Source organism: Pyrus communis, chromosome 2 (assembly GCF_963583255.1).
Source record: "Pyrus communis chromosome 2, drPyrComm1.1, whole genome shotgun sequence".
In the NCBI taxonomy this organism is placed as follows: domain Eukaryota; kingdom Viridiplantae; phylum Streptophyta; class Magnoliopsida; order Rosales; family Rosaceae; genus Pyrus; species Pyrus communis.
This window is the reverse complement of record NC_084804.1, coordinates 32,351,762-32,421,851: the sequence shown is the minus strand read 5'-3', so window position 1 is coordinate 32,421,851 and position 70,090 is coordinate 32,351,762. Positions and strand designations below refer to the sequence as shown.

The 70,090-nt window shown below is 39.4% G+C and overlaps 10 protein-coding genes across 13 annotated transcripts in view; 5 read left to right on the top strand and 5 right to left on the bottom strand.

Annotated features, from left to right (window-relative positions):
• LOC137725066 (uncharacterized) overlaps positions 1–1,466 on the top strand; it is a 3,810-nt gene extending 2,344 nt beyond the window's left edge. Inside the window, exon 2 of the mRNA XM_068463672.1 lies at positions 1,277–1,466. Within this exon, the coding sequence (XP_068319773.1) occupies positions 1,277–1,466 (190 nt within the window). The remainder of the gene's footprint in view (positions 1–1,276) is intronic.
• Positions 1,467–12,887: 11,421 nt separating this feature from the next.
• Positions 12,888–16,221, top strand: LOC137724376 (LRR receptor-like serine/threonine-protein kinase RGI5). The gene is made up of 2 exons (XM_068463123.1): positions 12,888–15,729; positions 15,839–16,221. Exons 1-2 carry the CDS (start codon positions 12,888–12,890, stop codon positions 16,219–16,221), a joined length of 3,225 nt encoding a protein of 1,074 aa, XP_068319224.1.
• A 1,668-nt stretch (positions 16,222–17,889) lies between these two features.
• Positions 17,890–25,240, bottom strand: LOC137726047 (embryogenesis-like protein). Of its 3 annotated transcripts, none has more exons than XM_068464907.1 (2): positions 24,608–25,240; positions 17,890–18,525 (listed from the first exon to the last, which is right to left on the bottom strand). In XM_068464907.1, the coding sequence occupies exon 1, from the start codon at positions 25,140–25,142 to the stop codon at positions 24,615–24,617; it is 528 nt and encodes a 175-aa protein (XP_068321008.1). In that variant the 5' UTR covers positions 25,143–25,240; the 3' UTR covers positions 17,890–18,525; positions 24,608–24,614. The 3 variants fall into 3 exon arrangements, with proteins under 3 accessions (XP_068321008.1, XP_068321007.1, XP_068321009.1); XM_068464906.1 differs by lacking the exon at positions 17,890–18,525 and adding an exon at positions 22,437–22,581; XM_068464908.1 differs by lacking the exon at positions 17,890–18,525 and adding an exon at positions 23,650–24,303.
• On the bottom strand, positions 19,124–20,017 carry LOC137725065 (uncharacterized). The gene has a single exon (XM_068463670.1). It carries the CDS (start codon positions 20,015–20,017, stop codon positions 19,124–19,126), a length of 894 nt encoding a protein of 297 aa, XP_068319771.1.
• Positions 21,342–22,235, top strand: LOC137725064 (uncharacterized). The gene has a single exon (XM_068463669.1). The coding sequence runs from the start codon at positions 21,342–21,344 to the stop codon at positions 22,233–22,235; it is 894 nt and encodes a 297-aa protein (XP_068319770.1).
• Positions 25,241–35,538: 10,298 nt separating the features above from the next.
• On the top strand, positions 35,539–35,817 carry LOC137725063 (uncharacterized). The gene has a single exon (XM_068463668.1). The coding sequence runs from the start codon at positions 35,539–35,541 to the stop codon at positions 35,815–35,817; it is 279 nt and encodes a 92-aa protein (XP_068319769.1).
• A 121-nt stretch (positions 35,818–35,938) lies between these two features.
• LOC137726768 (DEAD-box ATP-dependent RNA helicase 39) lies at positions 35,939–41,850 on the bottom strand. The gene is made up of 9 exons (XM_068465730.1): positions 41,177–41,850; positions 40,678–40,773; positions 40,419–40,607; positions 40,133–40,273; positions 39,268–39,408; positions 37,887–38,029; positions 37,281–37,410; positions 37,111–37,159; positions 35,939–36,610 (listed from the first exon to the last, which is right to left on the bottom strand). The coding sequence occupies exons 1-9, from the start codon at positions 41,723–41,725 to the stop codon at positions 36,138–36,140; spliced, it is 1,911 nt and encodes a 636-aa protein (XP_068321831.1). The 5' UTR covers positions 41,726–41,850; the 3' UTR covers positions 35,939–36,137.
• Positions 41,851–54,368: 12,518 nt separating this feature from the next.
• LOC137726376 (uncharacterized) lies at positions 54,369–56,129 on the bottom strand. Of its 2 annotated transcripts, XM_068465298.1 has the most exons (4): positions 55,759–56,129; positions 55,484–55,648; positions 54,813–54,931; positions 54,369–54,709 (listed from the first exon to the last, which is right to left on the bottom strand). In XM_068465298.1, exons 1-3 carry the CDS (start codon positions 56,056–56,058, stop codon positions 54,857–54,859), a joined length of 540 nt encoding a protein of 179 aa, XP_068321399.1. In that variant the 5' UTR covers positions 56,059–56,129; the 3' UTR covers positions 54,369–54,709; positions 54,813–54,856. The 2 variants fall into 2 exon arrangements, with proteins under 2 accessions (XP_068321399.1, XP_068321398.1); XM_068465297.1 differs by lacking the exon at positions 54,813–54,931 and having other exon boundaries at positions 55,759–56,125.
• A 2,039-nt stretch (positions 56,130–58,168) lies between these two features.
• On the top strand, positions 58,169–59,740 carry LOC137725061 (uncharacterized). The gene is made up of 5 exons (XM_068463667.1): positions 58,169–58,219; positions 58,323–58,629; positions 58,726–58,878; positions 59,127–59,442; positions 59,614–59,740. Exons 1-5 carry the CDS (start codon positions 58,169–58,171, stop codon positions 59,738–59,740), a joined length of 954 nt encoding a protein of 317 aa, XP_068319768.1.
• A 41-nt stretch (positions 59,741–59,781) lies between these two features.
• On the bottom strand, positions 59,782–63,701 carry LOC137726076 (polyadenylate-binding protein 3-like). The gene is made up of 7 exons (XM_068464939.1): positions 63,158–63,701; positions 62,027–62,805; positions 61,796–61,873; positions 61,599–61,688; positions 60,821–61,123; positions 60,343–60,567; positions 59,782–60,238 (listed from the first exon to the last, which is right to left on the bottom strand). Exons 1-7 carry the CDS (start codon positions 63,411–63,413, stop codon positions 60,014–60,016), a joined length of 1,956 nt encoding a protein of 651 aa, XP_068321040.1. The 5' UTR covers positions 63,414–63,701; the 3' UTR covers positions 59,782–60,013.
• Positions 63,702–70,090: the final 6,389 nt, after the last annotated feature.

The window sequence follows — 70,090 nt, the reverse complement described above, 5'->3', positions numbered from 1 at the left end:
GGTACTGTTTACTTTAATGAAAAACCATATTTTTACACTAAAAAGTCAATCATGGTACTATTCACTTTACCCTTTATTTTGTCATTATCATTAAAACTCAAAGTTTTCAAGCCATTTTCATTAGTTTTCCTTTAATTATTCAATTGTGTCGTATTATTTTGACATGGATAATGCTAGATATCAAACTTTTAAATCAAATTTACAAATCAAATGTTATGTCACTTATGGATGCAAATTTCCACCTTCTTGATCTTGGAAAAATTGCACCTACAAAACAATTAACACCTTAAGTTAAGGCCAAGAGCCTCACGTGCCCACGATGAATGGGGGGGCTTTGGCCGAAGTTAGAATTTAGAGAGAAAAAGTGTTTGGAGAGTTTTTGGAGTTTTACAAGAGTGTGGACTTAGCTTTTTAGAGAAAATAGGGTCATATATATAGGGAATGGAGGTGGCCTGCCCTTAGAGGTGTTTTGTGTGAAAATGGGTGATTTAATTGGTGATTAATGGATTAATTAAGAATTAATCCATTAATTAGCCAATTAATCTCTATTTATATGGAATAATTTGTAGGTTATGAAGTACTTATCTAAGATGAGGATGAATGAGATAATTTGGAATTTGTTACTTATTTTGGACACTCTTGGCTTGATTAAAGAATGATTGTCCGCTGCTCGTACGTACGACAACCGGTGTGTCTCAGGGGTAACTTTGTCCTTTTTTACCAAAAATCCACGTGTCGCCTTGTGATTATTTTTGGCTCCACAAATACCCCCATACCTGCTGGGCTGCTTATAGGAAAGGGTAGCAAGTGTAGAGATCTTTTTGCTCTAGGAAACTTGGGATTGCTTCCTGTTTTGATGTAGATTCTCTCTTTAATATGAAATTAGATCCTTCTAGGAAAGGGAAATAAATTTCTCTCAAAGCCTATTTAAGTCCACCTTAAGTGGGTTATTAAATCAACTTTAGAGAGTGATTTATTCTACCCCACAAGAAAGAAAGAGAGAGAGCTTAGAGGATATTTGTTCCCCCTCCTCTAGCAATCTTCTACATCTTGCATGTGCAAAGGACCATCTTTCTTTGCTTTCTTCGTCTTCTCCATGCCGCACCGATGTAAGGAAAACTTAATTTTCATTGTCTTCTTCTTGGGAGGTGCTGCCACTGGGCAGCCGTCAGGGTGGTGCGGCACATCGGCTGGCAGGGGCCAAAAGTCGGCTTGTCATGGGCCAAGGATGTGGTGTGGCAGGGGCCATTGCTTGTGTTGCTCGGCTTGATTGAAGCCAAGGATTGGCTCAACATGGGCTGAGGAAGTGGCATGCCATAGGCAACGATTTGGGTTACCATGTCTGGGCTGCTTTGCCAAAAATGAGGAAATTGCTTGAGTTTGATTTCTCAACTGCCGTAGATGGAGCAATCAAGGATAAAGCTGAGAAGATCGAAGTTGCTGAAGATGAAGTATCAGATGAGTGAATTGTTAAGTGCAAAAGTAGCTGCTACCCCCTGACCATTTGCTGCCTAGTTGATCTTCAAGCATTCGATCTTTTTAGCTATGTGGCCTTCTCGCATTGGAGAGTTTACCTAGATGGGTGTCAGGGAATTAGTTTACCCTCTCGCACTAGAGAGCAATTAGTTTATCCTTTCGCACTGGAGAGCAATTAGTTTATCTTCTTGCACCGGAGAGTAAACCCATATGGGTGTCGGGGAATTAGTTTACCCTCTCGCACTGGAAATCAATTAGTTTATCATCTCGCACTGAATAGCAGACCCTTTTGGGTGTCGGGGAATTAGTTTACCCTCTCGCACTGGAGAGCAATTAGTTTATCCTCTCGCATTGGAAAGCAGACCCATATGGGTGTCAGGGAATTGGTTTACCCTCTTGCACTGGAGAGCAATTGGTTTATCCTATTGCACTGGAGAGCATACTCTTTTGGGGTGTTAGGGAATTGGTTTATCCTCTCGCACTTGAGAGCATGGAAATCATTGTCGTAAGTGTAGCTGAGGAAAGCTGGAATGCTGGACAACCGAAATAATCCTTAGCCTGCCCCCAGTTCTTAGTAGTTGGGCCGGTGTGTCCTTCTGGTACTCATCTGCCCCCAGCGCGCCATTAGACTGAGCTGCTGCGTTTGTCAGAGCAAAGGTTGTCTTTATATCCGACAATCTAAGTGGGGTAGTCCCGTCTGCTCGATCTTGTCATTGAAAGATGACTCGCTCATGTTGGTCATGTCTTATTGGAACGCCTTGTCAATAGCTTCGTTGCACAGGAATGCACAATTGCTCGATCAGGAACCTTTCTACTTCCTCCTAAATTTGCCTTTGTTGGGAGTGGCAGAGCTTTTAGCTGCCCCAGTCTTGACGTGCTGGTCTAAGCTGTTTTTCTACGTGCTTGGCTCGTTTATGCTGCGGCAGTGGTGCATGTGGTGGATTCCTAGCAGGCGAGGGATTTCGCAGGCTGCTGGTTGAACTTGAGCCGGATTGAGTGACTATTTTTCTCCTCCCGTCATGATGCCTACTCCGATGTGATATGGAGGATGCTTCTTGCGGGCCTAGCCACGAATGAACACTTCACTTGGAAGGCTGCTCATGTTGATTATCGGAGTGTGGCCCTAACCGTGAGTGTATGCTCGTCCGTGGGCCTAGGCGAGAGTGCACGCTCCTCCACGCGTTAAGACGGAAGTATACGCTATCTCGGGGGCCTAATTGGGAGTGTACTCTGTCGAAACACTCGGTTCGTGACAGGTCGAGTAGCTGCTTGTCGAGACACTGCTAAAGACATTCTTCGTCTGCCCTTGTCCTTCTTCGGGACACCTCGTTTGGAACACATTGCATCTTCGTGCGCTACAAGAGCTGGTCTACCAAGATCGTCTAATGTGTTAGGGCGCTCGTCAACTCTATAACTTGTTGAGACAGGTGTTGTTCGCCATTTGGATTGGAAGAGTAAGGAATGCTTCTCCTTGAGCAGTGGAAGTATGGTAGACTCCGGACGCGAGAATTAAGCTGGGAAATGTCAAATCCGTAGAAAAATATGATGAAAATGCTCCCGGTTTGATCATCGATCTGGAAATTTGGAGCCGAGACAGTTGAACTAGTCTTGGACCGATTTAGGCTACTTGGAAGGCCACGGGAGCAGGTTGCTCAGTGAGAGCATGTTGGACCACGGGAGTAGGCTGGGCCACGAGAGCAAACTGCTCAACGGAAGCAGGCTGGGCCACGAAAGCAGACTGCTCGATGGGGTCAAGTTGGGCCACGGGAGTGGGCTGCTCGACGTGTGACACACATGGGTGCGAGGCTAGGGCTTGGAGTGACATGGCTTGGGTCATGGCCTTAGTGCCATGAGCCTTGGATGGTACAGCTTTGGGCTTGCTTTGGTGGCACGGCTCGGGCCTTGGTAGTGGTGCCATGGACCTCGCCGCGAGTGGCCACCTTGGTGGTTCCCATGGTGGAACCTTGTGGTGGTGGTGCCGCTCCCCCTAGGATCACATTTAGTCTCGTGGATTGTCACGGTCCCATTTCTTTTATATTGGAATTTTCACTCATGGAATTTTCTAAATTTCTAGCCATTGTATTTCTCTTTTTCGTTTTATCAAAGAATCTTTGCAAATAAAAAATTCTAATAATAAGAACATACGAAAAATACAAGTGGACTAGAAAATAGAGAAAAAACCTTTTTTATGCGAGAGTCTTCTATGAGTGTGAATTTCAACTCTCAATGAAAGCACCAATTTGTGGATGCAAATTTCCGCCTTCTTGATCTTGGACAAAATTGCACCTACAAAACAATTAACACCTTAGGTCACGCGCCCATGATGAATTTGGGGGGGGGGGGGTGGTGGGGGGGCGAGGGGGGCGAGGGGGGACTTTGGCCAAAGAACATCCGATGCCAAAGTTAGAATTTAGAGAGAAAAAGTGTTTGGAGAGTTTTTGGAGTTTTACAAGAGTGTGGACTTAGCTTTTTAGAGAAAATAGGGTCATATATATAGGGAATGGAGGTGTCCAGCCCTTAGAGGTTTTTTGTGTGAAAACAGGTGATTTAATTGGTGATTAATAGATTTATTAGGAATTAATCCATTAATTAGCCAATTAATCTCCATTTATATGGAATAATTTGTAGGTTATGTAGTAATTATCTAAGATGAGGATGGATGAGATAATTTGGAATTTGTTATCTATTTTGGACACTCTTGGCTTGTTTAAAGAATAATTGTCCACTGCTCGTGTGTAGGACAACCGGTGTGTATCAGGGGTAACTTTGTCCTTTTTACCAAAAATCCACATGTCGCCTTGTGATTATTTTTGGCTCCACATCACTAATAAGAGATAAGCATGTTAACGGACACTTAATTATTTATTCAATCATCTATGACCACATCATTTGGTTTTGCAAATTTGATTTACCAAATTTAGTCTCCCTAGCATTACCTTTTTGACATGCATTCATTATCTTTTTTCTGGGTAATACTAGGAGACCAAATTTTGTAAATCAAATGATGTGGTTGTTGATGATTGAATTATTACTTAAGTGTTGATTAACGTGTTTTTTTCATATTGATGACAGATTATTTAGTTTGCATATTTGGTTTAAAATTTTGATCTCCTTAACATTATTCTTTTGCAATTCCCCAGAAAGATTATGAGATTCCATCGCTTTATGAGATTCTACCACTAGTGAGACAGACTCATGATAATATATGTTTTTATCTGCAATGTTACATATCATTCAGTGGTAAGAGTTTTATGCAAAATCTAACCCCTGTACAATATATTAAATTTTTATATTCAGATATAACTGTTGATTTTCGGACTACTCAATGATATGTACTTATAATAGAAGAAATTTTTTGAAATAAGATATATATAATTGAAGAGATGTATCGTTTGGACTCTGTGAGTCAAACCCCTCCTACTCGAGTGAGGATCCTCACCGGATCCTCTTTGTGAGGTTCCTGAGGATCCTCAAATCACATCCGTTCATCGTACATCGTGCAATCAGAAATTATTGTAATTTTTTTTATTTAAAGTTAAATATAAACAGTACCTGACGAAAACTGATCACATGATGTATGATAAACAGATATGATTGGAGGACCCGGCAAGAATCCTCTCTCCTCCTACTCAAACTTTGATACTATAATATTCTGACCAAAGAAAGGATACTACAATATTGCGTGGTTTTACAATTATTTAAAAAATATAATACGATTAAAATATTGTATATCCACAGATGTAGCGGCCTTTAACCCTCAACCCCTCCTTTTTTCAAATGTTCATTTTGTAGTCCTAAACCACGACAATTTCAATATCTTGCTTGGCAATCAAAATAATGGATGACCTACATAAAACTTCGATGCAATAGTATATATTTTTGGATATCGGTGCATAGCTTGATTATACTTCAAGCTCAAGGAATATGAACCTGCATTCATTACCAATTTAACATCTAAACTACATTATTTTTTCGATTGGAATATGTATGTGGCAGAAGAGTATTGGTCAATAGACTCAATACTACCAAATACTTGATATTTGAAAAGTTTCAATGTTGTTATTGCCACCAACATGTATACTAAAGTGATGGATTTCGATCACCCGAAATTCTTGTTGCTTAAGTTTAGCAGATATCATGCATGGTGAATAAGCCATCTCTCATCTCACTTATGATATGTAGATCTCAATCAATTTTACCCACTCATTCCAATTCCCCAAAAATACTAGCTTGAACAAGACGGATTGAAATTCTAATTCAATACATATCCACAAAGTTCTTCCTTGTATTATATACGGGTGATTATTGATCAAAATATGACAAGTAAGATACAAGAATGACCTAATAACTTCAAGCCCTCAATATTTCAGCGCTACCATACTGAAATTCTTGTACCTAACAACACTTATCAACTTGCAAAATCGCCCCTTACACTATGGAAATGGTGCATCATGTAAGGTAAAACTCGGATAAGTTATGAAGCTCATGTGAGTGGTAGAACAAAATAACATATGTTAAAAAAAAATAACATATGTGAATAAACAGTCAATCTATCTTATTTATAAAAATTTCACAATCCTTTTCATAAAATAACTTCCCTCACAAAACTTGATTGAATCAACACAGTCACGCTGCCATCTTTTTACGATTGATCCAGTACTCAATCATCTCTTTCATATTAATAATAAAATAGTAAGGCTAGTATAAATCACAACGTTCTCTATTCCAGATGCACTCATGGAATTTGATAAAAGGATACACAAGATACGAAGTAGGATTCCAAACTCACTCAATGGAACCAAATAGAATGCAGGGATCCAGACACACTCACTGGCATCCATATATACAGTATTAGTAGGATTGAATATGCATCCGTGGAATCAGAAAGAAAGGTAACTAGGGATTTAAGATCCACATGAAATCAAAAAGAAAGTATTTCAGAATACTGGTCATCTACTAGCCCTCTCACTTCACAAACCTTTCAAATATACATGTATATATATATGCATTTCACAAAGCAGATCGATGACTAACATTAAAAACATTTATAAATCCATGTTATATCCACAAAGTATATCAACATGGGAATTTTCGTAAGCAAAATACTTACATAATATTAAAGTCACTCACCCTGAGTCCACGCTACTACCAATCATAGGTCGATGATCGAAGCACTAGGTGACATGTCCTGATCCCAATGTCCTAGGGACATCGGGATGGCCACGTGTTGGCCGACACCCGAAGGTGACGCAAGCCAGAGCGCATGTTTCTCATATCGATAAAGCAGGTTTCATCTCATTTTCCGGAAAGCCAGTCATACTATTCCACTTTAGCTAAGCTAATGATGAAACAGGATCTGGATTTGTAATGAATGCATAAATTTCACTTGAAGTAGTAATAATATACTAATATATATGTCTTACAAAATACCATAATAATATTCAACTGTCAATAATGAATATAATGATAATGTATGACATGTTCAGAGCATACATCGAATTAAAAGTACAAGTGGAAGATGCTATTACAATGAAGTCAAAGCAGAAGGGATGGCACGATGTCACTGGTAAGGGAATGCCTTGTAGCTCAATTCATAATCCTCGTTCCTATGTCCTGAGGGGGCGCAAAACAAACATGAGTGGACCAAGTTGATATATATATATATATATATATATATATATATATATAATACTGAAACAGTTATCAACATGCTAACCCCCAAAGTTTTATGAAAACTCAATAGCATAATATGTAATAGGTTTTCCGAAAATCCTAGCATGCCATAAAACCTTTCATAAAACATATCTCGTGTATAGTGTGCTAACTAGTGGTATCAGTATTGCCCGAAGGCATAGAGAACTCTTCATTTAGAACACTTCATTTTCCAAACAGACACCATCCTACGCCAGTCCGAAGCCAATATAAATATCATTTGTCAAACAGGCACCTACCTACGCCCGGCCATAGCCAATAATAGTATCATTTGCCAAACAGGCACCAACCTACGCCCCGCCGAAGCGAATATAAATATCATCTGCCAAACAAGCACCAACCTACACACGGCTGAAGCCAATATAAGTATCATCGCCCTGTAGGCAGAACAGTGACCACTAGATACGCACAAAAACATTGAATATAGTCTTTCCAACATAAGTGCATATATCTCAAAAGCATCTGCATAGCATATAGTCATCCCTCATATATACTACAAAGAACATAAGTTCGATAAAATACGGTGTACCAAAATATTCAGTAAGCATAATATCTCATAAAACATAATCATTAAATCATGTTTTTCATGTATGCATTTCTACTATTAAAACATGCATTTTAGAAGGGGTCCACTCACATATACTTTGTCGTCGTAGAGCTGTATGAAATAGGAATGACAAAATCACTCCTAATAATTGCACCTAAGAACATAAAGGGTCCAATTAACAAAAGTATACTCAAACGATTGAATTTGATAAAATAGACATTATAAACGGGTCCAAGACGTCGAAATTAGCCTAGCAGGGGTCTCAGACGAAACCCCAAAAAAAGTTAACTTTGATCGATCAAAGTCAAAGTCAACAGGTCCAGGTCGGGTCAAGTCAACCGGGTCTAGGCTTGGGTTGGATCCGGGTCAACGGGTTGGACCTAAGGGGTTTGGGTCCAATGGGTTTTAGGGTTTAAAGGGTATTGGGTTAATCGAGCCAAAGGCCCTAGGTGAATGGCCCAAAGGCCTCAGTCCAAAGGGTTTAGGTTCTAAGGGTTTTGGGTTAGGTTTAAAGCTCACAGGCCAAAGCCCTTTGGTCTTGGGCTAAGGGTTTAGCGGGCCAAGGCCCCAAGATTTCCCAACCCAAGGCCTTGGTCATTTAGGGTTTTCTAAATAAATAAAAATAGTTAAATAAAATAGGTGGGTTGGGCTTAATGTGCTTGAGGCCCGAGTTCCACTCGGCCCAAAGAGCGTGGGTTCATCGGACTTGGGTCACTCGACCCGTTTCTCATCAAGGAAGAAGGTCGAAACTTCCAGAGCTCTGGTCGCCGTTGTTTGGTCACCTTAACCTACGATCTACCTACGAAATTGAAGGTAGAGGTGAGAGGGAGAAGTTGGTTACCTTAGATTTCCGTGAAATGGACAAAATCGGCCGGAATCTGGGTTCGAATCTCACGAGGTTCGCCGGAGCTAGTTCTCATTTTCGCCGAGCTTCATAGAGGTTAGGGAGAGTAAGAGAGAGAGAGAGAGAGAGAGAGTTGACGATGGTGATGGTGGTGGTGTTGTCGACATCGGGGTGGTGGTGTGGGTGTGCGTGGGTGTGGGTTTGATTAGGGAGAGATATCTGAGAGAGTGCGAGAAAGACATAAGAGTTAGCTAAAGGAGAAAGAAATGAGAGTTGACTCGGGGGAGGGGAAAGAGAGAGATAGGGCGAGGGTTAGGGTGGTGCCAAGTGGCAAACGAAGAGAGGAGGGAAATCTGAAAAATGGATCCGGTTTAGGTAGGATAGTGGGGGACCAAATTGTAAATTACAAATACTTTTAGGGGAAAGCTGAAATTTCATTAAATTTTGGGGAGGGGTTTTACACTAGGACACGATCAACGCCTATAAAAATACACCAAGTATTATCTAAGAATCCTATAAATTACGAGACACCAGAATAATTCAAGGCGCGTTAGCTAGAAAGTCAACCGTCAATCAAAGTGGCCCCACTAGGTCATATCCAAGATTCTCCAAACATAAAGATTTGAACGTCAGATTTTTATTCCATAAGTTCTCATAAGTCTGACAATCAATAAATATCAAGCTCACAAAATTGGACGGCGATCTAACGGTTAGATTGTTGTCAATTATGAAAATCGATCGGCTATACAATTATTTCAAATATTGAATAACCGAACTATCGCATCAAATCTCAACAAACAGACATTAGATATGGGCCTAGAGCATCAAGGACATCTTACTGCCCAATGTCCATATCATCAGTTTTTCCACGGGCCGTCGCACGCGTTATAGCATTAGTGGTTTCAATTCGAATTGCCCAATGTCCAATAATAACTAGGTAAAGGGTTGCTATAGTAATTGCAATGTGAGCATCCAACCAAAAATCAATTAGAACTAGTTGAAGATGCTTAAGATATTTTTAAACCTTTGGCACACAACTACCATCTCCAACGACCTAGTTTTTCTCTTCTTTCATACAAGCAATATTGAGAATTTGGTAGATTAAGATTAGAACTCGAGACTTTGTAATGCAAAGGTGAATGGTCTTAACTAACTAAATTACAAATCCTTTGCGTCAAATTTAAGATGGAAAAATGTGATTTTTGTCATAAAATATTTTCTCAGTGTGGCATTGACAATCTTTAGAGCATATCCAATGGGAGATTGGAATGTGCAAATTACATTACTTGTTGGCCAAAGTTATCAAGTAAAAAAAAATTTCATAGTGACGAAAAGGTGTTGAGTCCTTATATGACAGCATGGGTTTGAATTCTATCGGTAATTAATCTAGCATCTAGTCTAACAAAACTCAGTGTTTGACAATTTTTTTTTTTCTAAGGTGATGTAAAATATCCATCTGGACCCACTCACTGAAATATCAATGCATTGAACTTCAAAAATTGATATTTAAGTTATAACATGTTCATTCGAAGGCATTATACCTCTTTCATTGTAGATGTTCGTACATCTTAAACTTATTATAAAGATGCTCTTACACACTATTGTTTCTCTATTTCATCAAACTCATGGGACATTACTAAATTGATTGTACTGAAATGGTTTTTTGTGCGAGAGTGAGAGGGATGCATTGAACTTCAAAAATTGATATTTAAGTTATAACATGTTCATTCGAAGGCATTATACCTCTTTCATTGTAGATGTTCGTACATCTTAAACTTATTATAAAGATGCTCTTACACACTACTGTTTCTCTATTTCATCAAACTCATGGGACATTACTAAATTGATTGTACTGAAATGGTTTTTTGTGCGAGAGTGAGAGGGAGAGGGACATTAATGAGATGAATATCTCGTGCGGCTGAATCGTTTACAATACAGTCAAAAACCTAAAGCCCTAAATCGTGCATTGTGCCCGAATAATATATATGTTCAAAAACACTTCTCTCTTTTTCTCTCTCTGTCTCTCTCTCATTCATGTGATCATGTAAATTTTCTTTTGCCCGCGCCACTCCCAAAACAAACCCACCACCTCTCCCTCGGTAAACAAATCACAGCCACTCTACTTAATTTCACCCTACCACAGTAATCAGCTTTAAAAAAATAGTAAACCCTAATAAAAGTTCCTCTATCTGCACGCTAACCCTAAATCCCGACTCCTCTCAGTCACCCTCCATATAATATCCAGCAAGGTCGCATAGTTTATTATGCAGGAAAAAGACACTGAAATTGGTTGCTTACTTCAAACAAACCCTTTTAACTTTCACAATCTTCCATGCCCTTCTCTGCCTCACTGTAATACTATCATTATAATTCATCAAAGTCTTTTATTTTCTCTTCCCTAGGCAGCAAGCAGTCTCTCCTCCTCACTCTGCCTGCCACCCCCATGCCCTAATAGACTCTGAAACTTTTGATTCTGTCTCGGCCTAAATGCAGTTACTTATCTTATTACTCGAATTATTCTATTTCTATTGGCATCAAAATTGTTTAGTAGTTATCTTATTTTTTAGTAACATCTTAGCAACCATTTTATGGATCATATATTTTCAATGAAAAGGAAGATTCACTTACATAGATACGTCTTAGTTTCATTAAACCAACAAAGTAAATATGATTTAGATAGCCTCATTTTGCAGTTTAGATTAATTTGAACCGTTGAATCATTACATGATATATAAAGATAGGCATATTTTGTTGAGAATGAGTTCCACATTGATCAGAGGAGGGACCTTGCATGAGCTTATTAGTAAGTTGGGCTATTCCTCATATAACCAATTGGTTTATGGTGGAGCCTCAACTTTTTTTCATTGTATCAGAGCAGGTTGTCTCATGTGTAAAGTCAAATGGCACACACGCATCATGTCACCCTATTGTGTTGTCCAAATGTTAGGCTCGAAAATTCACCACATGTGATGGGTTGTGTTAAGAATGAGTCTTATATTGATGGAAGAAGAGACCTTGCATAGGCTTATAAGAGATTAGGCTACTCCCCATATTGCCAACTTGTTTTATGGTGGAACCTCAACTTTGTTCATGGTATCAGAACAGGTTGTTCCATGTGTGAAGCCAAAAGGCCACATGCGCTCCACATCATCCCGTTGTGTTGTCCATGTGTTAGGCTTGAAAATTTGCCACACGTGACGGGACGTGTTGAGAATGAGTCCCACATTGATGAGAGGAGGGACCTTACATGGGCTTATAAGTAAGTTGAAGTATTCCTCATATAGCCAATTGATTATGATGGAATTTTACCCCAATTTAAAGTAAGTGATCCCAATTTTAACATTGTGGTCCTTAAAATAAAGGTTCCAAGCATCTCTTATCACTAAAAAGTATACTATGGACGAGGACTTCCAAATGTTCAATGTAGATATTGTTGAGAAAATATTTCAAACTAAGAACACATTGTTATGTGTTAGTTTGAAATGTATAATAATGCATGATTAATTTGAGATACTGCCATAGTGAGGAAAATGATACGAGCAACACTACTTTAGTGTGCCGGAATTGCCCCTAGTGTATCAGGAATGAGGACCCGCCTTTACTCCCCACAAAGGGTAATTTGGGCAATCCAATTGATAAGGGGTGCTAAAGCCTTCCCTAGAAGTGTAGGAAATTTAGAATATAAAATCAGTAGTGATACTATATTGCATATAGGGATGGGGATTTCAAGGTCTTGGAAACACAAGCAAACAGAAAAAGAGTAGTAGTCTCCTACCTCCCTTAGACCTCGTACCTCATAGCAACCACAGCCACCACCATCGCCACCACTCCAACCTTGAAACTATTCAAACACACACCAACATTTCTGGTTGTTAATTAGTCCAGAAAGAGTTTTTGAACCTTTGTCACGACCACCACCCCCACCACCACCACAAGAGCACAGGCTGATCAGCCAGGACTAAAATAGAAGAGAAAGAGCACTTTCAGGTGAGATAACATCACACTCCACCATTTTTGCTTTGACCAAAACATTAACTGAGCTGTATATAACTGCACTTTAAAGATGTGTGACATAAGCTTTTTTGTTCACATGCATGCCTTCAACTTATTCAACTTCAACACCTTATTGTGAAATTGAAGCATTCTCCCATCTCATTAACCACACAAACTTCCTCCCACATGAACCTTGTTTCCTCCTCTCACTCCTCACACTAAGACTCTCCACCACCACCATCGTCCTTCTTCAACACCACCACCGCAACCACCACCATTTTCAAGCCCTAATTTTCCCCCACAACCACTCAAAAAATGGTCCAAAACACAACCCATTTACTATTTTCCTTCACATTGTTCATTTCCATAACCATGACCAAAATCTCACTAATTACCTCTCTGTCCTCTGATGGCCAAGCCCTCCTTTCCCTCCTCCCTGAAAAGCAATATTCTGTGCTTTCCTCATGGGACTCATCAAGTGAAACCCCATGCTCATGGCAAGGGATAACATGCTCTCCCCAAAACAGAGTAATCTCACTCTCTCTCCCCAACATTTTCCTTAACCTCTCCTCCCTCCCTCCGTATCTCTCCTCCCTCTCATATCTCCAGCTCCTCAACCTCTCCTCCACCAACATATCCGGCACCATCCCACCTTCCTTTGGCCAACTCACCCACCTCCACCTCCTCGACTTGTCCTCCAACTCCCTCACAGGCCCCATTCCACCGGAGCTAGGCAACCTCTCCGCCCTCCAGTTCCTTTTACTCAACTCCAACGGACTCTCAGAGAAAATACCTCAACAACTTGCCAACCTCATTTCCCTCCAAGTGCTTTGTCTCCAAGACAACCTCATCAACGGCTCAATCCCATCTCAGTTGGGCTCTCTGGTTTCCCTCCAACAGTTTCGTGTTGGAGGGAATCCGTATATCACCGGCGAAATCCCATCCCAACTAGGCCTGCTCACTAACCTCACAACTTTTGGCGCAGCGGCTACCGCCCTTTCGGGGGTGATCCCATCCACATTTGGGAACTTGATCAACCTCCAAACACTGGCTCTTTATGATACTGAGATATTTGGCTCAATACCTCCGGAACTCGGGCTTTGTTCGGAGCTGAGAGATTTGTATTTGCATATGAACAAGCTCACTGGTTCAATTCCTCCACAGCTGGGGAAACTGCAAAAGCTCACCAGCCTGCTTGTTTGGGGCAATGCATTGTCGGGAGCAATCCCGGCTGAGATTTCAAACTGCTCTTCCCTTGTTATTCTCGATGCTTCTGCCAATGATCTCTCTGGACCTATCCCAACAGACTTGGGGAAGCTGGTGGTTCTCGAACAGCTTCATCTCTCCGATAATTCGCTGACCGGAGCAATTCCATCCCAGCTCAGCAACTGCACCAGCCTCACTGCTCTTCAGCTTGACAAGAATCAGTTGTCAGGTACAATTCCTTGGCAGGTTGGCAATCTCAAACTCTTGCAGAGTTTTTTCTTGTGGGGCAATATTGTATCGGGAACCATACCAGCTTCGTTCAGTAACTGCACTGAGCTCTATGCACTTGATCTCTCAAGAAACAAGCTTACCGGGTCGATCCCAGAAGAGATTTTCGGTTTGAAGAAGCTGAGCAAGCTCTTGCTGTTGGGAAATTCTTTGTCGGGCGGGTTGCCACAAAGCGTTGCACATTGTCAATCTCTAGTCAGGTTAAGGCTTGGGGAGAACCGGCTTTCAGGACAGATTCCTAAGGAGATAGGCCAGCTGCAAAACCTCGTGTTCCTCGACTTGTACATGAATCATTTCTCTGGAGGATTGCCATTTGAGATTGCCAACATCACAGTTCTTGAACTGTTGGATGTGCACAACAACTATATCAGTGGCGAAATCCCACCACAGCTTGGGGAGCTTGTGAATTTGGAGCAGCTTGATCTTAGTAGAAACAGCTTTACTGGAGAAATTCCTTGGAGCTTTGGCAACTTAAGTTACTTGAACAAGCTCATTGCCAACAACAATCTACTCACGGGTACGATACCAAAATCTATCCGGAACCTGCAGAAGCTAACTCTGCTGGATTTGAGCTTTAACAGCCTCTCCGGTCCAATCCCACCCCAAATTGGTCGAGTGACAAGCTTGACAATCAGTTTGGACTTGAGCTCCAATAGTTTTACTGGAGAAATCCCAGAGACAATGGTGGATTTGACGCAGTTGCAATCACTGGACCTGTCGCATAATATGCTCTATGGAAAAATTAAGGTTCTTGGTTCTCTAACTAGTCTCACTTCCCTGAATATTTCCTGCAACAACTTTTCAGGTGCCATTCCAGTTACACCATTTTTCAGAACTCTTTCTTCGAATTCATATTCTCAGAATCCACATCTTTGTGAGTCTGTTGATGGGACTACTTGTTCGTCAAGTCTAATGCGGAAGAATGGTTTGAAATCTGCAAAAACTGTTGCCTTAATTACTGTAATTTTGGTGTCAGTAACCATAGCAGTTGTTGCCTCATGGGTTCTTGTTGTGCGAAATCATAGATATATGGTAAAGAAATCTTTAGGAGCAATGGCAGCCTCGTCGGGGGCTGAAGATTTCTCATATCCATGGACTTTCATCCCATTTCAGAAGCTCCATTTCACCATTGATAACATCTTGGATTGTTTGAAGGAGGAAAATGTGATTGGAAAAGGTTGTTCTGGAATCGTCTACAAGGCCGAATTGCATAATGGGGATTTGATTGCGGTGAAAAAACTGTGGAAAACGAAGCAAGAGGAAGAACCGATAGACTCTTTTGCTGCAGAGATTCAAATTCTTGGACACATTCGCCATAGGAACATTGTCAAGCTCCTAGGTTACTGTTCAAATAGAAGCGTCAAGCTGCTGCTTTATAACTACATTCCCAATGGTAATCTGCAGCAGCTATTGCAAGGGAATAGGAACTTGGATTGGGAAACTCGGTACAAGATTGCAATCGGATCAGCTCAAGGTTTAGCATACCTTCATCACGATTGTGTCCCGACAATTCTGCACAGGGATGTCAAGTGCAATAACATACTGCTGGATTCAAAGTACGAGGCCTATCTGGCAGATTTTGGTCTGGCAAAGCTGATGAACTCCCCAACTTACCACCATGCAATGTCGAGAGTAGCTGGCTCTTATGGTTATATTGCCCCAGGTAAAACTAGCTACTTGAGTTTTTCTAATTAGTTGTCACATTGGTTTTATGAGAGTATTTGTGTAACAATCTTTGTTCAACTAATAATCTCAATCTGTTACAATCGCAGAGTACGGATACACGATGAACATAACAGAGAAGAGTGATGTCTACAGCTATGGTGTGGTTCTGCTGGAGATCTTAAGTGGGCGTAGCGCTGTTCAGCCACAGATTGGTGACGGGCTACACATTGTTGAATGGGTGAAGAAGAAAATGGGAAGCTTCGAACCAGCAGTATCAATACTAGATACAAAGCTCCAAGGCCTACCGGATCAAATGGTGCAAGAGATGCTGCAAACACTTGGAATAGCAATGTTCTGTGTAAACTCGTCGCCTGCAGAAAGACCAAGCATGAAGGAAGTGGTGGCATTGCTAATGGAGGTTAAGAGCCAGCCTGAAGAATGCGGAAAGACCTCCCAACCCCTAATAAAGCAATCTTCAAACCAGACTTAATTAGTTTTAATCCTTTTTCGAAACATTCCAAGGACAATTAGCGATTAATTTTCTACAACATAAGAGAACAATATCAGTGAGGGGATTCATGGGTTTGAATGGTGATGGTTTTAGGTTTCTTGTACAGTTTTGAGAGGTTAATCTGGTGAAATGCTTCAAATCACACTTCCCCCGCTTTTCTTGCTTTAATTTTTTTACCATGCTTTCATTCTTGAGGTTATTTCTTCTCTTTACCGACCGAGGAGGGAAATTTAAACTCGAGGTACTTTTCAACATTGAAAAAAGAAATATTACGGACTAGAAGTATGCTTATTCTGACAAAGAGGTTATGTCATAACATGTATGTTCACTAATTTTTATCAGCCATAAAACCTTATTGACCTTAAATTGAATACATATTCTCAATGTTATGTTACATAAAGGACAAATTCTCAGCCTCCAGCAATAGGCAAGTAAAAGGGTATTGATTTCCACACCCGTTGTCTCTAAGTACACTCTTTATTTTGTCATGAATTTCTTGCTGATTCTCCTTTTATTTATTCAATCTCTACTGAAAAGAGAGTACAAGAAAAAAAAATGATGTACCAAAGTCACTTCCGAAAAATGTGTCACATATGGCAAACAATATCAGAAACATGGGGGAGGCTAGGAAGGAAAGAATGGAAAGCATATTCCCCACATGCTTGCTAGACACAAGATTTGTCTCCCATCTCTCTCCATTTCTTTCCACATTGTTTTGCTACTTGCCACTTTGAACGTATTATAATAATTTGATATTAAACTCGTTATTCATAAAAAATATAAATTAAAAAAAAAAACCATTAAAAAAAAAAGAAAAGGACTACTAAAACCTCGTTGTACTAGCGGATGGTATTTTGTGTTGAAAATATTTGTGGGTTAATGAATGCCCACACAGTAATGTTGACTTAGGAAATGAATGAGGATTGTATTTTCAAAAGGTGTGTGCTATAAATGTCAAAGTGTAATTATTACGCTTGTTTGGAGTTGCTCTATAAATAGAGCGCTCCGTGTGCTATCAAAATACACTGAGAAGAAGAAAATATCAATAACATCAATATGTATCCCTCCCTCTTTTATTTGTCATCCTATTGTGTTAAAGTTATAATGAGATATTTTACACTTGTTTCGCTCATGTGATATCACTACTAAACGTTATTTTTCTACCTTTTGCATATTTATAACATTTTGAACTTTTTAGAAGTGATGGATTGTAAGTTATTAGTCAATATAATACTTAATCAAAATCAACCTTTTCTATGACCAACTTCAGTATTTAGTTAGATTTATCTTTGATGGTCTTCTAAGTCAAAATCAAATCTTCTAAATCCGGATATTATGGCCAAAAATACAACCCAGAAGAAAAGGTGAACGCACAGCAGATTTCAAATGTGTGTACTTCCATAATTTCATCCTTGTATTCTTGAACACAGCTTGTGTCTTGCTGTTGGGTTGTGTTGGGGTGGTGATTACTCTCCAATTGAACACAACCCAAACAAAACCGTCGAGTTTGGTGCAAAAGATCTGATGGACTAGATAACTCGCTATATTAATGGTATGTTTAAAGGCCGACTTTAAAATTTTTAAAGATGGAAAATGAATTAGTCATTAATGAAACTGCATTCCTTCAAAACCATCTAATTTCTTCATTTTGTCTCGAGGGTTTGTTGCTCAAATGTGTATGCATGTTTACTCCCAAAATAACAATAGATAAACTCATTACCCCAAACTTTTGGTTATCAACTCATGTGGACATTTGTCATTTGGTTGAAATAAGCCCCAAAGTGGATCCAAACAGAAAACAAATGAAACACTGCCGCATCAGTTAGCGTCTCTAGTACTACAATTATTCATCTATACGAAAATGAGTAAATTAAATAAAAGAGACTCGCCAAACCACAAGCAAAGGAAATCCCTTTTGCAAAAGGCGCATCAAATTCTCTTGAGAATCAAACAAAACACTACCTATCTGTTTTCAGGAAGTGCAGTGCATACCACAAACAGTATATCGTCGACAGATAACATGCTTGGTATTTTGTTCTAAAAATCCACCTGAGAACTTTTCATCAGCTCGGTTCAAGCCTCATGGCCAAATGATCACCGCAGAGAAAGCAAGAGCAGTACCTACCACAAGCACTCCAAGGCGTCGACTGTCAATGCCAATAACTGCAGATGACATGGTGTACCACTGTCCAAAAGATCATACTGAGGAAGAGGTATCCATCAACTCAAGCCTCATGGCATGTTTGAAGTGATCAAGGCATCAAATCCATCATTTGCATTCACCTAACAGGATAGAAATCTAAATCTATCATTTGAATCAAACAGCTAATGCTCAGCATTCACTATGATTCCGACAATGAAACTGAAAATCCAATAATAATTTACGTTATAATCACGCTCATCACTAATAACATCTAGAAGATAGAAGATACACATTTGTAGAAGAGCCGCTGTCCCCAAGCGTTTTCCTTCCGTTTAAAACTTATTATTCGACAAATGAACAAGAAATATAAAGAAACATTTACTTAAGATATGGAAAGACATGATATATCGAATGACTTCTTTATTTTTGTCAACTAATTGTAGACATAATGACACACCAAAAATCGTCAAGGTGGAGGAGCAAGGTTACATTCAAATTTCGGTGCCTCCACAAATTGGGAGGCCTCCATACAGTAGTTCCAAGTGTCACGGGATGACTCTTTAAGCCTTCCGCCCGTGCGGCACTTAGACTTGAATACCTCGATGAACAAGCTAAGTAAGCCTTCGAAGCCTCGCTTCCCCGGATTGAATCACAAAGAAAGCTAAGATAGCTTGGAGAATGCTAAAATCACTTAGAAGATGGGAGAAAGGAAGCTTTGTATTGAAACTTAGGAGAACTTTACAATTGCTTATCGGCTTTCTTCTCCTTCGATTTGCTTGTCTCAGCCTTATCCTTCGGCTTATGTTCTCCCCCACTTTTCTCATGGTTACCCCTCTTCCCCGTGGACTTGGAATCACCTTGGTGGCTTGATTTAAACTCAATCAAGGATTCGGCGGCGGCAATGGCATCAGACAATGTTTGCACGTGTCTCCTTTGTAGTTCGAGTTTTGCCCAATTTTGCAGTCCACTCATGAAGTACATGAGCTTGTCTTCCTCTAACATGTTGGGCACCTCGAATAACAAACTCACAAAGGTGTTGACATAGTCTTTGACGCTCCCCGTTTGCTTGAGCCACCTTAGTTTCTCCTTGGCTTCGTACTTGGCATTTTGGGGATAGAAGTGCAACATAAGATCTTTCTTAAATTCATCCCAAGTGGTGAGGGAGAACGTACCTTGCTCAATCTCCATGCTCCGACGACGCCACCACATAAGGGCATTGTCAACTAAGAACATGGTTGCCGTTGAGATTTTGGACTCGTCATCTTCAAGCTTCAGGTACTTGAAGTATCGCTCCACGTTCCACACGAATGTGTCGAGCTCCTTTGCTTCCCTTTTCCCATTATAGGATTTGGGTTTAAAGGAGTCGATTACCTTGGAGTCTAACGCCTTGATTTTCCTCGGCCCTTGCACGAATTGCTTCACGACTGCTTCTTTACAAAACGCCACATCTCCCTTAAGTTCCCTTGTGTCTTTTATCTCTTCTTGAAGCGCCACAAACCCTGCCTCTATGTTGTCAAGGTGAACCTGGACTTCCCTCCGCATCTTGTCTGCCATGGTGTTGAGGACGCCAAGGAGCTCATCTCGTAGCCCTTCCACCAAGCCACGCAGTTCATCCTTACCATTGTCCACCATGGTTTGGATTTCCTCCTTGTCGACAACGTCCTCATCAAGTCGAGTATCTAACTCGAGTATGGTTCGTTCCACCTTCTCGAGTCACTCCTCCATGGTCTCCATCGATGCTTGCGAGTCCTTTAACTTTGGCTTGCTCTTGGCAACGTCTTGGACCTCGGCAGTACGCTCCCTTAGATCGGAGACTCCGGACACCATCTCTCCACTTGCCATATCCTACTTTCCTTCAAGTGATTCACGAACTAGGCTCTGATACCAGCTGTCACGGGATGACTCTTTAAGCCTTCCGCCCGTGCGGCACTTAGACTTGAATACCTCGATGAACAAGCTAAGTAAGCCTTCGAAGCCTCGCTTCCCCGGATTGAATCACAAAGAAAGCTAAGATAGCTTGGAGAATGCTAAAATCACTTAGAAGATGGGAGAAAGGAAGCTTTGTATTGAAACTTAGGAGAACTTTACAATTGCTTACAATTCTTGGATGCCTTGGCCAAATGGCCTTGCCTCCTATTTATACGCCTAAGTAACCTCCTCAATGGAGGGTTCTAGAATTCCCTACTTACATCCAAAAATATCTAGTATAGTTCTAGATACAACTTGCCTAATCTAGATTGTTCTAGGTGAGGCTTGAATTTGTACACTTGTGTGGATTGTTCCGGAATGCCCTAGATTATCTTGAACGCTCCGCCATGTTCTTGATTTTTCCGGGATGTTCCAGAAGCTTCTATGAAGACAAGGCTTTATGGGCTTAGATATATGATGTCTTGGGCGTTTTCTTTGTTTGTAACATATGGCCCGTGACATCCTCCCCCACTTAAGCCGTCGACGTCCTCGTCGACTCTTGCCTCTCGAATGTATTAATCAGGTCCTTATATTGCCATAAGGACGTCTCCTTCTCCCATGTTGCTTCGGAGTATGGTAGCCCTTTCCATTTGACAAAGTACTCCACATGCTTTGGTTGTCTTGGTCGCACCACGACACGCTTGGCTTCGAAGGCTTACTTAGCTTGTTCATCGAGGTATTCAAGTCTAAGTGCCGCACGGGCGGAAGGCTTAAAGAGTCATCCCGTGACAGCTGGTATCAGAGCCTAGTTCGTGAATCACTTGAAGGAAAGTAGGATATGGCAAATGGAGAGATGGTGTCCGGAGTCTCCGATCTAAGGGAGCGTACTGCCGAGGTCCAAGACGTTGCCAAGAGCAAGCCAAAGTTAAAGGACTTGCAAGCATCGATGGAGACCATGGAGGAGTGACTCGAGAAGGTGGAACGAACCATACTCGAGTTCGATACTCGACTTGATGAGGACGTTGTCGACAAGGAGGAAATCCAAACCATGGTGGACAATGGTAAGGATGAACTGCGTGGCTTGGTGGAAGGGCTACGAGATGAGCTCCTTGGCGCCCTCAACACCATGGCAGACAAGATGCGGAGGGAAGTCCAGGTTCACCTTGACAACATAGAGGCAAGGTTTGTGGCGCTTCAAGAAGAGATAAAAGACACAAGGGAACTTAAGGGAGATGTGGCGTTTTGTAAAGAAGCAGTCGTGAAGCAATTCGTGCAAGGGCCGAGGGAAATCAAGGCGTTAGACTCCAAGGTAATCGACTCCTTTAAACCCAAATCCTATAATGGGAAAAGGGAAGCAAAGGAGCTCGACACATTCGTGTGGAACGTGGAGCGATACTTCAAGTACCTGAAGCTTGAAGATGACGAGTCCAAAATCTCAACGGCAACCATGTTCTTAGCTGACAATGCCCTTATGTGGTGGCGTCGTCGGAGCATGGAGATTGAGCAAGGTACGTTCTCCCTCACCACTTGGGATGAATTTAAGAAAGATCTTATGTTGCACTTCTATCCCCAAAATGCCAAGTACGAAGCCAAGGAGAAACTAAGGTGGCTCAAGCAAACGGGGAGCGTCAAAGACTATGTCAACACCTTCGTGAGTTTGTTATTCGAGGTGCCCAACATGTTAGAGGCAGACAAGCTCATGTACTTCATGAGTGGACTGCAAAATTGGGCAAAACTCGAACTACAAAGGAGACATGTGCAAACATTGTCTGATGCCATTGCCGCCGCCGAATCCTTGATTGAGTTTAAATCAAGCCACCAAGGTGATTCCAAGTCCACGGGGAAGAGGGGTAACCATGAGAAAAGTGGGGGAGAACATAAGCCGAAGGATAAGGCTGAGACAAGCAAACCGAAGGAGAAGAAAGCCGATAAGCAATTGTAAAGTTCTCCTAAGTTTCAATACAAAGCTTCCTTTCTCCCATCTTCTAAGTGATTTTAGCATTCTCCAAGCTATCTTAGCTTTCTTTGTGATTCAATCCGGGGAAGCGAGGCTTCGAAGGCTTACTTAGCTTGTTCATCGAGGTATTCAAGTCTAAGTGCCGCACGGGCGGAAGGCTTAAAGAGTCATCCCGTGACACAAGGACTAATCAAGATATCGCCCCATGTCCACCACATGACAAACTCTGTCCTCTTCTGAAAACCGATTTCTTCGACATACTTGTTCCTAATTGCTTTCTTTCTCCACCTTCTTTTGGTCTCTTCTTTTCTCCACTTGTGGGTCTTAACTTCTAAAAGCAAAGGATAATAAAAAGTTGTATAAACGCTATTTCTAGATATCATATATATTTATCGAGATTTATCTGGTACCACCATAGTTGCTCTGTCTCTAAAGTGATGCAGGACAACAAGAAAATAATATAAATAGAGGATACGGATAATAGATGACAGGAGAGAATATGGATTCAATAAGGGAAGGAGAAAAGTATATGGGTGGGTGGGAGAGAGAGGGAGAGAGACAAAACAGCATAAACTCTTATCTACATGCTCAAACTAAATGCTTGAAGTCAGAAAACCTATCAAAATAAGGCCTATTGACATTGCCAAATAAACTAAGCACCTGAAATTAATCAAATACTACAAAATAAGTGAGAAAAAGATAAATAAGTTTAAAATCTTAATAAAGTAAAACCCTCAGCTTGCGCACCTATGCCCAAAAGAACTCCAAATCTCATTAATGCACCGGCCATGTTTGAATCACAAAATGAAAAATAAAACAAAATGGTTTTAGCAAAATTATTGATCCATTCTAGCAACATCAGTGCATAAAGAGGAATTCCAGCATTCGTATTAAGCAGTGAACAATAATACTGAAGAAATGAGGTGACCCATCTCTAGAAAATTCTTCATAAGAAAATCTTAATCGGCCATTTAGGCTCTTGGTCCTTGGATCATCAATTACTGAGCATGAAAGTTCAATACTTCACCAAGGCTTCCATTTCCCGTAACTACCAAGCAAATAGGTTTGGAGGAATGGAGAATTCTCTTGTGACTTGGAGGCTAGATTCATAAAGGACATAGTATATTAAAGGAAATCCTATATACTACCTTTCGTTTCTCTAGATTCAATGTTTTCCTTGAATTCATTATTCTTTAAGAATGTGTCTTAGGTTATACGATTTGGTACTTTATTTGACAGAGTTTTCATTTGAAAAAAAAATCAAGAATAATACCAAATTATCAAGGAAACATTTTCACAAAGGAAGAACAAAGGGAAAAGAAAAAAAGTCATTCACAATCAAAATTCAAGACATGATTTGGAAGAAAATATTATAAAACAAAGGATGAAAACAGAATCACTATCGTCAGGTAATTGCTAGCAGTATGTCAGTCAGGTAACTAGTCTTCTTGTTCTAACATTAGCCCTATCTGTATTATTGTATTTTTCTTTTTGGTAATTTCTGAACAAGAGTATTATAAGTTAAAGTTAAATTTCCTTCTTATATAGTTCTCAAATTGTGTCGAGACGAGACTTTCATTTCTTCCCCAGTTACATGGCAATCAATCAGAGGTTAGTATAAGTAACAGCAGTGCAGAGAAAGGAATTCTAATGCTTGTATTAAGCAGTGAAAAAAGAAAACTTCCAAAATTAGGTGACTCCGTTTTAAGAAAAAGCTTCATAAGAATCTTCATCAGTCATTTAATCTAACTGGAACAGAAAAGTTCAAATTTCACCAAAGCTTCCATTTCTTTGAGGATCGCGACCACCAACCAAAGCAATAACTGGAAGGGAGATATTGACAGATCATTTCATTTGTTTTGTAATATGACTAACCTTTATGATAATATTGCCTACTGGTGGATCTCATTGCAAGGCCATATCTCATTACAATTCTCGAGTTTTTTTGGGGTCAGAATCTCACACAATTTAAACCCCAAAATATAGTAAAAGTCGTATCACAAATGAGTAACATATTTACGAAGCATATTCACATCCACTTGATTGGTTTCATCTGCATTTTGTAAATTTGATAATCACACAAAAAGGAAAGAAATAACTAAGGCATTGTTATACGAATCCTAGAATTTCTGAATAAACCGCAAGACGATTAACAAGAATGCAATTGAATTCATAAACTACAGACAGAGTACACCAATTTCCACAATTATTCAAATATTCATCCCTAATTTCTACGGCCACCAATGCTTTGCCTAAATATTCCTAAAAGGGAATAAAATCGGAAACACCTAAATCAAAGCAATTACCTAAAATTCATTGAAATAAGATAAAAAGGGAAAAGCCCCAAATCCACCAACCTTAAATTCACTCATTCAGCTGTTGAAGCTCAGCCTTCAACTGCTCAATCTTGAGCCCCATCGACCTCTGCAACGCCGCCTTATTGCTCTCCGGCACCTTGGCCAATAGACCCTCATACAATTCCAGCACTTCCTTCACAGAATCTCGAGCGCACTCGGCCTCCTCATCGAAGTAAACAGTCTCTTTGGACTCCATGGCCATCTCTATCTCCTCCCTAGCCTCAGCAAATTTGAGGTTGATCGTGTCCACCACTTGGTTCTGGTCGAACTCATCCGACCCGCCGCTGAACTGCCTCACATTCCGGCGAGCTGCGAACCGGGTCGCTGAACTTGAGAGCGCTGGGTGGAGAAAATGGTGGGAATTTTTTGTAGGTTTGTTGAGAAGAATGTCGGGTTTCGGCAACGGAGGTGAGTCGGAAACTCGCTGAGCCGGACTCGTCGAGATTGAGTTGAGGGAGAAGAGCTTCGGCGAAGGGTTGGAAGAGTGGCGGAAGAGCAATTTGCAAAGTGCAATTTGTGAACGTTGATGATTCATTGTTGCTCTCCTCTCCCGACTTGCACAAACAACTAAAACCCCTTCCTCTCAAGACTCTCAACCTAACTAAACCCCATAAACTCTCTCTCTTATTTTATCCCGACTTCCCGAGTGCACGATATTTGGTACGTTTGGGGATGGTGCAAAGATATATTATAATTTAATATGCAATATTTAATATTTTTTTTAACAAATAATATTATTTACACTAATGATAGGATATGTGTTTAGTCTCATAATGAGCTAACAATAATGTGCTTCAAATTTGCCTTTGGCGAAAATCGAACTTAAAACCTCTCACTTTCAAATGAAAAGAATATCACTAGATCATACTACTAAGTAGTTCCGTTATTTACACTTAGGCGATCGGATAAGTAGCTCTGGTAGTTGCATGGTGAAATTAAGGGTCTAGTGGTATATTTTAATATGCTCAATTGAGCCATGTAGTACTACGGTCTAGTGGTATTCATCTTCACTTGTAAGTGAGAGGTCTTAGGTTCGATTCTCGCCAAAGGCAAATCTGAACCACACTATTGCTAGCTCATTTTGAGGCTAAGCCCACCCCCTCCCCCTTAGTGTACATAATATTATATTGTTCTAAAAATCCCCGTCTAGCGCCGCCTAGGCCCCACCAAGTGTTAAGCGGTTAGTCACCGCCCCGATTAATGCCTAGGCGTTTGAAAATTAAGAAAGGACGCCTAGACCTACTTAGGCGCCCGGCTAGACTGCCTAGGTTGCAACTCACTTAGACAAAAAATAGATAACTTTCATTTTGCATTTTATTTTGTTTTCAATAAATTGTAAGAGACTTGGGGTGTATTTGTTTGGCTTCATTAGCCTTTACTGGACTACCTATTAGTCTAGTCCACTATTTGGTACTTTTTTTTTTTTTTTGGAAACTGGAAATATATTACTAGGGTAAAGATGCCAGAGAAGTACAAAGAAAGCCTACAACGAGACCAACAAGCAATAAAGCAACAAAACCCGGAAGCAGTAAGGGGATATGGAGAAAGACACTAGAACCAAATTCAAGTGTCTCCCCTACAACTGCCAACCATGGATCAATGGGGACAAGGTAAGCCATCTTTATTTAGGACGTGAACCAACGAAGATGGTGGTCAATTAACCCAAGTGATGTTGCACATCTCCGTACTACTGCGCGACAGTCCTAAAAGAACTCCTCTACCCATTTAACAATCGTTAGAGTAAGATAGGCCTCCCTGCTGCCAGTTTCCAAGGAAGTTGATAAGATGAAATCATATCCTTGGAATCAGATTCAAGGATTGTCCATCGATACCCCAACTCTGTAGCCAATTCACACCCACGCAAAATAGCTAAAGCTTCAACTGTTGCAGCTGTAGGAGCATGTACCACATACCTTACTGCAGCCAGAAACTCACCCCACTGACCTCTAATCACAACCCCTACAAAACCATGTCGAGATAAAGTAGACCCACTAGCATCCACATTCACTTTAAGGAAAGGAAATGAAGGGGGAGACCAACGATCCTCGGGAACTACCACCATGGATCTTGCCAGCATGGAAAAAGAGGGGGCACCAATGACATCAAGGAACACGACAGCTGAAATGGAAATGGCATGATGAACCTGTGTAGGATTAATAGGAGATTGATTGAACAGAAATTGGCACTTGGCTTTGCAAATATGCCAACATGTAAATGCAACATGAGAAAGTAAAATAGCATGCTCTTCCTTAGACCCAAACCGCCTAGAAGCAATGGAATGAAACCAATCCATCCAAGAAGAGATAGCTTGTCAATCAACTTTATAAATTAGAATGCCATCAAACCACCCAAGGGCATAACAAGAAGAGATGCTCAATAGATTCCACATCATCATTACATATCCGGCAGATAGGTGATGGGCCAGATTTGTGAAAAAATAAATTCTCCAATGTTGCCAGGGCACGATGAGCAAGTCTCCACATAAATTTACAAAGTTTAGGTGGAGTTCGCAACTTCCAAATAAATTTCCAAACCTGTGTGGATATAGAGCTAGAAGATGAGGGTCAACTATGCACCTGGGATCCCTGCAAAGATTGTGCTCAATGATACCTAGACTTGACCATATACAACCCATTCTTAGTAGAATCTCATACTAGGCGGTCATTTCTTCGAGAATCCCCAATGGGTGTGACCAAGATAGCATTCTATTCCTTCACCGACAAAAATGGTTGAAGAAAACCAATATCCTAGGAACGAGAATTAGGACTGATGAGTGAAGCAACTCGAGTATCTCTAGTCACACGCATTGCCTCGGGCATAGGATGGCCCAGCACAATGGATGGCAGCCAGAGATTCACCCACAAACGAACTGTACATCCATCCATAATTTGCCAGTGTGACATTTTCATCAACAAATCTCTACCCACCAAAAGATTACTCTAAGCCCAAGAAGCCCTACTCCCATGTTGAGCATCAAAGAAAGAACAATGTGGAAAGTACCTACCTTTGAGAACCAACACCCACAGAGAGTTCAGTTGTTGAATCAGTCGCCAACATTGTTTCGCAAGTAAGGCATCGTTAAAATCATTAAAGTTTTGAAAGCCCATGCCCCATTCCTTCTTTGGAAGACCTAAAGTGTTCTGAGACACTCAATGAAGTTTCCGTTTCTCACCCATGGTCCCCCACTAAGATCCATAGATCAGAGAGTCCAACTCATTGTATATCATTACCAGGAACTTAAACAGATTCATAGTGTAAGCAAGAATGGCTTGGACAATCGCTTCAATTAAGACCTCCTTGCTCGTTTGCGAAAGAGCAATTGGTGTCCACCCTTGTATTTTTCGCAAAACCTACCTTTCACAAAAGCTAGACCCTACCGCTTGGATCTACCCCACAATGTAGGAACACCAAGGTATGTGCCTGAATCATAAACAACATGCATATTGAGAATTTGTCCTAATTTCGTTGACACTGCCATTGGTGTATTAGCACCAAAAAACACAGACGATTTTTGAAGATTGACAGCTTGACCCAAGGCTACACAATATTCTTTACGAATTTCAAACAAATGTCAACAATTCCTTCTAGTAGCTTTCAAAAATAAAAGTGTATCATAAGCAAAGAAAAGATGGGAGATGACGGGAGCATGCTGATTCATCTTAATGCCTTCCAAATGTTTGCGATCAATTGCCGATTGAAGTCTCCAAGAAAGGACATCACTTACCAATAAGAACAAATACGGAGATAATGGATCCCCTTGGCGTAATCCTCGGGGAGGAGCAAAGTTGTTTCCCAATTGGCCATTAAGAAGTATCGCAAAGTTAACCAAATGCACACACGCCATAATAATCTTGCGCCAACAAGAATGAAACCCCATCTTTTCCATCACTGCTTCAAGAAAATCCCACTCCACCCTGTCATATGCTTTAGACATATCCAACTTGATACCAAAATCAAACTAACTCTTAGCTTTCCTAAGTTTAAGAAAATGGAATAGTTCATGAGCAATCTCAATATTATTCTGAATTTGTCTACCACCCACAAAAGCATTCGACATGGGAGAAATGAGATTTGGAAGCAACGGTTTCAATCGACTAAAACCTTAGCCAAGATCTTATAAGAGTAATTGCATAAGCTAATCGGGTGGAATTGAGATACCGATTCTGGATTGGGAACTTTTAGAATTAGCACAATATGAGTGGCATTTAATCGACTAAAATTAACATCTCCAGATTCTAACGTCTAAACCAGAGCATGAACATCCTCACAAATAGTTTCCCAAAAGGAATGATAAAACATACCTTGAAAACCATCAGGTTCTGGAGCCTTGAGACCACCCATCTGCATCGTTGCTTCTTGAATCTCTGCATCTGATATTGGAGACAGCAAGGACTCATTCATAGTGTCAAAGACTGAAGTAGGTACAGATTCCAAAATAGTACCCTAATTCCTAGTTCCTTCAGAAGTGAAGAGATTGAGAAAATAGGTATCAATCAGCTGCTTTACCCGATGAAGCCACTCATCCTAATTACCATCTTATTTTTTAAGCTTGAATACATGATTCCTCTTCCGCTGTTGCATGGTCGATTGATGGAAAAACTTGGTGTTTGCATCACCTTCCATAAGCCATTTAACCCTCGACCGCTGGCACCAAACACTTTCCTTCTGTGCCGACAACTTATCAATCAATTATGCCTTTTCATGAATCTCAGCAACATGGTGCCCCAATCTCTTTGGAGCTCGCCAAGCTCATATGTTAACTTCTCTAGTTCCTGCTCTCTCTGTTTGAATTTGCTTATACTCCAACGAGTGAGTTGAGAACAATAGTCATTAAGTCTTTTGAGCCAACGGTCCAAAACCATACCACCACAAGGACAGGCCCAGCACTATTCCACCAATCTTTTGCATTCCTCCTCCTTCGTCCAAAAAGCTTAGAAACAGAATAACCGTTTACCATAAATCTTGTGGGGATCACTCCGAATGATAATAGGACAATGGTCTGATCTAAAGACAGTACCGTAAGTAACCATAGTGTTTAGCCAGATTTCCTACCATACCTAATTAAAAAGCCCCCTATCTAGTCTCTCTTCCACCAGCTCACCATTTCTTATACCGTGCCAAGTAAAAAGAGGGCCATTTAAATCGAGGTCAAATAGCTTGGCCATTTTCATAAAAGTAGCAAGATATTAAGGTCTATTATATAAAACAGGTGATTCACCAGATTTTTCAGAATCCCAAATAAATTCATTAAAATCCCCACCGAATAACCAAGGAACAAAAGAAAGACTAAAATGATGATGCATCGAATCCCAAAATTGTTCTTTCTCCACCCGATAAGCAGTTCCATACACACCAGTCACACGCATCCATCGAAACTCCCCTTCCAGATGCACTCAGGCATCAATAACATGTTGAGAGTATAAATTGATATCCATTTCCAAACAATCATCCCACCAGAGGCTCAAACCACCCGACCTAACGATTGGAGAAACATTAAACCCATGCTTAAACCACATTCGTCTTCGCACTCCATCAATTCTATGATCCTTCATTTTGGTCTCCGATAGAAAAATGATAGAGGGCCAATACTTCCGAATAAGCCCATGAAAGGCTTGAACTACCGTGTCTGACCCAATACCACGACAATTGCAAAAGATGTAACTCATGGTGACTGTGTAGTTGTTGAAGGCCAGTTGCCACCACCTTCTGAAGACATTCCTTAATTTTGGTCCAACAAAGCAACCCGCTCCTGCTCAGAGACCTCGTCCATAAACACCCACATATCTCGATATTCAATTGGGAGTTCATTGAATTCCTTCTTCGCATAAATAGCCCTCTCCACCATCAAGCAACGTTCTCTAATACACATTTTCCTAAGTCGCTCTGCCGTGCGTCGCTTCCTAACCTGACTACTCTCAACATTTCGAATCTTCTTTTGAGAAGATTGGATATGCTCCGATTCGCCTTCCTTAACACCTCTTTTCAATGGGCTACCTTCGTCCTCCCCTTCATTACTCACTGAAATCTTCTCAAAAGTGACTGAATGATGATCTCCTGTTCGTTGTGAAAGGGGCCAAGTGATTGCATGCATATCTTCCTGCCACACTAACTTTATCTAGTCAATGTCATCACTTGCGTTCCTTAACAGAAGGCTAAGGTAAATCACGCAGTATCAACCCTACAGTCATGTTGCCCCCTTTCCTTGAAGTGCAGCTGCATGCTTTTGTCGAGTTTCCTGCGAATCTCCGAGCCTCCTATTTTTTACCACACCCACTAACCCTCATTCCCCCACTCCAAGAGTAATTGATTGTTGAGGAACCACTAAATCCTTTATAGGAGCCACCACATCCCTTATAGGAGCCACCTTCGTCCATTCCCCATATCTAGCTAAACCCCTTGAAGGCTCAAATAAACATTCAATATTCACATGTCTTATTCTTCCACATCTGTAATAAAAATCTTGCAATCTTTAATACCAAAATTCCACCCATATCTCAGTATTCGGTCCCCTAGATAGCCAGCACCCAAGTATCAGTAGATTCAACGTGTTAACAACAACCCTAGCACGAAGAAAGCCTTGAGTTTTAGAAGAATCGTCGAGTTCCATAAATTCCCCAACATCTTGTACCAATCGTCTCACATTAGCCTCAGAAGTGAGCTCTAAAGGTATACCCTGAATTTGAATCCAAAAATGAACCAACTCCAGCTGTATTTACTCCAACACAAGATCCTGAGGCCATCTTTTAACCAAAAAATTTTGCTTCATGACTGCCCATAATACCTGGCTCAATATTTTCTCAACCACACTTTCATCTGAAACAGAAATAATATAAATGTTATCACGTACCCATTTGACCTCCACCTCCCCTAAATCCTTCCACGATGAGCAAAGAATATTGCGCACACCCCATTTATTCAGATTTTGATTCACCAAAGCTGCACTCACCAATTTGATTCCCTGCTCCATACTCGAAAGCTCCATCGTTTTCTCTAAATGAACCACTAGTCCCTCCACTTCTTGCTGGGCCATGTATTCCGTGCTATTGCTTGTGTCTATGATTACTTGGACAGAGGTATACAAAAGGTATATTGCGAAGCCTTATGCAAATTCTCTTTAGAAATATGAAGGTTGTTGTGTTTCATATCAGCACCCTGTTGATGTTGTTCTCCAAGAACAAAACCTACATATAATAGTAAGGTAGGAAAGTGATAAAAATACCTGGATGCCAGTGAGTATAAGGCCCGGAACCATTTATTGCTTGAACCAAGAACTGTAGGGACCGCCATATCAGCTTTTATGACAATATCAGTTTGCGAGCAATTACTTCCATTCTAAAGTTGAAAATTCTAAATCAAAGGTTTGACACAAGTCTATAACGATCGCATGTATAGTAAAGGGAATTAATTCCCCACCAACCCCAAATAAAGTAAACTGGAGTCACCCCTACAATTCATCTGCACCAAACCAAAATACGCACTTTAGATCTGGTGAATTAACTCAGCCACCAAGTCTCTGAGCTGCTCAGTGTGCTAAAACCGACACAGCCTTCAATAGGAATAGTTTCAATTTGACCAAGATAAAGCAAGGTAATACCGATCCTATCCCGAAAGCCAGATCAGCAAAGCCAAAGACCTAGAAGAAAATCCAAGCCAACCAAAGGAAAATCAACCAAATCAAAAAGCAAATTAAACACAACAGCAATTGAAACTCTCACTGGGGAGAGAAAAGTTTTCCCCTGATGGACATTTTTTTTGTTTGGTACATATTAGGACTTGGTTTAATGAGACTATTTTTCCCCTCCATTGGACTATCTCCCTCGCTAGGTTGTCTTAGCAAAGCCTCCCGAAAACCACAGGGCTACTAAGACCTACTTCGTCTCCTTTGTGCCATATCACATCCTCCCTCTACGAAGACCTTGCTTTGTCAGCATTGCGTCCTCTCTTCGACGTCCCGACCAAATTGCAGCTTCATAGAGCTCCGACAATGACTTTTGTGCTGCAAACCTCCGAGGAAGGTCCTGCTCTCGCCGTTAGACAAATAAATAGAGCTTGACATATTCAAAGTTACCGAGCACTCAAATCCACAAATTCAATTAAAAAAATGCAAATTTGCAGAAGAATCTTCAATTCTTGGATGAAAATAAAAAGGTGAAAAAAACTCGGAAGAATCACGTGAAATTCTATTAGTTCGTTTCACTTGGATCTAAATTGTGAATATTGATTTGGGATGGTTGATGGTGTTGATTGAGATTATAATGGATAATATATATATATATATATATATATATATATATATATATATATATATATTTGAGAATTGGGATAGAAATTTTAATTCATCCTATATATCGATTTGAATGAATTATATTTTACTATATATCAAATCGTCGCTCAAACGCCATGGTTGCAGTCGAGGTTGCAGACTTATATGGGTTTGCATCCATTCCATATCCGTGAGACGACCAGATGCTCAAAGTTCATGTAATGTAATGCAGCAATGGATATCATCTCTGAAGATATTTGATTGTGGTTTGCTTACTGCTGACTACATTCTATTTCTGCTGGGTTGAATTTTCAGTTCTGTGGGGTATTTGATTCATTGGAAAGATTCAATTTTGGGTTGTAAAATGTAATTTGAGGTTTTCAAATTGATTTTTTGGTCATGCACATACAAGTGAAATTTTTGATTTTTCCAGAGTGGTGATCATCTAATTATGATTTTTTCTAGAATTTGGATGTAGGAGTTGGATTTTGCTGAAAATGTTGACATTGGATTTCAATTTCTTTGTATTTGTATAAAAATTTGTATTATCCTGCTTCTAAGTTTGACACTGCACCAAATGCTTCACTAAGTTAATCCAACTTAGTCTAGTCTAAGGCAGTCTAGCTTAGTCCCCGAAGTTAGTCTAGTTCAAGATAGTCCGGTGCAATAAACTCACCCTTGTTGTATACTTAAATGAACACGCATTATATGCTTGCTTCCCATGTTTTCATTATGTTCCAATAACTCATAATATATATGTCATTCTATTTTGTAGTTTATGATGAAATTATATATATTTTAAGTATAAATAGACACTTATTTACACGAAATATAATAGATTTACTTAAATCCACTTAGTCCGCCTAGGCACCTGCCTAGACCTCGCCTAGCCGCCTAGGCGCTAGATCCCAACCCACCGCCTGACTAGCGCCTAATGTCTTTTAGAACCTTTATTTGTTCAATAAAAAACCCAAATATATGTACTCTGAAGGGAAAATTTTTAAAGTAAACTTAGGAGTGTGCTATCCACACACCCTTTTTTACTTCTCACAATCCCTCTCAATTTTTGATTGTTGGATCGAATGAATTACAGAAAATCAAATGACAAAAATTAATAAGGGGCGTATGGGAAGTAAAATGGATTTGTGGATAGCACCACCCAAAACTTACTGATAGATGATTTGCATGTTACAAATAATTGCTTTAGATTGGACTATTTCATGCACTAAGTCGAATTAGCTCACCTAGGGGTGGGGTTCAAAAAATCGAAAACAGAAAAAAAAGGATCGAACACCGAACCGAATCTGACAGAACTTTTCAGTTTTGGAGGTTTGGAAACCGAACCAAACCAAATCCCTTTACACTTTATGGATGTATGCCCATAATATTTCTTTTGTGAAACTTTGTTGCCAAGTTTGAAACTAAGCCAAGAGCATACTTAGTTCAATAAGGGAGGATATTTCATTGGTTATAGAGGATAGTTTTGGAAAGCTTTAAAACTTGGAAGAGCTTCTTTATTTGTTTGCTTTTTGAATGGATACAGTAATCATTTTTCTTTGCAATTGAGGTTGTTGATAGAATATGGTCGTTTTACATGAATTTCAATATGTACAACTACCTTCCCACTTTCTCCATTTTCTTACTATTAGTCCACCAATGCAAAGCCTCTTTTCTAAATTCAATATTAAAAATAAATAAATAAATAAATCAAGTTTTATAAAATAAAAAAACCAAAACCGTACCGAAACCAAACCAAACAAAACCAAACCGAAAAAAAAAATCAAACCAAAACCAAACCAAACCGAATGAAACAAAACACCCCCTAAGCTCACCTCTCGATACCACATTCATCAAAGAGATACGGCCATCTTTCTAGGTTGCGCACCCCCTTTACGATCGTTCTATAAAAAAATTAGATGACCGAACAACTCCAAACTTATTTTAATTTAAAGTTTTTCAGAGATGATTTTCAAAGATCCTAAAAATAGATGAGTCAGATTATTTAAAAAAAGTTTCAAAATAGAAAAGAGAGTCGAGAGTTAAAACAAGAAGGTCCAAATGAAAATTTTGTTAGCATTTCCCTTTATTATATTAATGGACCAATAATATGAATCATTTGCGACTATTTTATACTGTGACTATGTTTCTAATATTTTTCTTTAATGCACAAAGGTTTGTAAGAGAAATTTGTAAAATAAAAAAATATATATATGCTAAGGAGACTCTTTTAAAAGTAAGATTCTCTATGAATTCTCGACTCTATGAATTATCCACTACCTCATGTTTTTAGCACAATTCTCATGCCAAACATTGTGCAAAAAACACGAAATGACGGAAAAGAGTCTCACTTTCAGAGAGTTTCTTTAGATTTCTTGAAAGCTTTTAATATCTGAGTTTGTTACCTAAACTCACCAAAAATGTCAAGAGTGGAGGTCAAAAGAATACCAAAACCACACAACATATAAACCCTAACAAATCCTCCAATTTCCAACTACTCTGCTCCTCTCCCGTTGCCCAATTTCCAAACTATATAAAACTGTGAGACAATAGCAAGCCATACCCAAACTCCATCTTCAACTCCATCATGGCTCGCAACCTTCTTTTGACACACTCTCTACCGACCACATTTCAACTCGCCCTGGCCGCGATCACCCTCGCATTTTGTGCCATGGCATTGCTCATGTGTGCTTCTCATTCGCGTAGCTGGCGACGCCGCTGGATCGCTTGCACCGAATTTTTTGACGATGATCCTGTTATCCAACACATTCAGCCTGGAAACTATGATGCAAGTATGGATAGTGATGAGCAGGAAGAGGACCCGGTCTGGCAGAAGAACATACTCATGGGTGGAAAGTGCCAGCTACCAGATTTTTCGGGTGTCATAATCTACGATGCTGAGGGGAACATCGTCAAGCCTGACAAGACTCCTCGTTTAACCTGGAAGTAAACAAGAACAAAGTGCCAGCGTCCAACTCGGTTTCAAGTTACTGATCGTGCCACCGGAATTTCTTGTAGTCAATGCCTCTTTTCACAAGTTTTTCTTTCCTTTTCGTTCAAATTAGTGCCTGTTTTCACAAGTTTAAATCATCTTATGATATCGATGGTATTACATGACAACTTGTAATACAATTCAATATTTAACACAGAAATGAAAAGGTAGAGTCAAGACTCGAGCACCACGGCAAGACTGCCAACAGTTTCTTTAGCAAAGAACATTCAAGATTTAAGTATTACAAAACATTTTATACCCTAAAGTTTTGACTACAATCAGCCAGACGCGAACGATTCTTTCTTATTAGACCAAGAAGCTCGACCCCTAAACCCAACAACACTTAACTTCGAGGGCGTTGATTTAACTGTACTGGATCTTCTGCCTTCTGTTTGCCTCTTCTCACTAAAAGATGCTTTTCTTGAGCTGCTTGCATCGGAAGGAGCTTTTCTTGAGTTGCTTGCATTGGAAGGAGCTCTTTTGGAGCTGCTTGCTCTGGAAGGCTTTACCGATTTCGATGACTGAAAAGATGGTTTTGCAGATTTTGCAGGTGCAAATGCTGGCCTGCTCTTGTTTTTCTGATTTGAGACTCTTACCAATTTTCCATTCTGTGGAGTAATTCGCGAGCGGGCAATGTCCCTCTTGACACTATCTACGCTGAGAGATTCTAAGCTTTCATTCTTCTTTATTGCTTCCTCAATTCGGTTTGCTAACATAAGGTTCTTCTTGGCAACCAAACTCGTTACTTTCCCTGCATTACAAGAGTTATTTGATTTCAAGATTATTACACTAAAGCATGAAGTGTAACCGTAACCAAACAAAGAAATAAAAAATTGATTTGTCACAAACTATGAGAATCAATCCAACAAATATTCCATCATTGAGAGATAACAAAAATACAGAAAGTCAACAAATGAACGATAATACTACAAAGATGTGGCCTTTCGGAAAGAGGCAGCACTTGCTTTACGCAAGACGTGTGGTTTTTTATTCCTATCCTTTTCCTCTATGTTGTGTTAAGTAAATGAAAACTAATCTTACAATGGAATACTGTCAATAATTTCTTTTTTATATTTATTCAATATCATGTTAAGATTCCTCATCTGCGGTCGAATCAAAATCTTGTGGATGCCATTAATAGATTCAAGCACAAACAGGACAAAAGACTCACCTAAGTCCGGTACAGATGCACATTCCTTGTAATTCTAAGAAGGAAACTAAATAAAATTGCAAATAGAAATGCATGTATACCTTTTGCACCCATACGAGCGGTTCTTCCTGTACGATGAAGGTAGTCAATCTGAAATGTCAAACAAGGGGGAAGGTCAGCTTCCAAAGAAGAAAAAGGAAAGATGTAGAAGTCCTAAATACAATAGCACATTATTTAACACTGAAACACAGAGCAGATATCTGATGCTTACAGAGTTCAAAGGAAAATCAAACATGATAACATGGTCTACATCCAAGTCCAGGCCCCTTGCAGCCAGGTCTGTGCAGACCAATGTAGGGCAATCTCCATCGTTGCTCTTAAACTTTTTGAGGTTCTCAACCCTGTATTACAGTTGTTCGAAGAAAGCAGTCAGGCCAAGCACTAGAATTGAACACTACTGACATTAATATAAGCGTTTGTACGGACTTGTGTGCACTTGAGTGCCTGGGCCACACATTCAGGCAAGAAGAAAACTATTCAATGTTCCAGATTCACAGTAAGCTAACATCATCTTACGTTTCCACACCGTATAGCAAGAGAAGATATTTCCTTAGAGGTACACAGATGCTTTTAACATAAAAAAAGGGGAATCAAAGGAGGAAAATAAGAAAAAAAATGAAACCAAAATTCATACAGCTTAAACTTTGATCCGCATTGATAAAAACAACCAAACTCTACCAAAAGAACAAAAGCAACAGATAAAAACCCATGCTTGTAAACAGGAAAAAACAACAACAGTATGGACTCTTTCTAAAGTGAAAATGTGCAGACATTACAAGTACAAAGGAACGAGAGGTAATATTTTTTATTGTCTCACCTTTGTTCTGCTGGCACCTCACCATGATAATTGACAGTAGAGATCTGGTTTTCATTGAGGAAGTGATCCACAGCACGGCTGGAACTTAATGTGTTACAAAACACCATTACTCTATTTCCCTTTGCTAAGCTTGGCTCCAGAACCTGCGTTTACCACAAAATCCACAAAAGTATTTTCTTGTTAGACCACTGCAATATCAACCCATGCTCTTTTCATGTAGAAAACCTTCAAGAGGTAAGCCAAGATGAAATATAAAAAAAACATATTGATAAAATAACTTCTGGCCTTTTTATCACCAATGGTCTCTGTCCTATTCCAAACTCCTCAGTTTCATCCCCATTCTTTCAATCCGATCCATATCTTCCCTATTTCTTGTATGGCATGTATCAATGTCATCCTTACCATTAATTTCATCCTCCTCCTGTCAAATTGAGGGTAAAATTGGCAAATCAATCCCACCCACAACTTCCCACTCTTTCTCTCTCCTCGATACCTCCACAGAACCCCTCTGTCACCCCAATTCCCTGATTCATTTCAGTTACACCATGGGTTTAGCAGAAAAGGAATTTAATTCCTCATCCTTGAAGCTTTCCTTGAGTTCAAACTCATATAATAGCAGTTTCCTAGTCACTATTTTGAAACAGAAGTGTTGTTCAGGCATATATACCACCTGGGAAGATGGGGGTGACTCAATCTCCGTGTTCCTGGGTGGCACAAAAAAGTGTTATTCTTTTCCTCCACAGACACAGAGTTAAGCTTTTTGAGAAGGAAGGGGTGTGGTGGGAGTTGGGAATTGGGAATATCGTTGTGTCCAGATATTTTGAATGAAAGGGCAATCTGCAAATGGCTCCAGATGAAGAAGGTGGTCTTAACTCTGATGATATGAGCGTTTTTACAAAATTTCTACATTAACAGTAGATATGCAGGTGGGGATTTTTCTTCTTTACATGAAATATTTCCCTAACTTCAAACCCAATTGGTAGCAATTAAAATTGTCTGGAGGAAGAGAAAGGGTGTGTGAGGAGAGGAGTAGGAAGGGATTGGTTTGGGGTGATCGGTAGTCATGGCATCTGCCATGGCATTTGTGGGGGTAATTGAGGAGACAGAAAGAAAGGTGGAAGGACCCTCAATTTTGACAGAAAAATAAATGGAATTAACGGTAAGGATGAAATTGGTTGAATTGAAAGCATTGTGACTAAAATGATCAATTTGGAATAGTACAGGAACCATCAGTCATTAAAAAGCCCAATTGCCCGCCAGTTTAAGAAACAACTTAAGCTAGATTAACTTTATGGCCACCGCACATGTTAGTCATTATGAGATACATTTACTACTTGACAAGTAAAGCATGAAAAAGAAAAACGGTATCACAGAATTAGACCTGTAGAAGTGATTCCAGCTTGTTCTCAGAACCTGAAATCTTAACGAAATCATGGCGAGCAGATGCAATCTTCTTATGCAGTGAGGATGTGCGCAAGTGTAATATTCCTTGGAACTCCTCATCGATCAGGTTTTGCACTGCCTGAAAAATCTCATAAGGTCAGGTTTTGAATTTCCACTGACTTCATAAAAGACACAATTTGTGCACAAGATATTATCCAGATTACAGTTGTCAAAGGTATAACATTGTCATAAGCAGGCTTCAGAGAATTTCCAACACCTCAACTAAGAGATGTGTTCAGAACTTCAGAGGATGACTCTTTTATTATGTTTCATGTCTCCATCCCAATAGAAGTGTAAATAAGCCAATCTTAGCTGAGTATCGAGATGCTCAAACATTATTCGAGCTCAAGCTCAAACAAAGCTTGTAGAGCTATGTTCAAGCTCGGTTTGGATGATTTTTCAAAAGTTTTAGCTCGGCTCGGCTCATTTGTGGAATGAGCTCAACCTGCATTGGTTGGCTTGGCTCATTCCTAAATTTAGCCCTTGTTTGGTACCATGATAAAGTAAAATTACTTGGTGAAACTTGGTCCTGTAGTAAAAAAAAGTATTGAAACCCAAAAATATCAGAAAGAAATACAAATTAGCCAAAGTGTTATAACACGATGCTGGAATTCATTTTTAATGACATACATATATGTTTTCTTATGAGAAAAATTACAAAATAACCAAATATGCTTTTCAATGAAACAAAGAGTTCCCTTAGTGAAAATGGGGAAGGAACAATTCACTCTCAATTGGTGTCTATTTCTCCAACTTATAAATTTAGCTTCTTGTCAAATAAGAGGGAATGTAAGTAAGCACACCTTTGTCATTGTTGCTGAGACCAAAACAGTTTGGAACCCTTGCCCTCCGGGTTTTGATGCGCGATGTTTTAATGGGACCAGAAACTTGCGTATGTCTGGACCAAAGCCACGATCAAACATGGTATCTGCCTCATCCAATACCTACAAAGAGATTACTAACATCACTAAGTGCACCAACAATTTACTAGAATATGTTGTTCTTCATCAAAGATAGTGACAACTTGATATGACCATATTAGCTACTAACCAACTTAATGGAAAAAACTAAATAAACAGATAAACATACTAAGTATTTGATGTCACCATAAACCAAGTTGCCATCCTCAATATGTTGGAGAACCCTTCCAGGGGTACCCACTACCATTTCAATTGGGTTATTCAATGAATCCTCCTGAGGTCTCAACCGACCACCACCGCTTACCATTGTAGACCTGAACCTTGCATGGTGACTGACAAACTTGGAAACGCGAAAAACCTACAAAACCGACCAGATGTCAATAGAAAATGCATAGTCCACAGGTAGTGGTTCTAAATTCAGAATAAACCTGCTCAGACAGCTCCCTTGTGGGGCATAGCACAACAGCTCTAGGACGCCTGGGCTTCATTTGAATACCATTTTCAGCCTCATCCCTTCTCAACAGCTACAAAAATCCCAGAGTATCAGCATTCCTCTGATTAATTCTCATTGCAACATAGGCAAGAGTGGGTAACATCAACGCAACAAACACATCACACTCGCACACAATTACCGTTGTGGTCTTGATAAATAGCTTGCTGAAAGTGTAAGCAGGTAGAATCTAAGCAACCTAAAGAATCTCAATCCAACCTGATACGTAAGATGGCTCCTAAGGAAACACATGTAAAGTATAGCATACATTGCGAGAAAACGCAATCAAATCAAAGTTCCAACACAACTGATCAAAATTCTAGAGCTTTACATCTCAAACAAGCACAAAATTCAAAATTTTAACAGACCCAAATAGCAAAAAGTAATCGAAAACATTTTTATTCTAATTTTGCAAGAAGAAGCAAAGGAAAAAGTACCTGGGCAAGAGGCAACATGTAAGCCAGAGTCTTGCCGGAGCCAGTGTGTGAACCTAAGACCACTGTCTTCCCTTCCAACACCGCCGGTATCCCAATGCACTGGATTTCAGTGGGAACCTCAATCCCCATCTCTCGCACCGCCGCCATGACCTCCTCGCTCACACCCAACTCCCCAAAACTCCCAACTTCCCTCTTCTTCCTACTCTCAGACCTCCCCAACCCCTCATCGCTCTGCCTCTGGGCATCCCCGATTGAATTTCCGCCACCGGTTCTGGCTTGGGGCTTGGCATTACTCTTGAGGTGTCTCAGCCGCAGCCTCTCAAGAAGCAACGAGTGCTTCAGGGGTTGGGCTTCTATGTCTTCGAAATCAACCGCGCTGGCGGGGCTGGCGGTGGTGGTTGTGGCTGTGGCGGTGCAAAGAGGCCTAAACCCTGTTAAAACCCTGGTGGGTTTGATGAGAGAGAAGCGTTTGGCGGCCGGGAGACGAGATAAGGCGAAGAGGTTTGAGGAGAAAGAGAAAGTAAGGAGAGTTCTTGATACTCCTCCCATGGCGTTTTTCCTCGCAATTCAAAATTTTTGGTTCTCTCAGAAATGGTGGATAAGTGTGTCACAAAACCCTCTCATGGTCGCCCGACAAGATAAACCCGGAAACCAGATTGAGCGGGTTGGAAGGTCCTAGGCCATCATTTACGGATTCGGGTACTCAAAGAATCCAACCCAATACAATATGGTCCCGTTTGGCAGCCCGGCTGTTTAGTGTGATTATATACGAAATAGTACTAGTATAATTTATCTAGTCCCACCTTTTAGTCCAATTCACACCTGTTTATTTATCTTTTCAAAAAGCTCGATATAATTAGTCGGGCCAACGAGACGCTCTCCCTAGCTTCCTCTGTGTTTCTCGTTCTCTTTATTTCCTTCTCCAGTATGTCTCATGCGCATTAGAAACGCAAATAATCAGCTACCTACCCTACCTCGCAAGTGCCAACGAGAGCACCATCTTCTCCCTCTCCATCAGCCTAACCTCAAGTTCTCAAAGTATCATGACAAAGTTTTTGTTTTTGTGTGAAATCAATGAAAGTTGAGTCACCCAAATTTATATCTAAAATTAGTTTTATAATTACAGTATGATGATCGGCACAATATCAAACATAGTAATAAATAGTCAATGTTTTAATCTGGTAGTGTATCAAACGTTCGACTAATTTAGTCAGCATTATTCGATGACTAATTATCATATCCGATGAAAATAGTCACTACAGTGCAAGCTGCCAAACGAGATCTATGTCGCCTATATTTAATTATTTATGAAATAATCCGTAATTTTATTTCACATTTGATTATTTTCACAACACAAAAAACCCTGTTTTTCTTTAAAGGCATGCAACATGTGGGTGTCCGGTCCACTCACATGAACATCAAACCTTGGACCGTATTCAACAACACGAGAATATGGATAAGGGACTTCTTATTCCGACTCCAAAAAAGGCATCCTAAACTCCGGTGAACCTACATACTCGCTGAACTACTCTCCAAATCTAACTCCATACATTTTCACCCAAATTTTTTTTGTAAAACATGTTAAATTCAAGTCATAGCTCTATACATAACATTACCTTTTATCAAATCTTTGACAGGTTACTCATTCAACTAGACTGGTATTAGATAATTCCAAGCCATTGAACATTAAGATCCACCTCCTGTACATCATATGAAAAGTTTTGATGGAAAATCCAATTGATTCTTAAAAAAAAGCACTTAATTAAAGTACTACTTGAAGAAGCACCAAGTACTTGCTTCTCCAAAAAGCACTTGAAAATTGTTATCCATAAGTGCATTTGATTGTGTTCTATTGATCGCTAACAAAAAACAGATAATAAAAGCCGCTTCTAACAACGTTTGGCAGCCCAAAACAGAAGATGTCAATCTAATGTTCTTGTGCGGATGTTGCAGACCACAATAAGTTTTATTCAGGCTGAACGAATCCATCCAAACAAGCAATCCACTATGCATTCAAAACGATAATCACACCCTGGGAATAAAACCCTTGCTTATCGGTATCTTTGTTCTGCTTGTGACATCTGCACTCGAACCTCTGTGTTATGTTACTGCTGAGTCGAAGTTATTGCTCTACATTTCAGTTGGGGGTGTCGTCTGCACTCAAACCTCTGTGTTATGTTACTGCTGGATCGCCTCGTAGTAGCTGAGGTAACCGAAGTCCTTAACAACTTGGTGTTGGAAGCCCTTAAGCAGCAAAAATGGAGTGAAAACAAGATCGTTCCCCTGAAATGTTTTAAGAAAGATCCAGTTTGAAGGGTAAACTTTTTCCCCTTCATGCTTGTTTTAATGAACTAAAGAAAGTAGTAAAATAAAACCCTAAAGAGTCCCTAAAAGGAGGGAGGAAACAAAAGAAACAAGTTCAGCAAGGGTTGCAGCCTCCAGCGGAGGGGAGAGGAGGGTAACCCTATGGTTCTGCCATTGATGTTGCCATCAGGTTTCTCGATTTAAAATAAATTATTTCGTCCCTCGGTTTTCTCAATTCCTTAGTTTTATCTGCACTCATAAAAGATCTGCACCAGCAGCCAACAGTTCCGAGAAAGCATCTTGCATGCTAAAAAGAAAAGAAGAAAACCGGCCTTCACACCACGATACCACAATACTAAAAGGTTAGGAAGAAAAGAAAATGACCGCGCACAAGTAATGGATGCAAAAGTATGCACTATGCAGTCCAAAATGTGAAATATATAAAGTTCGTTTAGATATACTTTTGAAATGACTAGAAACGCTTTTGGCGAAAATGTTTTTAGAATCAATCATTAGTAAAGATGCAAGTAAATCTTAGAAAAGCACTTAAAGTGCTTCCTAGAAGAAGCACATAACTGGTGCTTCTTGTAAAAGCACTTAAAGTGCTTTTGAAACCCAAAAATATTTTCTCTAAAAGCGCTTTCAGTTATTTTAAAAGCACATCCAAACGAGCCTATATTCAGTAAGCGTGCTCATGTTTTTGAATCAACTACACTTTGTTTAAACATCGTATGAAGTACATGCTCGAAAGCAACACTAATCATCTCCATATCTGATCACTTCCTACACTTTGTTTAAACATCGTATAAAGTTCTCATGGGAAGCGGTCCCGCAACATATATACCCAAAATAGGTAATGATTTTGTAACTTATTAACATCCTTGACCAGCTTAGAAGCTGGAACCAATAAGGGCCTGATAAGGGCGATCGATCTCACAATTTGTAACTACTGAAGCATTCACAACAACACATACTTGCAGACATGTTCATGGATGAAGAAGCCACGAAAACCTGCACACAACCTTCTCCTCTCCGCAAAACTTAATGCTTTCACAAAGCACGCTCTTATTGTAGGCAGAATATATATACCCACACACATAATACATACTGTGGAAACATTTGACACTCACCAAGTATATACTATAGAAATATTAATTGTAAACAATAACCAACAACCTGCAGCATGAGATCAAGAGAAGCATTGTAGCATACATCTAAAATAATAAAGAGAAAATTAAACAAGACTCCAAGAAATCCTCAGCTTCAGCAGGCTCATATGCAGTCATTACTAAACAATGGATGAGTTGTATAACTTGTGCGATACGGGCGGGTGGTAAGTCACTTCGTCTACGTCTAGCCTGGAATCAGTCTTATCATATTTGGCATCAGGCAGTCAAGAACACGGTGGCCATAGTCATTACAATTAACATAGAAAATGGCGCAAGCATATGACATATTGTGCCCACACATATTATCCTTGCGAATACAGCGCCTACAAGCTAGTTCATAGCCCTCACCAACAATAGTCACGCCAGGCGGGATCCTAGACCAATAGGGGCACATACTTAGGTCACAGCCCTTCCGAAGGCAAACTGAACACTTGGAAGTACGGCAACGTTTCTTCTTCTTCTTTAAAGTAGGCGGGGCATCGCAAGTTGTAGTTAAGTCATAGAGTCATCCAAAGCCTCTTCTTCTTTCTTCTCCCCTGCATCATCTATTTTGTTCGTGGAAATGTTCACAAATTAATAACATATACAAGATATCAGTTTAATTACTCTGTATTCTCAATCTCATTCAAACTAATCGCATACTTAGCCAAACTAAGGGAGCAACATAGCTTTCTTAATTTCAAATTAAAAAAATTTGCACGATCGATACTTTATTGTGAAACTAATTAAAACAAAAATAAAATAAGGTATGAAACTAATTAGGTATACCAAGTTCTTTCTTCATCAAAACAAACAAAAATTAAAGGGTAATTCTCCCATATGCAGAAAGGAAAAACAACAATTTTTGTTCAGTATGTTTCCTCAAACTCAAAACATTTTGTTGAGAGTTGTACAGAGGCAACCACGGCCAAATACTCAGATACTGCAAAAACCAAAAACACAATATTAATATTTCAAAACAAATAATCACATATGAAAATTACAAATAATCTCCCTCATCACAAAAAAACCATAAAAACAAAAACCAAAAGCATCATACCAACATTTGGATCTCACCTAGGTGCTTAGGCGGTTGGCCAGGATTCATCCTTTGCCCGGATCCTAATTCCGTTTCCGGGAGGCGCTTGGCCTTGGGAGGGAGAGAGAGAGAGAGAGAGAGAGACTTTCTTGGAGAAATCTGGAATAGTCGGCCTTCGGCTTCTTATTCCCTATATGTATGCACCAACTTTTTCATGTGACTTGACAATACTGGCTCCACCCCCGACCATCAATCCTCCCAACTGCATCCGACAATTAAGACACTTAACAGAGCCCAAATTACAGGCAAAGACAACAAATTGAGAAACCCAGAAGACAAATTGGCAAGTCATCAACCAATGCAGTTCGATTTCCACAAACCCAATTGCACAAAACTCATGCCGAAGCTAAAAACTAACAGAGAGACAGTGGTGATTGTAACTTACCTTCTATGCAAGAACTCATTTTGCTCAATGTGGGTGTACCGCGGCCCTTGTCTGGTACACTGTTCCGTCAAGCAGAGCAGCTGGCACGCACAGTGTTCTTCAATCTAGTCAATTTCAGTGTGTGTGTGATCTGCCTCTGATTCCATAGCTTTCTGAAAGCTGCGATTCTTTCCGGTCGCTTGGTTTCGGGTCGAGACACTGTGTTTGGTACCCTCATTCTTCCTCTCTCTCTCTCTCCCTCCCTCGTGCTGAAATTCCTCTTGCTCTTCTTCTGTCTCCCTCAACCAAAATCCCCCGTTCTGTTTCTTCCTGGGTCTTCTCTTCTGTTTCTTTCTGAGAACTTTTTCATGTGACTTGACCATACTGCCCCCACCCCCGCATATCTCTACTAGTAAAACACCCAGGCGAGCAGGCCCATCCAGGAGCCCAATCCAGCCCGTGCTGGTCCAGGAGCATGATCCAAAGCCCAGAAATGCAGGCTCACGAGCCCAGGTGCAACAGCATCTACTAGTGCAACATTAAGGCAATTTGTCCAAATTTAAATAAACAACCCGTTCGAACCATATATGCTGTCAATAGCATATAACATACATAAATTTAAGTGCATCCAACTTATTCCACCTCCACCTCTTCAAGAAGCCAACCAATCTTGAGCTCAGGTTCTTTAATGTCAGAAAATATCACTCTCTTCGTTGAAAAATGTAACATTCTGATCAAAATACAAATAGTACATCACGTGTTATTAGATAAGTGGTGGGAAGTTTTATTTTATAAGTTATTAGTTTTTTGACAAGTATCTCACAATTTGTATAATAATACATGTTTTGGGTAAATTGAAAAATCTCTCATCTTCCCATGCTTAATTGTAAATAGTCCTTTCGCAAAACACCACATTTTGAAATCCCTGTCCCGTAATTAAAGATCCAACATTGTGCATCACTTCACTAACTTTCCACCGTCCACCAACTACTACGTAATTCTCATTTTTCTTAGCTTGTATGACAAGTTGTTGAGTATCTCATTTTCCCCTCACTGCGTCATACCTGATTTTCCCTTTTTATATTGAAAATCTGCAATTTTGTTTTAATTAGTTTCACAATTAAGATTTTATGAGTTGATACTGCACAAGTATTACGTTAAAAATTAATGATTATATAAAAGTGATGTTGCACACTGATGCTGCACACGTATTACGTTAAGAATTAATATTTATATAAACCGATGCTGCACACTTATGCTGCAAACACCCCCCCAAAAAAAACTTATGTCAACTAATTTTGCACGATTTAATGAACTAATATTGCATAAACTAATATATATGATAACTATACTGCAAAAAAATATAAGGAACTTCAATGAAAACCAAAGCAGCACAACGAAAAATTGCCTTCTCCAAACACTCGATCAAATAAGCTCAAAACCTAATCAAAATCTTCAAAACAAAAAAACCGTGACTGAAAAAACAGGAACAATCCAAAAAAACTAAATGCGACCAATAAAAAAACATAAAGTTAAACTAATGCTGCACATAAATAATTGTATATATCTATGCATTTTAAAATCTAAATCTATAATAAATAAAATTGATGCAGCACAAATATCTGTAACACAGTGCAAAACAAAAAACGCCAACAAGGATGCTACCCACTTATCTGCATAATAAAACTGATGATGTACACTTATATGCAAATAAAATAACTGATGCTGCACAATTTTCTACTCCATAGTTCTTTAAATAAATATTTATATAAATTGATGTTGCACTTCTGGTATTATGTAGATTAAATAAAACTGAAGCTGCATAATTTTCTAATCCATAGTCTTTTAAATAAATATTTATATAAATTGATGTTGCACAAATATTATGTTAATTAAATAAAACTGATGCTGCATAAGTATCCCCCCCCAACAAAACTTATGCCAATTGATTAAGATTCTATGAGTTGATACTGCACAAGTATTACGTTAAAAATTAATAATTATATAAAAGTGATGATGCACACTTATGTTGCACACGTATTACGTTAAGAATTAATGTTTATATAAACTGATGCTGCACAGTGATGCTGCACACGTATTACGTTGAAAAATATATTTCTCATTAATGGTTACAATCGTTGGCTAGATATATTTCTCATACATATCATGTAAATTCACATGTTATAAAAATTCTAAAATCTGCCAAAAGACCACACACCTATTGCCATATGCTTTTATTCCTTGTCATAACCACGCTCACATACTAGAAAATGATAATTTTACAAAAGATTCCACACCTATAGCCATATGCTTTAAGTTGACAATCGATCATTTAATTGCACTTTCTCGCAGAGAACAAATTGAATTTAAACGCACACCCATCAGTGTGTTCATGTAATTATAATATTGTACGTATGGGTTACAAGTTTGAAAGTTTTATTTTCTGTGCTATAAGAAGTAATGTTTAAATTATATGAGTTTTGGGTTTATTATTTTTTAATGAGCAAATCAATGAGATCAGCTATTGACTAAATCTGGCGTCACGCCAATAGGATCAGCCGTGTTCATATGCTCAATATTATCCTCGTCTGGTGCTTTATGAAAGTTGACAATAAATCAATCGTTCATTTAGTCGCACTTCGAGTTTCTCGAAGAGAATAAATTGTTGTTGTGAAGCCAACCTAATACTGCCATTTATAAACAAATAGTAAAAGAAACCAACTTAATACTATCATTTTGTGGTTTCAAGATGATTTTGCTACTCACACGCAAGGGTAGGGCTTGACCGTTGAAGATCAACATCAGCCCAATTGGTGTTTGGATTCTAGAAAACTCCAGCATATACAGTAACAAGCTTCGAAGGCAGAAGCTTCTAGAAGACTTGCACTTTGTCCAGTTGCAAATGAACTAGATTTTTCTAGTTCAAATCTGCATGTAAGGTGGCGGTGCATGCATTGAAAATGCTAGACAATTCTAGAACCAAAGTATAACTAGAAGGTTAGTTAAAATATGAAGCCTTTTTCGGTGGGCTGTTTAAATTCTTATAGATAGGAAAGCATGTTTTGAGCTAAGGATCACACTCACGACAACCAAATTCAATCATCAAGAAAGAAGACAAGAGAGATCTTCCCAATCCCAGTTATTCAGTACAACATGGCTCTACCTGTACTACCAAGCCCCTTTTTGTTTAAAGTCAAGCGTGTCGGACCACCTGACAACAATAACCAAATCACGCGCTACTGATTACGCTACTTGCAAAGCGACCTTTTAACAAGGCCATTCATTCAAAATAGATTTGAATTATGTCACTACCAAAAAACCCCCGACTCCCAAGGGGTGGATATGTACTCAGTCTCCGATGATAAATGTAAATGTTAATGATCATTATGCATGATGTTTGTGGGTTGTGTCTCTGAAAACCCTCACGAGACTTCAATCTTCTAATTTGGATCACTTATGGGTTTAAAAGGCTTGTTGCATGCGTAAATGCAATCGTGTTCCCCGCAAAAATGGCATTAGCTTTCATCACTACCTTTTTCTTTGTTTTTGGTTGTTTTAATGAGTTTATTATGATGGTTCAGAAGGCGATCGTGGAGTTTGGAAGATGAGAATGCAGTTGCTTCTCAAAAACATGATCTTTTTTTTTCATCGGTGGAGTCTACAGCTCGACAACTTGTACGCGATATCCTTGAGCTACGAGAAGGCAATCGTGCCCTTGGAACCTTTGATGTTTATGTTAAATACAAGGTATATAATTAATACTTAACATGTAATGTAGAGTGGTATATGTGCTTATATATTCTCGGTTAGGAGTTGTAGCGGTTTTATATGCGCTCAAGTGCTGATCAGTTAAAGATTTGTTATTTTAGTACCCAGTTAGAAGTTTTGGCGGACTGACAAGTACAAGAGACCGCTATGGATAACGAGGGCACTAGAAAAACCCTCTGTGGTGAGTCTTAGGAGTTCATCATTTTCCTTTTAAAATTTCTTGTATAACAATCCACAGAAATGCAAGGTAAAAACTTCCTTCGTTGTTATTGTTTCATATGAACAGAGTGTGCAAGAAATGAGAATGTTATTGACGAGTGTCCTGAGTATCAAGTGAAAAGTACCTGGGCAAGAGGCAACATGTAAGCCAGAGTCTTGCCGAAGCCAGTGTGTGAACCTAAGACCACAGTCTTCACTTCCAACACAGCCGGAATCCCAATGCACCGGATTTCAGTGGGAACCTCAATCCCCGTATCTCGCACCGCCGCCATGACCTCCTCGCTCACACCCAACTCCCCAAAACTCCCAACCTCCCTCTTTTTCCTACTCTCCGGCCTCACCAACCCCTTATCGCTATGCCTCTGGGCATCCCCCATTGAATTTCCGCTGCCGGTTTTGGCTTGGGGCTTGGCATTGCTCTTGAGATGTCGCAGTCGCAGCCTCTCGAGTGTTATGATCTTGGATTAGTTCGATCACAAGTACTAAGAAAGGACCAAAATGTAATAAGTGAGATAGATTTGGGGGTCATTTTCCTATTTGTAGATTTAAGGGAGTTAAGAGGATTTTTGGGGCTTACTGGCTATTATCGCAAATTTATTCCTGGTTATGGGAAGGTATGTCAACCTTTGTACAATTTGACCAAAAAATAGGGTTTTGCTTGGAATGATTCAGCTAGTGAAGCTTTTAGACAGCTCAAGAGCATTATGTCCTCACCACAGGTCTTAGCACTTCCTGATTTTTCTCAAACCTTTGTAGTGGAGTGTGATGCTTCTGGAAATGGTATAGGTGCTGTGTTGCAACAAAATCACAGGCCAATTGCATTTTTCAGTCAAGCACTTGGGCCTAGAAACCAGGCATTATCGACTTATGAGAGGGAGCTTATTGCCATAGTTCATGCCATACGCAAATGGCAGAATTATCTGCAAGGGAGACACTTTGTTATCAAGACTGACCATAGCAGTTTGAAGTATTTCTTGGGGCAGAGAACTAACACTCAGTTCCAACAAAAATGGGTGGCTAAACTTCTCGGATTTGATTATGAAATTCAGTATCGAAGTGGGAAGGAAAATACTGTGGCAGATTCATTATCTCGAATTCCAGACCATCAGGAAATTGTTGCAGGGAACAATATGGAATTAGCTGCCATATCTTATCCTTATTTTGGATGGATTGATGACTTGAGAAGGTATAATGAGAGTGATACTTGGATCATGGACAAAATTAGGGAGGTGACTGAGTACAAACTTCAGGGCACCACCAATCATGCTTTAGTTAAATATTCTCTTGATAATGGGTTTTTATGCTACAAGAAGCGGGTAGTAATTAGTCCAACTTCTCAGTGGAGAACCAAGCTCATGGAGGAGCATCATTGCACACCAGCAGCAGGTCATCAAGGGGTAGCTAAAACTTATCAAAGAACTAAGAAGGGGTTTTATTGGCAGGGAATGAAAGGGGATATAAGGAAGTTCATTGCTGAATGTGCCATATGTCAACAAAACAAGTTTGAAACCATTGCACCACCTGGATTGCTTCAACCCTTGCCTCTGCCACAAATGGTGTGGTCTGATATTAGCATGGATTTTATAGTCGGATTGCCTAACTGCAAGGGAAAATCAGTTATCATGGTGATTGTGGACAGGCTTTCAAAGTACAGTCACTTTATTGCACTTGCTCATCCTTACAATGCTTCTATAGTTGCTCAACTATTCATAGAACATGTTTTCCGATTGCATGGCATGCCTAACTCCATTGTGAGTGATAGAGATCCAGTGTTTGTAAGTGCTTTTTGGAAAGAACTCTTTAGACTCCAAGGTTCCAAACTTTGCATGAGTTCTGGATATCATCCGCAAACTGATGGGCAGACGGAGGTAATGAATCGATGTTTGGAGACCTACTTAAGGTGCGTTGTGGGAGGACAACCGAGGAAATGGGTTCAATGGTTGCCATGGGCAGAGTGGTGTTTTAATACTGCATACCATACTTCTTCAAAGTATACTCCATTTGAAGTGGTGTATGGTTTTTCCCCACCTTACATTGTTCCACATGAGGTTGGTTCTACCAAAGTAGCTTCTGTGGAACAATGCATGATTGAAAGAGATGGGTTGTTTTCAGTGTTAAAGACTAATTTGCAGCTAGCTCAAAATCGCATGAAAGTGCAAGCAGATAAGAAAAGGACTGAGAGACACTTTAATGCTGGAGATATGGTGTATTTGAAGTTCGTGCCCTATCAATTGCACTCATTGGTGAATCATAGTTATCATAAATTACAGCCACGGTTCTATGGTCCTTATATAGTTCTTGAGAAGATTGGTGTTGTGGCATACAAGTTGAAACTTCCTGAGGGATCCAAAATCCATCCTGTGTTTCATGTGAGCTGTCTCAAAAAACAGGTTGGAAACAATGCGATTCCCCAGATTGAACTTCCTTTGGTGTCTGAGGATGGCTTGGTTCAGGACATACCTGCAACAATTTTGTTGAGAAGGATGTATAAAAAGGGGAGTGTGGCTGGAGTTCAACTCCTAGTGCAATGGCAGGGTAAGGAAGCTGCAGATGCTACTTGGGAAGACTTTGATGAGTTCCAGAAACGATTTCCAGATTTTGTAGTTTAACCTTGAGGACAAGGTTGTTCTGAAGAGGAAGGCATTGTTATGATCTTGGATTACTTCGATCACAAGTACTAAGAAAGGACCAAAATGTAATAAGTGAGATAGATTTGGGGGTCATTTTCCTATTTGTAGATTTAAGGGAGTTTGTTTACAATTGTACAGGTTTCATGTTGTACTGGGTTACTATATAACCATTTGTGTTTCTCTGAAGTAAGGCATATATACAATTTTACAAAACCAATTCTGTTCAGTGTTCTCTTCGACTTCCCTCGCCATTTCTAATCTTGCAAGCAGGTCTAGGTTTGAGCCTTGCTAGGGTTTGGTGCTAACATCGAGAAACAACGAGTGCTTCTGGGGTTGGGCTACCTCGTCTTCGAAATCAACTGCGCCGGCAGGGCTGGCGGTGGTGGTTGTGGCTATGGCGGTGCAAAGAGGCCTAAACCCGTTAAAACCCTGGTGGGTTTGATGAGAGAGAAGCGTTCGGCGGCCGGGAGATGAGATAAGGCGAAGAGGTTTGAGGAGAAGGAGAAAGTGATGGCGTTTTTCCTTGCAATTCAAATTTTTGGTTCTCTCAGAAATGGTGGATAACTGTGTCATAAAACCCTCTCATGGTCACCCGACAATACAAACCCGGAAACCAGATTGAGCGGGTTGGAAGGACAGCTCAATCCTAACCCCATTTACAATACGGATTCGGGTACTCAAGTATCCAACCCAAGCCAAGGCGGATCCGATTCTGCCTAACTTGGTGAATTCGATACATTGCTTTTATCTTAACTAGTATGTCATCGATATTGGATTAGTGTTTTTTTATTTTTTATTTTGTAAGTGCATCATTATTTTTATACTAAGGGATGTGAAATTTGGTTAAATCGCACAATAAGCAACCTAATTTGGTATCGAATTCCCTATCATAAGATTCAAACCTAACTTCACTCACTTCCAATAATTTAATTTATGATCACTTAAACCAATTTTCTATTTTAATTAACCATGACAACAACAATTTAATTATAAAAACTTATCAAACACCTTGGCATTATTTCTCAAATAGTTAGTAATTTTATTTCGCATTCGATCATTTTCACAACACATCAACACCCTGTTTTTCTTTAGCATGCAACATGTGGGTGTCCACCCACATGAACATCAAAACCTTGGACCCTATTCGAGAACACGAAAACATGCATAGGGAGTTCTTGTTCCGACTCCAAAAAAGTCACTATGAACAAACGAATGCAACAATCCATTTTATGCAACCGAGCATTCGAAAAGATAATCAAATCCTGGGAATTAAACCCTAGGGCATCGCCACCTTTGTTCCGGTTTTGTCATCTGCACTCGGACTCCTGTGTTTTTGTTACTGCCGGAGTCGAAGTTGTCGGGGGTTGTGTTGTTCATGCATCCGAACTTACACTAGACCAAGTTGGTGATTGCTACATAAAATTTTATCATCTTGATACTACTCCTCCGGGCGGAGTTTTCTGAATTTAACATAAATTCTTCCTTCCCTCTGTTTTCTCAATTCCTTATTTCTTATCTGCATTCTCAAAAGATCTACACCAACAGCCAACAGTTCCAAGAAAGCATCTTGCATGCTAAAAAGAAAACAAGAAAACCGGTCTTCACATCGCGATACCACAACATTAAATGTTAGGAAGAAAAAGAAAATGACACTGCGGAATTAATCGATGCATACATATGCAGTCTAAAATGGTGAATATATATTCAGTAAGCGTGCTCATGTATTTGAACCAGCTAAACTTTGTTCAAACATCGTACGCGTGCTCATGTATTTGAACCAGCTACACTCTGTTCAAACATCGTATCAAGTACATGCTCGAAAGTGAACCAATCATCTCCATATCTGATCACTTCCTAAACTACGAGTAAATTACTTTCCTCATCGTGGCAGCTAAAATCAAATCACTTATACAGCTCCGGCTTCAAAACACCTATGTACGGCAAGTTCCTGTAACGTTCAGCAAAGTCCATTCCATAGCCCACAACAAAGTAATCTGGACACTGCAGAGACAAATAAACAGACAAGTTTGATAGCGTATAAATGAATTTCCAAAGCCCAAAAAACTTCAGACTTACAAGACAAGAAACAATACAAAACGTTCACCTGTAATACTCAGGCATACAACTCCAACACTTGCGAAGAACGCATTACATTAAATCAAGTTCATTTTCAGAGCTTCTAAGAGTTCCACATAGAAAATCAATACGATGATGCCATGACATCTATATATAAATTCTCAGCAGTTCGATTATAGATCATCTGAGTCACCGCCACGTGATTTAAAGGATGAAAAACATGTCTGGATTCAAGTACTTAATTTGAGAATATCCTACACACACGAGGAAAGTTCTCATGGGAAGCAGTCTCGCAACATATAACATTACTCCATATAACATACAGATACCCAAAATAGGTAATGATTCTGTAACTTTTCTATGATAACAGTCTTGACCAGCTTAGAACCTGGAACCAATAAAGGCCGGGTAGGGGCGATCGACCTCACAAGGCATTTTTGTTAGCTATTCCTCTTCATTCACATTTGTATAAAATGCATTTTCTAAATCATGTATCGATGATTGATTGTACAAAGAATGTAAACGATTTTCGTGCAAACGCATTAAGCAGTCCAAATAATTATCCATCGAAAGAAGACCGAATCAATCAAGCATCAAATGCGGGGTTCCTCTAAACAGCTTTCAGAGTAATATACCATTGTTTGCAACAGATTCAATGCAGCTAAAGACTAAAAATGGGGAAGAAGAAACGGATTTGACCTCGAAACCGCGGTAAAATTTTCCCTTGCTGAGAAGCTGAAAATCAACCTTCCGTCTTGATGGTTTATCCAGAAATGTGCAGACCGACACAGACGAAGCACCTTTCGATTCCATGTGCGCAATCAGATGCGCCATTGTAGTCCCCGTATCCACTATGTCCTCAACCTAAAAGACACAGGAAACGGCGTCGCATTTAGGAACAACATGAAGTTACAATTACAACTGTGGATAGAGTTGCAGTCTTGCAGAGAATAGGGTAAGGAAGGAGGGCGTACCAGGACGACGTGGCGGCCGGTGACGTCGAGCTTCAAGTCAAAGGAAATCGTGGGGGAGCCACTGGACAGGGTCCCGGAGCCGTAGGATTCGGCGCGGATGAAGTCGACGGTGACGGGGAGGGTGATTTGGCGGGCCAAGTCGGCGAGGAAGAGAAAGGCGCCGGTGGCGACGCCTACGAGGGCAGGGGGTTCGGAGAAGTGGGAGAGGTCGGTGGAGATCTGGGCGGCGAGGTCGAAGACACGGGTGGCGATTTGGTCCGGAGTCCAGAGGACCCTCTCTATGTGAGAGTCCAAGGACATGGAAGCGGGCAATGGGTTTTTGGGAAGGAAGTAGGTTCTAATAGGGTTTTGGAAAGGAATCAGGTTCTAACAGGGTTTTGGAAAGGAATTAGGTTCTAACAGGGTTTTTATTAAAATTTTAGATTCGATTCTTGTGAAAATCAGATTTGAATTATATATTGTGAGATGTAATCTACTCTGTTATCCTTTAATGTAAATGTTGTCACTCACTTGTCACATTTTATCAATCTCCACTATGATTTTGGGTGCTCTTGATGTCACACAACTAGCTAATTTCATTCTCAACTGTCTAGTTGTATTTTTACACGTTAAAAATTTGTTAATTAAACCAAGTCCAATGGCTAAATACGAAATCTAGCCCTTTAAATTGACAATATTCAGAAAATTCAGTATTCTAATTTTTGTTGTTGTTTTAATGGTGTGACAAATGACAATAAAAGGTGTTACGTGACTAGTTTTTATTGGCTATCATTTTCCTTCTAACTAACTCCTTAAAGAGCTTTGAGCAATTACTAGTTTCTTTGAAGAGCCCTGAACTATTTTAGCCTAGACTACATGTTTGTTCCATTGAGGCTTATTTTTAGCTAACCCCCTAAAACTTAATTTTAATCTCACTTTGTCCTCTGTAACTCAAAAGTCGTTATTTTAATCATTGAAACTCAAAATTTGATTATAAACCTTCATTATGCGTTAACATTCAATAAACAAAAAATATTACAATTGAGTTTTATAGCGTAAAATGATTAAATTCACAAAAAATATTATAAACCTCCCCTACGCATTAACATCCCACATAACGGAATTAACAAAATTAAGGTCATGTGAAGCAACTTTTGAGTTTTATAGAGTAAAATAACGATTTTTGAGTTTTGGGGAACAAAATAGGATTCAAAATCGAGTTTTAGAAAGCAAAATGAAGTGAATTTTGAATTTTAAATAATAAAATAATAACTTTTAAGTTACAAGCGATAAAATAAGATTAAAATCGAGTTTTTGTGGACATAACGAAATACAAGCCTTCCATTAAAATGACTTTTGTCATTTGGTATTTGCACGAATTAGGCATATGCTGCATCTCAACTTTTATTACATCAGAGCATCTTCTTTAGGGAATTTTTAAGGTCAATTTATACCTTGCTTGGTGTGGAGGATTGTACAATATTTGTTTGTGATTAAAATATTCATAACAAAACCCTCCCAATTGGAGAAGTTTTTGTGCGATGCAACCGGGCTCTACTGTTGATTTTGAGTGGGAAATAAATCAAATCCATATGTGAATGCTGCACAACTATTTCTTGTTTTTCGTTTTTTGAACCCCACCCACGTGAATGCTAGTTATTCTTGTAATGTTTTTTATTTTTTATTTTGCACATTTGGGAACTCAACGTTAGAAATAGTTTTTTAATTACGAAAACTAATAAAAATGATTTGAAAATTTTGAGTTTTAATAATAAAGACAAAATAAAGGGTAAAGTGAATAGTATCAGGATTGACTTTTTAGTGTAAAAATGTGATTTTTCGTTAAAGTGTACTGTAGGTTTTTTTGTTAAAACTCCATTTTTAATTTTTATCAACGACCACAATACTCCAACAAAATAAATAACGAGTTTTCAATATTCTAATCCCAACATTTAAGGATTATATTATAAAAACCTCTCGTTGCAAACAATACTCTTTTAAAAACTCGAATATTCTCTTGAAATCTCTAAAAATAAGTCCCTATTTGTGTTTCTATTCATGTACCAAAGGCTTTGCTCACCCATTCGGAAAACATGATTGCGCTAATTGACTTGAAGTTGAAGAAGATTAAATGACAGAGATAAGAAAATATATTTTTGATTTGAAAAAAAAAACAATATCAAATCAAAAATATATTTTCGATTTCTGCTCTATGTTGTTTTATGAATAACAATGCAAATTTAAATATAACGATTAAAATAAAATTAAAAGATTATTTCCCTCAAAACTCTACAAATACTTAAATATTCCTCTCTGTGGGATTTTGAATCCCCAAAATTTGGCGCCCAAACCTCAAATCAAAACGCCGCCAAAATTTTCAGTAATACCAAAATCCCACATCGACTTGTGAAATCAGAAAGCAGAGAAGAAAATGCCGACCGTGTTCATCGCAGTTCAGTGCTGGCAATGCTCCACCATGCAGGTATGTACATGCGTGTGTATACGTATGTATGTGTGTGTGTACGAACACTTGAAGCTGAAACTTGATGATTTTGTTTGGCGATGAATGCCGATTAAATTTGCAGGTGAAGCAGAGGAACAAAAGCAACAAGTGGACATGCGCCGTCTGCAATCAGAAGCAGTCCGTCCGCCAAGTGTTTGCTCAAGGTCCCATGGCCAAAGACCTCCGCCTCTTCGTCCAGTCCTCCAACATGTCTCGCCAGTTCGCCCAGCAAACCAATGATCAACAGCAACAGCGGCAAGAACAAGATACTCTTATTTCTTCCGATTGCTCGTACAAGACTGAAAAGAGAAGACGAAATGACTGGACCCAGTACCTGGACCCTGAGGACAGTGATCGGGGCGCCAACGTGAAGCCAGAAGACGAAGCAGGTAATGAGATGTTTTGGGTTATGGTGAAAGTTTGAAATTGGGGAAAAGAGAGAGGGGAATTCTAACGTGTTTATCGGTTGATTGGTTTCGGTGCAGGTTCTGGTTTTGAGCCTGAGATTGTAACAGAGTTTCCGGCGGAGTTGTGGAAGAAACCAAAGCTGAGCAAATATGGTGTAGATGAGCTGCACAGTCACAAACCAGTTTTCTCTAAGAGGGATTTCAACAAACATGTCATCTCCCTTCCACAAGGTATATTTAAGTAAGCTTTTCTCTTGAGCCTTGTTTTCTTGGTCCAGACCATTGAATTAGCGACTAAAAGTATTCATTGTGAGAGGGATTAGTGAAGTAATACGGATGGATTATGTCGTATGAATTTCGTAATTGGAAATCGTAATAAGAATGCATGGCAACGAAAGCAATTGCGAAGCATAGCGGCGAGTAAGTAGAAGGATCATTCCATCGGACTATGATTAACGTGAATGCATACTGAATGACAGACACAGAGCAGGTGAAGTGCGAGCTGACAAACACCAAGGAGAGTTCACAAGTACAGAGGCATTTTATAGCAAGAGATGAGCAGGAACCGAGAAGAACATGTCAGGCTACAAAGGCTATACTAACTAATGCTTCTAAATGGAGTGACTATGTAACCCAAGACGAGGATGACGATTGCAGCTTGCGACTCATTACAAGGAGAAAACATGCAGACAATGCAGGCCAATGCAGCAATGAGATTGACAAGACAGCAACAAACTATGAGACAGTTCTGGCAAACGATGAGACGGTAGAAGATGACATTCATCCTGATTTCCTGTAAGCTTGTTTCAAGAGTTAAAGAGTACAGGTTTGCGACAACATTGTCCAGCGATTGGCAAAGATCTGCTTTGATTCCAGAGGTGTTACTGCCCCCGACTGACTGTTGTTGCTTCAATGGTACTGCAATTTTTCACTGAAACAAGTATAATGCATTTTTATGCTGCACAGTATTGCTTCCATGACTGCAGAAGCAGTTGCACCTATTATAAGCTTAGTTCCAATTGATGCAGTATCAGTTGCCGAGAGACCAACCCTTACGCCTCTTGACAACGATAAAATGATTACATGTACGTAAAAAATGAAGCACAATATGAAAGAGAGGGAGAGAGGTGAAAATATTCCAGCAAAAAATTCAACTTGAAATTCTAAATTAAAAATTGTCGTAATCATTCTAAGAAAATGAAAGACGCTGACCAAAATTCTAGCAACCTTAGGTCCTTAAATCCCTCCATGCAAGTACCTATCAATATTCTTATGGAAGAAAAAAAATCCGACTACCAACGCAAAGTCATCTAGGCCAGTAACAAAACGGAGCCTTAGTACCCAAAAATGAGAAGAAAAAGAAGATTCACTCATTCAGATCCAATGCACCAAGCTGATCAGTAACTTCAGACTTCGTTGCAGCTTTATCCAGAACATCCATTGCCTCAGCTACCTTGGCCTTCAAGGCATCTGGAGACTCAATCAGATGGAGAACCTCCGTCTGATCCATCTCTAGCAACATCCCAGTCACCTTAGCCGTGTGTTCAGGCTCAATGCGCTCAACAAGTGGATATAGTTGTTCGCCCAGCATCTTTTCAAACACAATAATAACTAGTAAGTCAAGAATAAAAACACAAGTGGCATCAAATGCAACGCAGGTTGAAGGAGTAATAACAAGAGGGTTAAAGAACATACCAAACGCTGATTCTCTGGGGTAGCAGAAGCTAAAGCTGAAGCAAGTGTTGACATTGGCAACGGCCCAGACCGATGGATATCATTACGAGTCACAGGCAGCCCTGCACCGTCAAGTGGCAAAGGCATCATTGGACCCACAAGACCTTGAGGAGCCAAAGATGGGTCCACTCCATTCCGCGCATTTCCCATGTATCTCAAGCCTTGATTGGAGTGACGGTGCAGTAGCTGAAATTATGGTTGAGTCAGAAAATATCAAAGTTGAAAGGAAAAACTGACAATAGTGACTATCGAGCATGTGCTGCAGAACATAATGCATTGTAATTGATAATGCAATTACGCAAGTGACTATTGAGCAGGTGCTGTAGTAATGTAATGCATAATGCCCAATAATTAAATTACGCAAACCCATTAGTGGTAATGAAGTTTTGACTAAATGAAAAGAAAACTGCTATGCCAAATCAGGAAATTATTGCACCACCTGCTGCTGCTGCTGCTGCTGCGCATGTTGGAGGTTCCCACCTCGACGTGCGCCCATTCGCTGCCCAGGTTGACCTTGCCTCTGAAGGTGGTATGGCATAATGAAGTTTGGACCAATACCCGGGCGCATGCCAGGCAAGAGCTGCTGCTGGAAGCCATAACCAGCAGGCTGTTGGGGTAGAAGGCCAGGAGAACCTTGACCATAATACAATTGTTGAGGGGCAAGTCTAGGTGCCCCAGCATGATAACCAGGAAGTCCTGATGGCATCATTCCACCTGGTGCTCGGATTTGGGCAAAGCGTGCCTGAAAAAAAATGAGAAAGGTCACCTTCGTAAAGTTTCTTTGGAATAATGGATTTAAGTGACAATTGAGGCTTCGATTATCGAGAAGCAAAATATAAGATAATAAATTTAGTACTCCCGCCCTGTACATTGGAGTTAATCAGCTTTAGAAAAGGAAATCAACTTTATATAGCTATGCTTTCGGACTCAAAATGTATAAGCAGAGCCCCCCTCCTAAAGTACAACGAGCCCTATGCAGATCCTTTCTATAAAAAATGCAGAGAAATGCAATATATCCGAGGCATGTAAAATTACAGTGTTAATAAATGAAAGGAAAGCCAGCCCTATCTGGATTGGTTTAGTAATAATTGGTTCTGTAAGGCATTCTTTATAATTTTTATCCTCAAATGAGAACCTACAAGTATAATTCTACATTAACCAAAAAAATTATTAAAGATTCCAAAACGATAAAAGGAAGGTGCAATGAAGAAAACTACCTGTAATCGAGCCTTTCGCTCTTCTTTGCGTTGGGCCACAGCGACATACAGAGGCTTTCGTCCAATCATCTTGCCATTCATTTCAGCCAACTGAAGAAGGGAAAAGGGAAGTTATTAACGCAAAAATTACGCAAAACTGAGGGGGGATAAAACATTGCGGGATGTTCCAAGAATTCAGCGTATAATAAAAAGCTTACGGCTTTATTGGCTTCCTCTGGAGTAGAAAATGCAACAAATCCAGAACCCTTGCTCACCCCTTGCTGATCAAGCATGACCTTGAAAAAATAAAGAAAATGAACATTGTTCTTTTAATATATTATTTTTTAGGAAGCTTCGAAATAATAACTATAGCTAACCTTCCGAAAGGACCTACAAAGGAGACATAAGCAGGAAAGGCAAACCAGTATTACACTTGAAATAAGATATACCTTGCACGATGTTATTGTTCCAAATTCAGAAAATAGCTCCTTTAGTTTTTCATCATTTATTGTGTCATCGAGATTTTTGAGATATAAATTAGCACCTTGTAGCTTCTCAAATCTACTGAGTCTTTCCTGTTCAAACTTAGCTCTCAACTCCGCCTCCCTCTCGGATTTCCTTTGAGCCCTCCCGACAAATAAAACCTTGTCACCACTAATGGTGCTCCCATTCAACTTCTCAATTGCAGCAGCTGCTGCTTCTGGCTTCTCAAAGTTAACAAAACCAAAACATCTAGACTTTCCAGAACCATCCCTCATAACAACCGCACTAGTAATGTTACCATGCTCGCCCATAATTTTCTTAAGGTCTTCATCTGTAGTTGTCTCCGACAAATTTTTCACATAAACATTAGTGAAATGTGGTGATTCATTTTGTCGATTCCTCTCCTGGCCTCGTTGAAAAAGTCCTACATAAACCAGTTTTCCATTTATCAGCATTTTATTCAGCTTCTTGATTGCCTCCTGTGCAGATTCCTCATTGTCAAACTGTACGAACCCATAGCCTTTCGATTGACCGCTGCTATCAAGTGCAACCTTGCAAGAAAGAACGTTGCCAAAGGTTGAAAAAGTGTCCAATAACGCCTTATGATCAATACTTTTGTCCAGGTTCTTAATGAATACATTGGCCTTTCCGCTCTTCCGAATGCTTGGATCTCGATGAGAGTACATAATCCTAATGGGTTTCCCATTGATTGGAGTAAAATTCAACACTTCCAGGGCATTAGCAGCTGCAAGTTAAATGGCAGAAAAATTACAGAGACCAATTCCTAATAGAAAAATATATATTTTTCCTTCAAATGACGGCCGTAATAAAATATTCACTAGTTTGTTTCATCCTATACAAGTCTACAACTTCACCCATAAAACAAAAACAAATGTTTAAACAATAAGCAATGCGATTACAGAATCTTCCGACAAATTCACAAAAAAAGGAAACAAAATCCCACAAGCCGACAGCAACAAAAGCAAAAATTAAATTAGTAAACAAATGAGATTCACGGAACACAAAGGACAGAGATTGTGTGTTGAATCAAACAGGCAAACGCAGAGACAGATTACGAGAATGCGAAAAGTACGGACCGTGTTGAGGATCGCCGTAATTAACGTAGGCATAGCCGAGGGAGTGCATGCGGTTCTGATCCCGACAGACCCGAATCGAAACGATCTGCCCCATTTGGTTGAACAGATCGTACAGCTGCGCTTCGTTCACACTCGGGTCCAGATCGCCTACGTACAGCGACACGTTCCCATAAACCGCCGGAGCCGCAACCGGCGGCGCCTGTTGAGCGGCCGGAGACACTGGTTGAGCCACCGGACCCGATACTACCGCCGCCATTGTCAAAAATAATCGAATAAATAATTTAAAAAATCGGAAATTAGGGAAAGGGTGAGGGTTTGCGGAGGATTCTTTGTGTTTAGAGTGATGAGTAGGGTTTCTATTGCTCGAAATGGAATGAATTTTATTTTTTGGGAAAAATTTAATGGAGAATTTGTTTTCGGGGATTTGTATTATTTTTTATTTTTTTGTTTCCTTTTCTTCTTTTTTCTCTGGAGGGGAGAGACCGAGAGAGGGAGAGGGTGGAGAGCGGAACGTAGAGTGGCATATATACGGAGAGGGGGAGGGAGAGAGGGAGAGTGAAGCGAACCGGTGCGTTTGGGAGTTCGTACCGATTAAGGTAGGGAAGCGCACGTGTGGTAGATGATGTGGCATTCTTTGAATCTGGAATGTGAGGATGTGGCCGCGCTTTTTCTTTGCTTTACGGCTGTGCTTTGCTGCTGGCCTCCATTTTGTTGGTTACGCGTCGCCCGGGGCTTTGGACACGTCTCTTTACTTTCCAAAGTGCCTTTGGGCATAAGGAAAAGGATCCGGCGATCTTAGGGATCCAGTAATGATCTTGTACGTTTACGGTTTATCATATATCGTGCAATCATAAATTATTTTAAAATTTAAAATTAAATATAAATAATATCTAATGATTTTTGACTGCCTAATGTACGATGAATGGACAAGATCACTAGATCCCTAAGATCTTCAGGAAAATGATCACGCAAGGATCGTTTTACTTGGCATAGATCTCTACCTTTTCGTATAAGGGTGTGATATCCACACACCCCTTTTTACTTCTCCCACACCCTTTTGATTTTCGCCCGTCGAATTGAATGAATTGAAGAATATCAACGGATAAAAATTAACAAGAGATATGAGAGAAGTAAAAAGGGGTGTGTGGATAGCACACCCCTTCGTATATTTCTCCTATTTCAAAAACTATATTTTCTTTTCAAACATTAGCGTAGAATATTGTTTTAAATTAAGAATTAGTACATGGCCCCCCATAAAGTGTGTGTAAAAATCTTTTATTTTTTATTTTTTTAATTAGAGATATGTTAGAATTACATGTAGATGAGAATTAAAAAAAAAAAAATTTTAGTTGTATAAAATTACATTTCTGCCAATATTTCTTATTTATATTCAATTTTAATTAGAAAGAGAAAATGATAATTTCATAACGTTTTGATTAACAATGAAGATTCTATTAATATGTATTTAAATAAAAAATAAAAATAATTTATTAACACACCTAAAATCTCAATATGCACTCCTTCTACATCTCTAATTTATTTATTCTCATTTTTTTAATGTGCTTTCCGATTTTTCCCATATATATCTTTTAATGTCCTAAAATCTTGAAAATCTAATTAAATATCATTTTCATGACACAAATATTTTGGTTACTAATGGTTTTTGTTTTTTGTTTTTTTTTTTTTTTGGGTAAGGGTTATTAATGAATTGGCGTGTATTGCTTGGTGTAGAGATTTTTTTTCCTTACATTATTTCTTGCCTTTGCATAGCAACAATTTTGTTATGTTGAAAAGAAGGAAGAAAAATGTTGGTTGATAATCTTTGCTTTGCTATTGTCTCATAGCAAATTTAGAAAAAAACAATTTAATTGAAATCCCAACGATCTTCTTCGTCCTCCACAACCACAGCAGCTCCGACCGCGGCTAACTTGTCGACTCCACCATCGTCAACTCGATACAAGACTCGCGCAACGACGACGCCCGTCGCGGGAGGCCATCTTCAGAAATGGCCGTCGTTCACAAGGAGGAAGACGAGTTGATCTTGCTGTAGAAGAGAGGGATTGGAGGTGGGTCGTCGGAGGGGAGAAGGATTGGTGATCGGTGCCGGAGAAAAGAAGGATCAGTGGTGGGTCGTAGTGAAATTTGGTTGTTTGTCCAGATTAAAAAAAAAAAAAAGAAAAAAAAAAAAAAAGGTTTTCAAATGGGTAAATTATTGCTAGATAATTGTTTCTGTTTGTTCTTATATTTGGAATGAGGTGGTGATGATGAGAGCACTGGCAGCCATGGCGTGCGGGAGAGGATGATTGGGGACGAAGGGAATATGGGATGTTTGGATGCGTGGCTTACTTAAATAACTGGGTGTTTGGTTGCTAGTTTAAATAATGGAAAGTTGGACACGTGTTTTAATTTCATTTAGCCACGTCATAATCAGTAAAAAGCGAATCCTCCCTAATGAGGACCTAAGTATTGTCCATTTTATAATTATCTCAGTATAATTATATTTAATGAGGTTTTAAAGATATTAGGGATAATTAAAGCAGTAGAAGGGTAAAATTGAAACTACGCTAAAAATGAGAATAGATAGGTAAAAAATGTAGGAGCCACTTAGTATCACGGTTTAGTGGTATTCCTCTTCATTTGTAAGTGAGAGGTTTTGTGTTCGATTCTTGCCAAATGCGAGTTTAAACCATATTATTGCTAGCCCATTGTGAGGTTAAACCAATTCCTTCTCTTGGTTTAGATAATATCGTTTGTTAAAAAAAAAAATGTAGGAATAGTATAGATTGAGATTTAGGAGTGCCACTGATAACTCCCAATTTTTTTTGGAGGTACAAGGTCTCAATTTGTTCTCTATCGTTATCAAAATTGTCTATAAGGTCTTAGTTTTTAATGATTGCATCATGAAGTTTTAAAATTGTATCAATTTACACCTTTTATCTCATTGAGTGTGTAGTAATCTATTAAATTGATATTTTTTTTGTGAGTCCCTAGATGTTTATTTTATTATTATTATTTTTTTAATTTTATCGGCAAGGGTATGGTTATGGCCTATGACACTGTCATTTGCATCGACTCACTTGGGATATGAACAATGTTATAATAGTGAATGCCCGAGGTCAAAGGTACGCTGGCAAACCACCTACGTACTTTTGAGAAGTAGGCTAAGAAACGTTGATCCAAGAACACGAGCATCCTTTCAAACCCACTCAATAAATGAGAGATTTTCAATTTGCGTGTCGTTGTTATCAGTGTTAAACTCAGCATGACACTCGAAGAAATGTCGATGAAAGCCATGAGATGATGGCTTTTGGGAACGAGAATGATATGTGCTGACCAGAAAGGGTAGTTGATATGATCTAACTTAATAGTGATGGAGCTGAAGAAAGTTGGGGTTCTACCATAAAACCAATTGTCAATATGGAGAGTAGCCCAACCTCTTATAAGTCCATGCAAGGTTCCTTCTCCCATCAATTTCAGACTCATTCTCAACACGCCCTCTCACATGTGGTGAATTTTCAAGCTTAACATGTGAACAACCTACTCTGATACCATGAAGGAAGTTGAGGTTCCACCATAAAACTAATTGGCAACATGGAGAGTAGCCTAACCTTTTATAAGTCCATGCAAGGTTCATCCTCCCATCAATGTGAGACTCATTCTCAACGGGAGCTAGAGAGATCGGGCTTTCCGTAATCAGAGGCATATGCAGAGGAAGCGGGAGCGGCCCTAGGAAAAACGTGGGAGTCCCTTGGCTCTCTTACTCGTAGAGGTATTTTCTGTATTTGAATATAATTTCTATGAATCACAACAAAATATAGATGCTCTTTGAATATCATCTTCAAATTATGCAACACATTAAACACGCTAGATAGGTCCCTCGAACCGTGCATCAACCTCAAGTTGTACAATGTCTCTTCATATCAAAGCTCCCTCAAGTTGTACAATAACAAAAACAAATCAATCTATTTCGTGGAGATTAAAACTTAAGAACAGTGAATTAAAGGAGAAATCAAATTAGAATACAATAACTGAATCTAGAAAGAGCAAATTAGACCATGCTAAAACTAGCATCAACTTGAGACATGCCAACGATTATGAGCTGAGTTAATCTAGCAAGTTTATAACTACCAAAGTACCAGAGAGGCACTCACAACAATCGATTAAAAGTTGCACAGAAATCGTATAGTTGTTCATATGCTTCTGTTTTTTTTATTTTTGTTTTTTTTATTTTTTTTATTTTTTAGATTTAAGGTTAAATGAACAATTATGATTTTATCCATTTCACACAAAGTTATTTGTAAAGTACATGTATCAGACCGAGTTATCTATCGTGTGAGACAGGGGGATTATCTCATTAACTCATTCAATCTGAAAAAAGTTTAGACATAACAATCAAGCTATTTCAGTAGTTTTAAGCCTATTGTAAGAGCTTGTCTATCCTTATGTTATTTCTTTTAAAGTGGAGTCATGTCTATAGATGATCGGATCTTACGCTCATGGGAAACCGGCTTTCTGCAAGCCGCAAATTTGAACGCATATACCTTTACTAGGCGTGAGTTTCTCGTTCCATTCGGGATAACTTGCTCTAGTTGACACTTGAATTATCACATCTTTTGTCTCGCTACCCTCTACTTTCAGTCGAGCTACTTTGTTACCCTTTACTCTGAGATACAAGCTTGACAACCACATAGTAATATCTTTTCAAGCACTCCTACAAAAATATGATTTTCCTTCCTTTTTTGACAACAATGGAACCTCAAAATTTTTAATGATGTAGAAAGTCATAAATTAGCATAAAAAAGTGTTTAAATTCATAATGTCAAAGGTTCAATATTGATGTAGAAATCAATCAAGGTTACCGCCATCCACTTGTGTTATGATTTATGATTTCCTTAACCACAATTAGAATTGAGTTAGTTGTTATTACTTGTTTTAGGCAGTTCGTTAGGAAATGCCAACTAGCAAGAATGTTTGGGAACAAGTATATGAAGCAAGGAGAAAATTTTCATTGTGATCGGAACATGGGTGGAACACCACGTGTTTTTATATAAATGGTGGAAAGTTTTTTTTTTTTTTTTTTTTAAGTTATTAGTTTTTTAACACACATATTCCGCCATTTGTATAGTGACATGTGGTGTACCATCCTGTATACCGGTTGCATTGAAAAATCTCTCATGAAGCAAGAAGTGAGTGAAGTTTGTATCATATCAGTTTTATGAAGGAAATTAAAAACAAACAGATATTGGAGCTCAGTTCCGTTTCTTCTTCGCTCTTCCTTCTCTCTTCCTCCTTATTCTATGTGCTACTTGCAGGTTGAATATGGTTTTTGAGAACTGGATCTTATCAATGGTATCATCCTTCTTGAGTCCTTGTTTCCCTCATATGGACGCGGGCCAAACCCACCCGCATAGTCTTTCGTCCATGGAGACTCGTGTAGCTGTCCTTGAAGCATCCGTCTCGGCTCTCCCATAATTGATTTAGTTGTCAATTTCGGTGGCGCTTTCCTCTCTTTCTATTGCCTTGGATGCCAAACTTGCGGCACGTTTCGAACGACTCCCCTGTGAGCTATCATTTGGCTCTGAAGAAGGTTCACATCCAGCCCTGATGTCTTAATGTTGTCCGATGATGTTGAATCGCTCGATGTTGATTTCAATACGCTTCAATGTTTTGGGATCCACGACGCAGAAGGCAACGCACCGCGAATTCCCTCGATCATCCACGATAGAGTCAGAATTTTTGTTCTTTAGTTCAAGAAAACTTTGAGGGATGGAGAATGCGATCACATGGCTTCAATTGAAGGATAAATGGTTCATCATGAATATGTTACTTGGTACACGCCGTTAGTTTGTTTGATGCATTAGATCGAATGGATTTTTTTTTTTAGGGATGATTTTCAAATGAAAATTAATAGATTGAATGATTCCTATTATGAAATTTCTACTTTGAATATTCATTATTTAAAAGTGAAAAAATGATCTCATCTCCAAGGAAAAATGCAAGTATTATCCCTTGGATTATATTTAACATTTTAATTTGTGGTTTTGATTTTCGAATGATATACACACCGCCGTCACCCCCCCCCCCCCCCCTCCCCCACCCAATATGATAGGCATGGTCCATATATCTTGACAAATAAGTATGTTTAGTTGGAATGAATATATAATGTAATGAAGGAATTTAATTGAAGAAATTTATTTGTGAGAAGGGTCAATTTTTAACTATTATTCCAGATAAGTCTAACGATAATACAAATAAAGGAAAACTGACAAAAAGTCCTCCAAAATTTTAATTTTAATGAAAATGACAAAATAAAGATCTAAGTGAATGGTATCAAGAGTGACTTTTCAAGGTAAAAATGTTCTTTTCGTTAAAAGTGAACAGTACCGGGAGTGTTTCATTTAGATTCCCTGCAAATAAATACAAACTTGGCAAATGGTGAGAGACCACTCTAGGCCTTAATTGGCTAGCCTCTGAGCAAATGAATGATTTACCCAATTACTAAGTTTTGTATTGTTTACTTGCTATGACATGTGAAGAGAATTGTAGAAACAAACATTTAAAAAAAAATTGCAGAAGCACACGACCAAACCAACAAGCGCTAACTGTTTTGGCAATTCATACCATGATATCTTTTTTTTTTTTTTTTTTTGGTCAATAAGAGATTCATTGACAATGAGACAAAGCTCCATAACAAGTACAAGGCTAAGACAACACCGCCAGAGGACAAACAAAAAGGAAAGATAAACCAAGACACGACACCGACCACGTGAACAAGGAGGGATAACAAGACTTGAAGCGAAACTTTAGTCGCCTTCCCTGAACACCAAGACCCAAGGCCTAATATGGACATGGTTGACCAGCATTAGATAAAGTATGGACGAAAGTGGATGGGGGTCTGGTCACCCAGACTTCCAGACACATCCTTTTTTTACA

Bases quoted from the DNA above. Each gene is read 5' to 3' on its own strand.
- LOC137726376 (XM_068465297.1), bottom strand. From the start codon at position 56,058: ATGTCCTTGGACTCTCACATAGAGAGGGTCCTCTGGACTCCGGACCAA. The intron at 55,649-55,758 runs GTACGCCCTCCT...TGTGTCTTTTAG, and splicing joins CCGGCCGCCACGTCGTCCTG to GTTGAGGACATAGTGGATAC. The intron at 54,710-55,483 runs GTCAAATCCGTT...TTGTCTCTGCAG, and splicing joins AATTTTACCGCGGTTTCGAG to TGTCCAGATTACTTTGTTGT.
- LOC137726047 (XM_068464907.1), bottom strand. From the start codon at position 25,142: ATGAATCATCAACGTTCACAAATTGCACTTTGCAAATTGCTCTTCCGC.
- LOC137726076 (XM_068464939.1), bottom strand. From the start codon at position 63,413: ATGGCGGCGGTAGTATCGGGTCCGGTGGCTCAACCAGTGTCTCCGGCC. The intron at 61,689-61,795 runs GTAAGCTTTTTA...TCCCTTCTTCAG, and splicing joins CAGAGGAAGCCAATAAAGCC to TTGGCTGAAATGAATGGCAA. The intron at 61,124-61,598 runs GTAGTTTTCTTC...ATTTTTTTTCAG, and splicing joins AGCGAAAGGCTCGATTACAG to GCACGCTTTGCCCAAATCCG.
- LOC137725064 (XM_068463669.1), top strand. From the start codon at position 21,342: ATGGTGGACAATGGTAAGGATGAACTGCGTGGCTTGGTGGAAGGGCTA.
- LOC137726768 (XM_068465730.1), bottom strand. From the start codon at position 41,725: ATGGGAGGAGTATCAAGAACTCTCCTTACTTTCTCTTTCTCCTCAAAC. The intron at 40,774-41,176 runs GTACTTTTTCCT...GGATTTTTGTAG, and splicing joins ACATGTTGCCTCTTGCCCAG to CTGTTGAGAAGGGATGAGGC. The intron at 37,411-37,886 runs GTGAGACAATAA...ACTGTAATACAG, and splicing joins GAGGTGCCAGCAGAACAAAG to GGTTGAGAACCTCAAAAAGT.
- LOC137725063 (XM_068463668.1), top strand. From the start codon at position 35,539: ATGGCATTGCTCATGTGTGCTTCTCATTCGCGTAGCTGGCGACGCCGC.
- LOC137724376 (XM_068463123.1), top strand. From the start codon at position 12,888: ATGGTCCAAAACACAACCCATTTACTATTTTCCTTCACATTGTTCATT. The intron at 15,730-15,838 runs GTAAAACTAGCT...TTACAATCGCAG, and splicing joins TTATGGTTATATTGCCCCAG to AGTACGGATACACGATGAAC.
- LOC137725065 (XM_068463670.1), bottom strand. From the start codon at position 20,017: ATGGTGGACAATGGTAAGGATGAACTGCGTGGCTTGGTGGAAGGGCTA.
- LOC137725061 (XM_068463667.1), top strand. From the start codon at position 58,169: ATGCCGACCGTGTTCATCGCAGTTCAGTGCTGGCAATGCTCCACCATG. The intron at 58,630-58,725 runs GTAATGAGATGT...GTTTCGGTGCAG, and splicing joins GAAGCCAGAAGACGAAGCAG to GTTCTGGTTTTGAGCCTGAG. The intron at 58,879-59,126 runs GTATATTTAAGT...ACTGAATGACAG, and splicing joins TGTCATCTCCCTTCCACAAG to ACACAGAGCAGGTGAAGTGC.